This window comes from Antrostomus carolinensis, unplaced genomic scaffold, assembly GCF_000700745.2.
Source record: "Antrostomus carolinensis isolate BGI_N321 unplaced genomic scaffold, ASM70074v2 scaffold8214, whole genome shotgun sequence".
NCBI classification, from domain to species: Eukaryota; Metazoa; Chordata; class Aves; order Caprimulgiformes; family Caprimulgidae; genus Antrostomus; species Antrostomus carolinensis.
Window position 1 is genome coordinate 1 of NW_010312752.1, and position 51,928 is coordinate 51,928.

Genomic DNA, 51,928 nt, shown 5'->3' on the forward strand with positions numbered 1-51,928 from the left:
TAATAATGCGGTGGGAAGGCGTGGGACGCTGCCGCAGTGGTGTTGCCGGGACAACACTTGGGAAGTAGAATCCCCTCAGGTTTCCCTCAGCCCGCGGGGCAGCCGCCGCCTCCCGCCCCCCGAGCAGCGGCCTGACGGGGCCGGTTCGGTGCTGCGCTCCCGCAGCGGGGTCAGGGGAGCTGTTGGGAGGCAGGTTCAGAGCACGGGGAAGCAGCTCGTTTGTCACAATGACGATGTAGTGCCTGCGGCATCGTGGAGTTCAGCTCAAGCTACAGTCTGTCACCAGCTGTTTAGTCAGTCGTGGACTCAGGGAAAGGCAGGCGGGGGAAAAAATTCCTGATTTAGAGATCATTACCAAAAACATCGGGAGTGTTTCTGAGCACAGAGTTCAGCTGTGTCAGCAGAAGAGTTCTGTGTGTAGTTAATCTGTCCCTGCATGACATAAGATGACTAAATCTTGGCTTTTGCCATAGTTATATCTGTGGGTTTGTGGTTTACAATGCCATGCGAAACAGATTAATTTACTTCCCCAGCAAACAGTTATGGAATAGTGTCTAGTGTAGACTAAGACTAAATTTCTGGAGGTTAAACAGTAGTAATGTTGTACTTCTCTGAGGGAGAAAAAAAAATCACTCAGAGAACTCTGGACAAGAGGAATTTGTGGCCTAATTTAGGAAAATAATTGTGTCCAGAAACTTTGCTTGGAAAAAGACAGCGCTGGCTATGGGAGAAGCTGGCAAGTGTGTGGCAAGGCTGAGTGCACTGCTGCAAGTGCTGCTTAGATCTATACTTGATAACGATGCAGATCTGTGTTTCTAAAATTGTGAATGGGAGATTTTGGTTTGGAAAGTGCTATGTGTTTTGTTGTAAGTCATGTTAAAGGCAACTTTTAATTTTTTCCCTAGATATGGGCTCATTATGCCAAAAAAATTGCCACAGAAGAATCTTGCCTCGAAGAAACTCTCAGTGTTTGCAGATGACTCTGATGAAGAGGTCAGTTCACCAGTTTTTTTCTGAAACTTGCTCTGTATTCTGCAAATCATTTATTTACAACCCTTAATGCCCACATCAGCTTATGACAGTGTCACCAAGATATGTGTCATCATTTGCATTTGGGTGTGAAATATGATCTGTGTTTTCTTTAGTGCAAGTTACATGGAAGTGATTAATTGACTGTTAATTACTTTCTGTCAGCTCTTCCAAAAGTTCATGTGGCAACCTGTTTGCGAGAGTTCACAGTATCTGGGTTGTAAAGAAACTTGTTTGCTCTCCCTGGTAAATATGTCTGCAAACAGAAAGACAGGAGTAATCAACAGCTGTTTCTCAGATACTAACTTTAAAGTGTAGTTGTTAAGTTGTTAAGTATTTATCCTGTAACTTATTCCACCCAAATTTGATATAACTGATTTATGATGGTTGCACTCACTGTAAACAAAAATGAAGCTGGACAACCCAAATGTTCTGAAGGGGAAAAAAAAAAGAAAAGAAAAGAAAAAAAAAAAAGGCAAGTAATGAGAATTACTTGTAGTTCTGGAAGTACTCACAATACTTGTAATGCTAGATTGAACAATACACACCTTTTCTGTGATCAGAGTTTAGTGATACTCTGTGATGTATGACTGTACTGCATGATGTTGATAGTAGTCTTTTCTATAGTCTCCTTTAATTTTTATTTCTTTTAAATTCTGCCTTCAAATACTTTCTGTCTCCCTGCCCCAGCAGAGGGGGCTGTACACTCTAGAAATTACACTTCTGGATGTCCTGCTGTGAGTATGGCCATGGGGCATCCAAGAACTGGCAGGTATATAGGCTGGTTTGGTTACTTTACAGAAACCCAACTTCTAAACCAGATTTTTTGAAGGAATTATAACAAGTAGCTTCATAGTTTACAGGTAAAGAATAGAAACACAGAATTGTGGAGATGAGCTCTGGGTATGGATGAAGCCTTCTGGACATAATGTTACAATTTACTGAGTTTTATCAATCTAGAATTACTTATGATAATTTAATCATAATGTCATTATGTGCATGTTGAACTTTTGTCCACAAAACCCAGAAAATAACCTTTACATATACTTATAGTCTAGAATTTTAACATTTAAGAAGTTGAATTTAAATACAGAACCTGTGTTACAAAAATGTTCTCACTGCTCTAGAGCTTCACTCGATGCTCTTTTCTTTTGCATGCTTGAAAAAAATGTTAATAAAGCATCAAATAATCTTTGTGAGCCTTTGACTCATGTTATAAAAACTTTTTTTTTAATGTTTTTTGAATGAACTGGCAGTTGTAATTTTTCTGTCATAGAAAGCCTGAACCCAGCATTCCTAGTCTCTTGTGTTTGTGCCTGGTTCCATTACAGAATCCAGAATGGTGCTGTTGGGGCTGTCTGAGCTCCCTTCATACAGAACACGAAAGGGCTGAGGGCCTTCCTAGTAACATCCCCTCAGTCCTGAACATGAAACTGTCTCAGTGCAGCTCATAGGACGTACAAGAAACAAAGAGGACAGGAATGTATCTTAAATCCCATCTCTTTCCTCACTTAGTTGCTGTCCTCAGCGCTGTCAGGAGGTGTGTCCCTCCACCTGAGCTCATAGCTGGCACCATGTCTCTAAAGAGAGGGTTTCCTTTAAATACAGCTAACAGAGCTGACAGTGGATCCGCTGTCCTCAGTGGCAGGAGCATTTTCCCTATCTGTTTGGGATTTAGTGTCTTTCTCTGCGTTAAGGGGCTGACCTGACATTTTCCAGATCCCAAGATTGAGCTTGAAATAATCTATTGTCATTAACATTACACAGCAGGGGCTGGGAACCTTCCTGAGTATGGGGCTATCTTGTGTTTTTTAACTTCTCCATTTTCTCTCAATATCTAAACATTAAAGCAAAATAATGCTAATAACAATGCTAATAACAATGCTAATAATAATAATAATAATAATAATAATAATAATAATAATAATGTATGATGCTGTCTGCTGACTTTTAGCTTAACAGATCAAGTATCCTCCCTTTTAGAAAGGCTGACAGATTCACTACTAGAGTCTGTTATAAAGACTCTTAAAAGTTGTCATGCTCATCAGTATGGTACATACCCAGCAAAAAGTAATAATCTCATAACTGCCTTTATCAAAGAAGATCATTTTCTAAAAAAGCAAAATTACTTTATTAGTTCAATAATAATTTCAGAGGTTTTCAAGATAAGGAGCAGCATTTGGGAGGGGTTTCATTTCCTGTCTGCTACCTTATCAGTCAGAACTACATCTCAAATGTCTGGAGATTGTGTATTTTTAACTGAACTCTAATAAAGTTTGTGCTGGGAAATCTGCACACCTGACTTGGTCTGTGATTATATATTAGATACTGAACTTTTGCTCCTTTTTTTTAAGTGTTACTATGCATATTTCATTAAGATTTTGCCTGTACCCTTGCTGAAGGAATTTGAAAGGTTTTTTTGCTGTGGCTTAGTTTGTTAGTGGGTGTTAGTTGCTGGTGAAGATGGTCTTTGAGTTATTTCATAAGAAACAGGACATCCGGGATGGAAATTTTCTTGAAATACAGTGTTGACTGGGAAAAAGTGAACAAGGCAATTCCAGTTACTTCTAGCCAATATAGTTCTGAATTACTTGCCTTTGCAACAAGGAGTCATTGCTGTGTTTAAAAACTGTGGGGAAGGTTGTTACCCCTAGGAAAGCCTGTTGTAGAGAGTAGATGTTACAGCAACAAACTATGATATGTTAGAAATAAGTTTCCATTCCTCCTGCTTGTTATTTGTGATATATCCATTTTCTCAAAAAATACTATTCCCTAATTCATGCATTGCATTTTCAGAGGTTACTCGTCAGTATTCCCAGTGCACTGTTCCATGTTCAATTTCATCTTTGGAATTTAGTTGAAAATATTTCTGTGGTACAGCAGATAAAACTTCTGTTTCTTGATTGTATCAGAAAGGAATTGCATCTTAGAAAAGATATTACTGAGGAGAAGGAAGTGGAGAGGAATAACTTGAGAGGATGTATGTAAAATCAAGAGTGATTCAAAGAAAGTAAAGTGATTTTTGCCATTTCTCATCATATGAGTGGTAGGGTATGTTACAGAATTACCAAGTAACTGGTTTAATCTGACAAAAGGAAGTTGGGTTTTTTTCTCCACACGGTCTATAATCAAGTTGTGAAGCTCATTGCCACAGGATATTGTGGCATGGCCAAAAATATAAATGGATTCAGAAATGATTAGTCAAATTAAGGGATGTCTCTTGGTGTCAAACAATGGTCCAGGTGCATCCTCCAGTTCAGGAAGTCCCTGAACTGGTTTCTGGAAGCTGGGAGGGAATGCCAAGGAAAGCTAATTCTGCACGACTTGTTTTTCATGTTTTTTCTTTTAATCTCCTGCTGGTAGCCATGGCTTGTGTAATGTGTGAATTGAGATGACTTTATTGCCTGACTTGATTTGTTTTTTCCCCATGAAGGCTTGAGTCTGGTGCATTTAGTGATCATCCATGTGCAGGCTGTAGTTGGATAATAGAGGTTGCTGTGAGGGCAAGCCCCAAGTTTGAACTTCTATGTACATATATGAGAGTGGAAATAGCTCATTTTAAGATGTTTTGATACCAAATTGTCATGAATCTAAGGATTTCACAGTCCGAGATTTCTTATCTGATGTGGGAAGAATGAAGTGCTCTGAGCAGAGTCACATCTCAGCCCTTCACAGACATGGACATGAAAGTTGTCCAAGGAAGTTGTGGCTGCTCCTCCCTGGAAGTGTTCAAGGCCAGGCTGGATGAGGCTTTGAGCAACCTGGTCTAGTGGAAGGTGTCCCTGCTGATGGCAGGGGGGTTGGAACTGGATGATCTTTAAGGTCCCTTCCAATTCTAACCATTCTATGATTCTATGACAAAGGGCCACAGAGTTGGGGCAAGATCCATAGAGACACATGCAGGTGTCTGCACTGGAGTTCCCTCAGCTCCCTGTACAGTCAGTGGAGATGCGGGTGCTTCTGGGGCACAACTAAGCTCATTCTAAAGTAGACACCTAAAATCAGTGAGATGAAGTTTTCTCTGGAAGTGTCAATTTCTCCATCTTTAACAATGAAGTGCTCTTGGACTGACAAGCTCATTTGAAATACAAGCTTTGCATTTTGGGAACTGTCTGACTATATGTCCTTCTTTCACTTGCTGATCACATAGAGCTCCAAGTTATCCTGCTGTTGCTGTTTGACCAGATACTTTTCTGCATGTCCAGTTAAAACTAGGTGGTTGTAGTGAGAGATTAAACTCAAACTAGATATAATCTGCCTGACGTCACTGAAACATTTCATTTCCCTTTAAAATGTATTTCACTTTAAACAAAAGTAATTTATTTTACATGTCTACTGCAAAGCAACATGTAGAGAATTCAAAAGGGCAATGTTGAAGTGCAAAGCCCCACCATGGGTCTTTCATAACAGGTTGTATTAGAGCAGAAGCAGCTTTTGGTTTGAGAAAAGGGATGGAGAGGTGTCTTACGTTATCTGTCAGTAAGGACCACGCCTGGGGTTTTGGTAGCAACTGCAATTTCCTTCTAGAAAATATTAAACTGTAAGCTTTGTGCTTCAGAAGAATAGCTTGAGTGCAGGGAAAGGAGAAAGTGTGAGACAGATTGCTGAGTTTATAGGGCCTTTAATAAATGGGCAGTTGATAAGTAAAAACAATACAAAAGGACGGGAGGTTCTCATCTATCAGAGCTCACAGCACAACAGGAAATTGTCAACCATAAACCATTAGGGAAGGTGTTTGTTTCTGTAAACTTACTGCTGCTCTAGACAAATAAACAGCAGGTGGTGTCTTTACAATTATATGTACAATAACAGGGACTAGGTATTACTTTTGTGTTTATGTAATCTTTGTACATCAACACTTTTATTTCATGTGGACAGACAAGGGAAACATTCTAAGCAGCATTTCAAATATTTTGATGGACTAAAGCTGCTTCTGTAAATACAACTGGAGAATCTATTTTGTCTTTTACTGAGCCCTTGCTTTCTGGCATAATGCAGGGGAGATTCCTTACTGTTCAGGTGCCTTTCTGTAAAACCAATGTCAGAGTGTCTGATAAAGGAATCCTTCATTGATGACCCTTAATATGTCAAGCAGAGGATCATCTTCCTCAAGAACCAGAAAGAAGTCTAGGTCTAATGAAATAGTGTTCTTAAACTCATCACCTTTTTAATAAAAAATGCATATTTATGTATGTTGAGGTACTGCAATACTTTGCTCATGGAAGAGGCTGATTCTTTGTATGCTTGTGAATGAATTTGTAGCTTGCTTACATAAAAATATTATTGAATTGAGAGACTGACTTATATAATGGGACTATTATATAGTTTGTTAGAATGGTAGAAAAACTATATTTGCTGTGTCAATGTAATTAATTTTATTTCTGCAATGCTTCCTTCCTGTAGCCATCTGTTGGTGAAAGTCTTCAGAAAGAGGCATTGAAAAAACAAGCAATGAAACAGGTAAGGTGCAGTGGGAGCTCTTAATTCCCATGAGAAATTAGGAGATTACTGCATCCATTCTCTTTTATTAGATAATCACTGAAACATAATTGTGCAACTTCAGAGCTAGAGTCACCCTTTAAAAAAATTCCATGTAATTTTATAATTTTGTGTATTGCTCTTTGCAGCACAAGATCTTTAAAACTTGACTAGACATTCTCAGAGCCTTTCCTCTAGCAAAGACCTTGTTTCACTTTTCTGGGCAAGATTGTTCTTTTTGAAATTCTTCTGGCTATGATCAGAGTAGCTGAAAAACTGCCCAATGAAAGCTTTGTGAGTGAGGTTTAACACAGAGCTGGTCATAATTTAAAACACAATAAACTTCCTGATTGCTCAGTGCAAGCACTTAAATACACAAGATATTGAGGTTTGTTTTGTGACACTGAAGGTTGATGTTTTTAGAATTTCTCGGTTTGTTTCATTTGTAGAATGTAATGTTACAAAGTATTGGGTTTTTAAGTATATACTGACAGAGAGCCTTTTACTGTTACTGAGGAGTAAGTTGCACAGAGGAAACATCATTTCTACATTTAAAAAAGTTCCAGAGCAATAGAAGACATAGCTAGAAGAAAAAGATAGTTGTGCATCACACATTTAACACATTGCTGGCTTTTGATGGAGGTGATGTGTGCTTGAGAGAAACTTGTGTGGTTGCCACTCAGCATTCCTCTCCTGTTGTCAGGAGATCTGATCTAAGGGCCCCTTCGTAGTTGGCTTTTTTTCTGAGAGGGCTTTTAAAAACGGAGCAATTTCACAGTTCTTACTTCCAACTTGACTGTGCAAACAGAAGATAGAACTGTGAAATATGGAATCATATCCTGAATTACACTGGTACTATTTGGACCTTTAGGGAAGGGGGATAAACTATAGATGAAAACAGATAGTAAAATTTATTGAAATGTTTACTGTTTGTTACATTATTTGACAGAACAGTTGGCTCATTAAGAAGTTTCCAGTATTGTTTTAACTTTTGTGCTTTGCTGCCTTTATTTCCTGTAACTGCAATTACTGGTCATGATTTGGTTGTTCATCTTCTCAATCCTGGTAAACAGTTGAAGAACTTTGTAGATCAGACTGTTTTAAATTTACACTCAATGTTCCAATGGATAGTTTTTATACTATAGATCTGTTTAAATTACAATATAGGAATAAAATGTTTGAAAATAGTAAAAAATTTCATGCTTCATATTTTGGTATCTTCTCTTTTTTCTTTTTAGACTAAATTGGAGATTCAGAAGGCTTTGGAAGAAGATGCTACAGTGTATGAATATGACAGTATTTATGATGAAATGCAGGAGAAGAAGAAAGAAAGTAATGCCAGAGTGTTATCTGGAAACGATGACAAAAAGGTCGATACCTGAAAATGTATGCTGTCTGTCTTATCTCTGTGTGCTCCGAATAACCCTGGTTCCTTAATGTTCAAGCTTTGTCAGATGCGTTTTCTCTTGGGGCATACAAGTATTGCACTCAAATTCTGTTACATAAAGTAGTAATTTGCAAGAATTTTGGCAAAACTGTTAGTTCAGAGTCGTGATCTAGTGGAATTCTGGAGGGCAGCAGGCTACAAGTTTCCCACCCAGTTTATGATATACATATAGCATTTCTCTCTGAGTTTCTGAAGAGAATGTTACAGTGGGTAATAGGATTAGAGGCAGGGGGCCCTGCAGCACTTCTACTTCTGATAATAAAGACTCTTTGCTTATTAAGCCAACAAACATAAATCCTCCTTCCTCAGTCAGTAGCGTGCTTCCTGGAGGACTGTCAGAAGACCAAAGTAATCCACTTTCCTTGGTGAAATGGGAGCTGGTTTCCACAGCCCAATGCCTTGTTTCAAAGCATTGGTCAATTATCCTGACAAGTGAGATTTTCATTGTTACCTACTCTGTTTCATTTGAAAGCTCTTGTTGGGTTATGTGGGTGTAAAGGAAACTTCCTGTTCCTTTACAGCAATAGAAAGGCAAGACTAGTACAAGTCAGAAGATGGGTGAGAAATCAAAAACCATTTGAGCAAAAATAATCCTAGTCAAAGATGGGCTGAATGTTTTGATTGAACACAGCAACCTCTTTTGTTATTGGGAAGCATGCCATGTTAGTGATCCAAATGGAAATGATGGTTTATTTCTGATGGCTGTCAAACAGTGTGAGAATATGTTAGACTAGCTTCTGTCAATTTTCTTCCATTGCAAACTTTCTTCAACATCTCCAGCAATCCCAATTTGTGTTTTCTCAGCCACCTTTGTTACCTCTCAGCATTATACCTTTTTTTTCTCTCCTATTTTAGCCCAGATACATCCACAATATCCTCAAAGCAGCTGAGATTAGAAAGAAAGAGCAAGACAAAAGAATGGAAAGAAAAATTCAGAAAGAGCGTGAAATGGAAGGAGGAGAGTTTGCTCACAAAGAGGCTTTTGTGACTTCAGCCTACAAGAAGAAGCTGGAAGAGAGGGCTGAGGAGGAGGAAAGAGAAAGAAGAGAGGCAGCTATCGAGGGTGAGATTCACACTGAAATAATTCCCCCTAAGAAGTATGGCCTTGTATATGATTTCAGCATTGTCATCTGGTCTCTCTGTGAGGCTTCAGATAAGTAAAATCAAAAAGGACCAGACAGCAGCTACTGAATCAGATCCCACTTTTCTGTTATTTTCCTTTATACATGTTACAAAAGAAACAGAGGAAGCTCCTCTGTTTGTGTGTCAGTACTATTTGGGTTGCTACTTTTGATTTTTGAGGAAAGGTCAGTTGTTGAAGGAAGGCTGGTAAGCCTGGGTACAGTGATGCTTACACTCCTGATTTCAGACATTCTGTACAGTGTCCCAGGAATAGGTGTGAAGAATAGGATATAGGATCATAAGATAAATCCTATTGGAGTGGACTTCTGCAAGTCGTCTGTTCCAGCCTTTTGCTCAGAGCATGGTCTGCTGTGAGGCCAAATCAGGTTGTTCTGAGCTTTTTTCACTCTGGGCTTGAGAACCTCCAGAATGGAGATAGCAGTCTTGGTGGTGTCTACCAATTGTGAGTTGTGTCTGATGAGTATTTGTGGCACAGTAAATCCAACCTTCCTTTCTTCCTCTTAGCATACCTGGATGTGACCAAACAGAGGGATCTCAGTGGATTTTACAGACATCTTTTAAACCAGAGGGTAGGGGAAGAAGAGATGCCGAAATGCAGCTTCCGTGAAGCCAGGTAGGATGGGATTCCAGAAGGCTTTCACATGTAAACCAGCTTCTGGCTGTTTGTGATTCCAGACTCACTGGAACACTGTAAGAATTAGACAGAAAGTAGTAAAACACTGGTGGGATAAGCTGACTGCTTTCTACAGCTGATTAACTCAATTATTTGGAAAATGTCTAATGATCATTAGTGGTATCAGAGAGACTATCAGAGAGAAACAAGCGGGAGAGGCATGCTGTTTAAAAAGTATCAAGAGGGCAGTCATACTTGTAGTACTGCTTGGTGTTATTCTAACCTGTGTTTACTTTGGTTTACATAATATTTGGCAATATGCATTTAGTTACATACTTTGGATCACAAGGGAGACAAAAGGTAAAATAGTGAGCACAGAGGTAAGTCATAGGAGATGATGTTGTGATACCAATTCCTTGAAAAGAATGTGGGTCTCTAACTTATTTAAAAATAAATTAATTTAGTGTTGATACTGTGGTAAAAGGAAATTAATAAAATAGAAAGGAAATCCAATGTGAATATTTAAAAATCTTAATATATGCACATTCAAAGCAAAGTAATGAGATGAGGCTGAATTATTTATGTAGTTGAGATGGTGAAATTCTGCCCTGTGGATAAATATGGTGAAGGGGTTATGCTTCTTATATGCAACAACTGATCATTTGAAACAATTAATTCAGGTTAAACCTCACTTGAGATAGGCCCTAAACCCGAATGTCAGTAGTTAAATGCTTGGCATCACAAAGAAATTGCATTATTTAGAAAGTAAATTCTTAGCTTAAATGAAGAATGTGATCACAGTGAAGTTACTCAGCTATCTGAAATAAGGGAATTCTTGATTATGTCTTTAGTATAAGGATATGCCACCTTATTGGAAATAAATAGAGAAAAGTAGTGTAAAAGAAATAGGAGGTAAGAAAAGCAGAACAGCTCCCTGAATTTAAGCAGAGAATGGAAAATTCGAGGACACAGTTTTGTCATTTGAGACTTAATTTATCAGTATACTGATATGTTTGGAAAAACATCCTGTGTCAGGCTTTCACCAGTGTGAAATACCTCCTTGGTTTCAGTGGTACACAAAGATTGCTACTGAGGTGGTTAAATGAATTTTGCATTTTATGGTTTCTTCTTTTCATTGATGAAATCTAAGTTACTTGCATCTGTATCTTTATATAAACAGCAGCAGTCGTTGTCAGCCCACTTGGTTGTCCGTTTGCTTTAGTAGTTCTTTCAGATCATCTTCAGGAAGATGTAGTTCTGTACTGTGTATAGATCATTTGAAATGATGGGGTTTTAATCTTGCAAATTAAGGAAATATTCCTTTTGTGATTTGTGTGTAAAATTAATTCGAGGAAAGCTTTCAAATAAGCTCAGGTGTATATTTTAATTTTATTCTTATTATGGTGGTACAATAGGATACAGAGAGAAAAAGGCTTAATTTTTAGATCTCAGAATTTGCATCACTTGCCTCTAAAGGGATCCACTTTGGACTTGTCATTTTAATTAATTGGATTACCAAATAAATTATCAAACTTTACAGCGTAGTTTTCAGTCGTCGTTTGTAGACTAACCGTGCTTTCAAGCACACATCAACCATTCAACCTGACTAGGTGGTGTGCTGATTCATCCCAATTTACCACAGACTGTCACGGTAGTTGTATGATTAAAAAGAAGAGACACGTGGTTTGTGTGAATAAACGTGTGCTTCGTTATCAGTCAGAAAAGAACGATGAAGCAAAACCTTTCTGTCTCCTGCCCAGATTGGTCCTCCATGGGTTGGCTTTTTTTATGAGCTGTTTAAAGATACTACTTTCTATCTAGTCACAAGAGTGAGATCTTCACAAATACTGGATTAAAAAAACCTGCTACTGCTACTAATGGAAGCTATGTTCTTACCTCTGTCATCAAAACAGACAGCCTGCTGCTTCTCTGCACTATTATTTGATGTGAAAAGAGGAATAAACACATAGGGAAAAAAAGCTTATACAAGAGTACAAATCCATGTCTTTTTCCTTAGGTGGAGGCTACAGGTACTTAACCACAGTCATTCTTTTAGATAAGTTCATCAGCTCGTGTGCACCAATGAACCAGATACAGATACTTAATAGAAATCCTTTGCACTGGATTCCTGGAACCTGAGGCACAGATAGAGATGTTCTTCCTTAGACTTGTCAGCACCATCTTTTGCTTAAGACCTGACCAGAAGTCAGTTTGTAGAAAAGTCTGAGATTGCAGGCTGTGTAATGTTGTTTTTTCTTTTTTAACATAAAAAATGTAGGATAAAGGAAGAAAAATCTGACAGTTGTGATGAATCCAACCAAAGGAACACATGCTCATATGAAAGGCAAAGACTGAAGCCCTCTGCTAAGAAAGAGGATAATCCAGATGCTGATAGTGACTTGGGAACTGATAGTAGTGATGATGATAAGAGACACAAAAATAGTAAAGTAAATTTGAAAAATAAGAAAAAGAGAGAGAGCTCTGTGAGCAGTGAAGAGGAGGCTAAACATCACAAGAGCCAGAGGCATTCCAGGTCACCAAGCTCATCCAGTGTGGAGGAAGAGCTGCGCACAAAAGCCCCAACAAATCATCTTACAAAGAAGGGAGAGAGCAGATCAAGCAGAAGGGGAAATGATGAACAATACAGGGAAAAAGATTATGAGAGAAGTAGGACCCACGAAAAGGATCACCAAAGGGAAAAGGAAGAGCGACATAGATATGGGGATCATACTAATAAAGATAATTACAGAAGGAGGGAAGAGCAAGATGATAAACAAAGGGGGAAGGAAAGAAAAGAGAGGGAAGGACGTGGCAGAGAGTGGAGGAAGGCAAAGGAGAGAGAAGAGAAGGGCTCAGAAAAGGAACGAGAGAAAGAAAGAATAAGAAATGGTAAAGATAGATACAGTGACAGAGAGAAGGAGAGCGGAGAGAAATACAGAGAAAAGGACGATCGTGGGAAAGAGAGGAGAGAGAAATATGGTAGTGATGAAAAGAAATACAGAGAAGGGAGGGAAAGTAGTCCTATGTATTTAGAAAAAGATGGGGAGGCTGATCTGGGAAAAGAGAGAGAGGTGGATGAGAAGAGAAAATCCAGCTCTAGAATTTTGTCTGAGCAGAAACGTAAAGCTGGAGAAGAAGGGGAGAAAGAGGAGAAAGAAGCAACATCTAAAGCATCTGAGAGCATGAGTAAATTTGCCAAACGGAGCAATGAAGAGACAGTCATGTCGGCACGGGACCGCTATTTGGCAAGGCAGATGGCACGTGTCGGTACTAAATCTTACATTGAGAAGGAAGAAGATTAACGTGGCTGTGGTGGACAGAACCACTTCCTCTGTCAACTAAGAGGAAAAGCCACTGCTGCATGGACTCTTGTACAGAAGTAAAAGTGTATCCTAGCTATTTATTCCTGGCTTCCATTTAAGACATTGTGTGTGCCGTAGTAGCAGAACAACTTTCTAAATTCATTGATGGATCACTTGATACACACCCTTAGTCTGTTTATACAGTTGAAATATTAAATTTGGCTGATTGTCCACCCTGGCTTCAGTACCCTGTCCTGGGTATTTGAAGATTCTGGGGTAGACCTAGGAGTGTTAAACAACATAAGGTGAGAATACTTCCCCCTGGCAGCCCCTACTCCTTTCACAGCTGAAACAGTGAGCTCTGCCAAAACAAAGGTGTTCTCAGCCCTTAGCAGGAGTCATTGTTGCCCAGCGATGCTTTAAAAATGAGAAACAGATCTGTAAAAATGGGGAAAACAAGAAAAAGCCTGAATAATAATCTAGGAGATCTCTGTATGAAGTATGGCATTTTGTAAGATAAATGCATATTGACATATGACTTTTTTATTTATGTGTGGGCTTTGGTTTTGGGGACCTGATGTACAGAAACACTTCAAATAAAGTGTAAGATACATACTGGGTCTAATGTGTGTGTCTTTTTTAATCCTTGTGTTATTTTACTGCATCTTTTTTGTGTGAAATAAGGTATGTGAGTCTTTTTTCATGTATTACAGTGATATCTGCTTGTTCTACTGGAAGTGATATTTTAGATTTGTCAGTCTGTCTGTTCAAAGGTTCATAATCAATAATAAAATTCTCTCCAAACTATAACTTGGTAAGTAGGAAATCTGACAGTGGTTATAGGTTTTAAAATACACTTTCACCACTTTTCACAGTGGTTTTCACTCTGTTTTGTAGTAAATTTATCACTTTTATTCTTTGGCAAGGTGAGCTAATATAAAAATATACTTTGAGATTTGTGTTTCTCTAATGTTTTGTTCAGCAGACTTGGTAATGAGACAAAATGTGAGTAAAATTAAATGCCAGTTTCCAAAGACTTGAAATGCAGTGAGTTTCATATGTAAGCTAATCGAGTAGCCAGGCACTTACTCCCAGTGTGGATTGGTTTGTTTTACTGTTCTGTCTAAACAAATGTAACATGCATTGGTTCTTCTGTTGGAATAGAATGAAAGAGTATTTAGCAGTGGGCCAAGGTTCAAGCACTAAAGGAAATCCTCTGCTTTTTGTCAGAGGCCTTGTTGGTGTAGTAAACTGGACTAGCTATTCTGGTTTTTCTTGGAACTGATTTTATCTTTGTTCTTCCCATGAGAGAGGCACAAGAGACGTCTACAGATGGATTATGAATATTAAATTTATTACAATAACAGTTTACAGTACAAGGCACATACTGATGACTTACAATCAGCTTGCAACACTTGTAACTAAACAGCTGCATAAATTAATACAGGTGCATCATGTACAAGTTGGAGGGAATACTTAGTTCTGTACAGCTAAAACTCCAGCTTAATTCTCTTTGCTTAAAAGGCAAACATTGGTCCCGATTTACCAGTTTCATAAATTCCTTTTCACTGTTCAGAACAGAGTAGGATATACTTGTGTGACAGAGAAATGGAAGGTGAGCTGAAGAGAAAGAATTTATTTGTTTGCCTCAAAACACTTTTAATTGCAGTGCAGCCCATTTGGTATTAATGTGACTAGTTTTTGTATAAAACCAGTGTTTAATGTATGGCTGCTTGTTGAGCTATCTGATAAATACTGGTTACTCTAAATGTTTTCAGGTGGATATGTAAAAGGGAGAAAAAAGAAACAATGATAAAAATAAATGAATCAAGTTCTCAATATTTCAACCACTCAGCTAAATAGAGGTACTAAAAAATGAAGTTATCGTAAGAAGGTTTAGAAAACTTCAATCTAGCATACCATATAACAACAACAAAAAAAAAAGGAACTAAACTGCCTTGCAAGTTCAGCTTTCAGCTTTATAGATGAACACATGGATGTATTTTATCTTTGAATTATTCAGGAAAAGAAAAGCCTTTTTAATCCACTTCTAAAGGACTTCCTTGCCCCCTGTTCCCATAAAGACCTGACTGGATTATCCTGGTGAAAAGAGAGCAAAGATCTAACATCACAATCTTCTGGACTGCCTATTTCTAAAAATATTTTCCCTGTGACTTCACATGTCAACATTGCTTTTTATATCTTCAAATAATTTTAAAGACTTCTCTCAGTATGTCTGTACTTGGAGTTCATTATTCTAATTTTTCAACTGAGAAATTGAAGTTGAGAGACCTTGCTGTATTTTATACTGTTGCAGGGCTCTTGGAGCTTCTTGGCTGACTTGTGATCCACTAGAAAATAGTGGTGTTTCTTGGGAAGTTGCTCAGTATTCTGTGCTACAGCCACCCAGAGACAATGTCTGTTGTATATTAGTGTCTTAAAAAATACAAATTAAAGGTGCATCTTTTTGCCATTTCAAATGTTGTTATAAAAGAAGAACAGCAGTAGTGTTGCACACTGAATAGCAGTGATTTCTGCAGTTATTACTCTGCACATTATTCCATTAGAAATAATGTTCCCAGTTTGTTTGTCTGCGAGGGTTGAAACTGTGGCTTCGATACAGATAATGCTCATAATTAACTGAACCATTTCTGTCCTCACCTTCATCCTTCCTAATAAAAGGTAGCAGAATGTCTGTTTAAGAGGCTTTCTGATAGTAAAAGAATTCCCAAACTGTTGCTCTTTTCCTTGCAGTGAAGCCAGTTTTGGAAGTAGTTTTCAAATATACTTGAGGGCTGAGCTACAAAACTATTACTTATAAGTAACTGTCCAGTAAGACACATTTATTATGTTTTTCTAGTGGCAACGAAATAACATATTCCCTTTTTAAAAATAGTTCAGGAATCTTTCTGTTTGTAGTTCTGAAAGAACAGTCTGTGTCCCTTTAAGTCATTTCCTTATTGGAACTTGGGCTTGAGACCTAAAGTTAAGCATAAGAGGCCTCACTCCTAGAGGTGTCTGCACACCTGAGGAGAACCACCTCAGTGTTTCAAAAACACATCGCCACTGCTTTCCTCTAATATGGTAACTTCTTTGTACTGATGTAAACTCTTCAATCAGGTCCTTAATGCCTGCTGCCATGAATGCATATAGAACCTTGTTACTTCTAGCAGTATGTTACCTAAGGAGACCACGAGATACAAAAGAGACGTTTATCCTCTATTTTCTTTTACTTCTGTTACAATCTGTGTGATAGAGTAAAAATGCAAGATAAGATTTTATGTAAGTGATGACTACTTAAGTCTATCTAAACTTCCATGGAACTGCAGCAAAACTGTTGTCCTCCAACTGACTTGGAAATTACAGTCAAAGCAGAGCAGCAGATCTTTAAGATTCCACTTTTTGGCATTGGAACTCAAAAAAATTCATTGTTGGTCAGTAGTTTCTTTGGGTGTTAGGTCTGTCAGGAGAATGATTTTGTGACTGTCTAGCTTAGTTTTGAAAACAGTGCAGAAATGCTAGCAAATTAGGTACTTGGCAAGTAACCCATGATGAGTTTTTATAGCTTGGTTGGGTCTAAAGGAGAATGAAGCCTACAACATTACCAAAAAAATGCTTTTGTAGTATTTATTATGCAAGAAACAATTAATAGAAACTGTTACCATCTACCAAATGCAGGAAACGCTACCAAAGGTGTGTGCTGATGTATGCAGAGCTGCGTATAGTGCTGCTCAGGATTGTTTCCTCTTCCTCTGTCTACTCCACTACAAACAGAGGGATTGAAGAATTCACTTTTTTTTTTTTTCCTAGTTTATAAAACCCTGTATTACTTGAGTAACTTATGGCTATCAGAAATATTTTTGTACTTTTCAATGTAGTTGAAGCAATTAGAACCTTAGAAGCAGAATATGACATTGCCCAGTACGAACGATCACAGCGAGGAAGATACAGGAGTACTGCCACAGACTGGGGGTGCTGCACCGGATCCCACCCGCCGATACTCGTCCTATGGTGGCTTATGCAATCGGCCCCAGAGCCCACACATGGAGTAGTGGTGTTTTCATGCACACAGACATCCTGGTGTTTCCAGAATGAATTAGTTCTCAGTCAGTTCAGCCTGGTTAGAAGTGCACAGTAGATTTCATTGAATTGCTTGGATTAATGTGCTGGAGGCATCATGTTTCCAAATGCCCGCTGTCAGTGACGCAAACTCCTCAGAAAACGCCTCCATTTGTTGTCTCAGCTGGAAATTTAATTCTTTGGTGGGGGGTAGAGTTTGGTGAAAGTTACATTTTGTGCTCCCCTTCTCTCCCCCCAGAAGACAGGTTTGCTTATACTGCGTTCATGCGGATGTCTCCAAAAGGAATTTCTGTAGCTGTTTCTGGAGTAATGCTTTTCAGAATACGCTATTGGAAAGAAATCAGTATTAGAAATGGATTCATTTTAGAGAGAATATATAACATAACAGCCATTTGGAAAGAGATTTACAATAAAAATACGACTCTGGTTTGAGTTACGCCTCTTGAACCACCCAAGGATGTTTCAGGCTTCTGTTATCTCAGCACTATGAAGACGAGGTGCTACAGAAGTGCACAGTGTTATTTTTTTAATTGTTTGTGAAATATAATTTGAATCAGAGTTTTACAGATGTCGTATTTATACTTTAGGACTTTACAGCTTACTTGGATACCCAGAGCCAACTAAACATATTCTTTCTTAACTGATATTTACATGAACTTTCAAGAAATTCCAGAAATGTCATCACAGGCTGCCACAGATTTATGGCAGAGAAACCTTATTAAGTGTGGGAGAGAAAAAGAAACCTGTTCTTACAGATACATACCCAAGGGAACCAATCTTTCACTGCCTCATTCACAAGATACTGTGTCTTGTGTGATTTCTAGGAAAAGCCTCCAGTTCACTAGAGCTTAAAAAAACCACTTGATTTAATATTTTATCTGAATATGTCATATAAAATGTGATTTGAGAATCACTCAGAATGGGCAGAAGACAGTTATCTCTCAGCTGGCTAGGAACAGAACAGCACTGAGCCTCAAATCCCAGGGCATTAGAGATCCTACAATAATCTCCAGGTAATATTTATAGGAATCATCTCCTTCCCAACAGTCAAATAGAAGCATCAGAGCGTTGTGGATACCTCCTTAAGTGTTCCTGGAGTGATGATCAACCGATAAATCATGTAGATTGGAATACAGATGATAGAAGAGGTTCCTATGCAATAACCCACTACTGTGGTCCAGTAGGGATAACTATAATCAAAAAGCCGGAGCTCAGGAGGGTTGGACAGAAAGCTGCAAGTGACAAACTGAAAAAGGAAAGGGAAGTATGAATACACGTGTTTTGATGGGATGCACTTTAGGGAACTCTGTGTCCCAGCATAGCATTGAACTTAAAAAAAAGAAGCAGGACTCAAGAAGGATTAAACATGTCGACACTGAAGAAATCACACTAAGTGACAGTAGTATGGATTTAAAACAAGCAAACAAACAAAAACCCCAACCATTTTTGGATATCCAGCCTTTCCTTCAGAAAATTTAAAGAAGCTCAGGTGCTTTAGGGTATAGCCCAACCAGTAACTGGAAGGACTAGGTAAAAATTCTCATTATAATTGCTTATTCCATAACTACACTTGGTGGTGTTTACTGCCTAAGAAGCATGAGAGAGAATTCAAGACCATGCTTCTATATTTCAAGGAAACAGAGATGTTAGATGGACAAAATCAGATTGATTGGTAGCAATGTACAGGATTTCATCCAGTTACCCTTGTATTGAGCCCTATAACTTGATTCCAGCTAAGGCATCCCTTCCAGAAAGGCATCGTCTTAATTTTAAGCCACCAGAAGTGGGGAGTGCACAGTTTCCCTTAGCTACCTGTCCCGTATTTAATCATGATCAGTGTCAATTCTGCTTTGTCTGAATTTAACTGGCAGCCTCTGTGGTGCTGGTTTATGCTGTTCTTTATTGGGTTTTAGACCCTTTTAGTATTCTTTCAAGTACTGTTAAAGTACTTGCCTGCAGTAATAACATCAGCTTTTGGCTTTTTCTGTGGTAAACTATACAGATTCTATTTTTTTTTCACTGTTACTTATTTTCTACACAGTTTATCTTTTATGTGATCTTTTTCCATAGCATTTTTGTTCTTCAGTAGCTTTTACAAATGGTAATACTAGGTTGGATGTAGTATTCTGACATCAGCTCGATTAATGCTGTTAGATTATTTTCCTGTGCATATCCTGCATAACTGAAAAATCTATTGTGAAACAACAAATAGTTTTAATTGAGTACTACAGGAATAATATTTGTGACTGTCCTTGGAAGGATCTCGGACTCCATTTTTTCAAGAGTATCATCAGAAGATCAGGATTACCAGCAAAATTTCCATACAGAAATAAAATACTACCTTCTGGGCTTTCCTTAGTTTAGTTTAGTTTCCACAGAGAATACAAATAGCTCTGCCTAGTAACCACATCACCAGAGCTGTATTCTGCTGTTTATTTTACTGTTTTAGGATCACAGGGAGAACAGTCATATAAGAATCATTTGTGGTGTCACACTTACTTATAGCTTTTTTTTTTCCCCTTTATTGGAGTAATAAAATGAAAATCTGTTACTTGTGCATTGATCATTACAAGTGTTTCAGATTCACTCTGTAGGTCTTAAATCTACATTCTGTGCTTCATAAGCTTCATCTTGACCTGCTCTACTAAGCCTGGTAACAATAAAAGATAGTGTGAACTAATTTTGGATCCCCAGGAAATGAACACTTTATGTTAAAGTGTTATTAATAATACTGCCAAGTCAAACATTGGGACAGTATATACAGTTCTGAATTATAGATTTATAAAGGTTGCAATTAACTGCTGTAAATTTTAAGTGGACTATTCTGAAGTTGTCAGTCAGCAGTTGCTGTGACAGTGCATTTACTTATCCTGGTTTTCTCCCCAAGACAGTATGTTTCATCACCATCTCTTATTGCTTCATTATTCTGAGGTAAATACAAAGCAACGAAGCAAAGTAACAAGGGGGAAGGAAAGGAGTTATTCAGAACCCAGTCATCTTTATCTAGCTCATCTCCAGAAATCCTTAAAATAGCGATTTGGTAACAAGACCTTGCAGCATTGTATTGAATTTTTCACTAACTGAATCTTTTTGCTTTAACAAGAATTGTTACTAAAGAACATCACAAGAAAATTCTGTAATTAAGCTTTTAGAAGTCTTAAGTAGCTGCATTGTTCAATGGTAATTTTCTTGTGCTGGAAAGAAAAATTTATAAAGAAAACTCACCAGAAGGAAGATGGGACTAATTGCTGCCCAGCAAATTCGCCAGTACCAGCCTGGGGTGAAGCCTAGCATTTCTTTCACATCATTGCAAAACTGGGTGATACCTGTGGAGACAAGTGGGAGGAGAGTGGTGACAGCAGATACAAGTTTTTTGTAAGTAGATGCACAGAATTTTATGTGCACAGCAAATAAATTCAGAATCCATCATGAAAGACTTGTTCCTATAACTCTTGATTAGGTTAAATCCTTAATTATTCTGAATTATAGCTCTTGTTACTTTTAGATGCAACTGTACTTCTGTTAGAGAACAATAATTCTCATAGATTTGGTAATCAGTGGGTCTGTAAAAGGTTTGGTAAACTTTTTTTCCGGAGACATCATGAATCTTGTCCACAGAAACAAGAGGAACTGCTACGCCGCAGAAGCTGAGGAGTTTGGGTTAGTGTTGTTTGTCAACCCGGCAGTAAACGTACCATAGAACCAGGCCACAGCAACTGCTTCCAGGAACACGACTGTTAGGACAGCTGGACCTGTGGCATATTCTTCAAACAGCTTTACCACATATGCGCCTCCCTAGAAAGGAGATCACATTATCAGTGAACCAAAGATCCAGTGACGGACATCCTGTAATACTGATTGTTACTGCCTTCATCTGGACCAGAGCATTCACAGATGGGTGATTCAGTCAGGTCTGTCGCTTGGTGGCTGTTCCTGCCAGGGAAACCCTCGAGCGTGCTGAGATCTGCTCTCTGGTGCCATGCAGAAAAACCAGAACTGAATCTGTTGGCAGTTCTAGCTGGATTTTAATGTACAAATGAGATTTGGTCAGTGTTGATGGGATGGCTTTTTGCATGCCTTCTGTGATGGCATCTTTTTTCTCCAACTTGAGTCATAGTTACAGAACAGGAAATAAATATGGTGTTACTTTGCTTTCTTTCCATTTGGGATCAAGAATCATGGAGGAGGAGGGGAACTACATCCCGTCTCAGAAGGGAACTACATCTCCTTTTACAGCAAATGCTTTAAATGAGAAGGAAGTTGCACATAAATGAGCAAATAGAGTGAAACATGACAGAAAAGCCAAGTATTTTTTCCTTTTCCCTTATGATCATTACACTCATTATTCAAAGTATTGCTTGTTGTGGAAATGAAATCCCACAAGCCCCACAGGGACTATTTGGTGTGACTGATCATGATTTCTGGCCTGATTTGATGAGGAAGATCCAAGAAATTCATTGCTAGAAATTCTTGGAGAACATTCAATTACAGCATTTTCTAGCAGAAAATGATCATTCTTTTTTAAATTCCAAATACATTTCAAACATTGTGAAAATTAAAATAACAATTCCTATCATTTTTAAATGTGGAGCTTTTGAGAACAAGAAGTAAACCACATAGAAATTGTGGAAAGTAGCCTGCTTACTGATTCAGCAGTTGGAGCAGTGGCTGTGTCATTTATTGTGTGTAGCACATTAGAGTTCTGCAGAGTTGCTATAGGATCATTTTGCAACACATTTCCTAGTGAGAGATACTGTTCATCTTCATTCCAAATATAGATTTATAATGCATAAAGAAAACAGGGTGGAGATTTAATCTGATTTCTCAAAACTCTCTTCAAAAAATACTACCCTCTCCAACGTGTCACGTGTGGGAAACTGCCAGTAAAGAAAGCTGAGGAATGGGTAAAATACTTACGAATGTCAGGGTTGCTAATGACCCCAAAAAGCAAACGATGGTCAGACCAAGGACGAACAGTTCCCTGCGTTTGCTCCAGACATGTGGGTATTCATCCAGTACTCCAGTGATCACTCCCTCTAGTCCTGCAAACTGAAAAGCATGGGAAAAATCACTGGAAAATCAAGGGCAGTTTTACCTGCTTTGAAGTATGTTTCAGTGCTTAAAGGAGCTTTAAAGCATCAAAACACTAGTGCTTTATTCTGCCTGTAGAGTTTGTGTGTCTGTTGTTTAGACAGTCTTTCTTCAGAACTTTTAAACTTTTTAAGGTGGGGATTGTGTTCACTCATCTGTAGGAAGCTCCCATCATGCAGAGGAAGTCCTACATTGCAGGGAACAGGAAGCCAGTAAGTGGTTGGTGTCTCAGTAGGACCAGGATTGTGAAATCAGCTGAGTTTAGCCTTCCTGAAAGAAGCTGACTCTCAATCTGTGAAAACAGGCTCACATGGCGAGTTTTTAAAACATCTCCTTCTGCAGTACTATTGAGAAGACCACCTCCAGTTCCCACCCTTTAAATCCAATTAGTGTAAAATAATTCCAGAATGTAATAATTGCTTACAAGTACAAGAGAGGAGGAGCCTGGAAGGCTGCATTCAACCAGGTGTTTATGAATCAAGTGGTTGTGTTTCCAGGTCTGTTACTAATTGCCTAACACTAACAAATCATTTAATTTTATTTAGACCTATTTAGGTCAAAATTGGAGTAACAGTTGCTGTCTTACAGAAGACACATGGAGATGCCAATCCTGTTTTAAACCCTTTAGTGATGGTGCAGTATTTGTAATTCTGTGTCCTCTGGTGTTTGCAGGTGTAAGGCTGTACACCAAATATCTGAGAGGTCCCTTGTCTCACATACTGTCTACTCACCGTGCTGTCTAATCCCAGCGTGAGTAACATCAGGAAAAAGATGATGGCAAAGAAAGTGGAAGCAGGCATGTTTGCAATAGCCTCAGCATATGTGATGAAGAGAAGGCTGGGTCCTGGTGTTAGAATGGAGAATTAGGGATAATCGTTAGCGAGGAGGACAGGCTGTTTCACTGTACAGTGTTTTCCAGGGGAAATCTTCTCCTCCCAGGCTATTTTGTAGTGTGCAGTTACCACCACATCTGTGAAACTGCATGCAATATGACTTCTATATGCTGTCTTTATGGAATAATAGCTGTATCATATATTTATAACACTACCCTTATCATAAATTAAGGCAATATCCTGAATTATCTACTAAACATTTTGCATCATTTGGGCTGTTCTTGATCTGGAAGATAATATACAAACATATTCTATTATAGAAGCAGTTTGAGAGGTGTGTACAAAAAGTTAGCCTACCGGTGTCTTTGGCAACCTCTGATACATCTTCATTCCTCATCTCAGCCATGTACCCCAGCACGGTGAAAATGACAAATCCAGACACAAAACTAGTGACACAGTTGACGGTACTGGTAACCAGAGCATCTCTGCAACAGAAGACCTAACTCATATCAGGGAATCGGCATCTGCTAGAAGGGATAGTTTACTACCAGGTGGAGTAAGTTACTGATATGGATAGACTCTTAAAAAACTAGGGGAATACAGTGAAAAGAACAAGCAGACAATTTTAAGAAAAAAAAAAAACAACCCCAAACCAAAACACCATTACTTTTTCTTCTTCAAACAGATGCAGTAACATTCTGATGCTGCATTGAATGCTGGATGTATCCTGGTGTTTTTAAAAAATAGGAATTACTGTAGGAATATTAAAGAATTGAGAATTTTATTTTACACATTAAAAATACGTATTTGTTTAAGATAACAAGGAAACAACTGTAAATTGCCTTTCAGCTCAAATAATTTCCTAACTTACTGCTGAGATTAAGTAATTATAATGTGATTGTCAGGGGTTTAGTCCATTTTGTTGTGGCAGGTTTCTACATCATAGACTCCTTGCTGTAATTGGTAGAGATTATCTCGTTTTAGGGTAGGCACAAGAGAGAAGAAATGTTTTAAATTGCAGGTTTTTTCAATAGGGACTTTTGTTCTGTTACCCTTCTGTCTGATTTATATGTACACAGGTCTGACAATTCAGTTCCTTTCACTAGCACTGGTTTTTGTTTTGTTTTTTTTAATACCCATAGTTACTTTTTAAAACTCAGTTTTACATATAGGGTAAGGTAGAACTCACTGGTAGCAGTTGTTATGGAATTTGTTGTAGCTGGCATAAGCCAATAGGACCCCAAAACCTGGACCAAGGGAGAAAAAAATCTGAGCTGCTGCATCCACCCAGACCTGAAAAATATTGAAGATCAAGAAAAAAATTACATGAAACAGATCGAATGAGTTTGGCATATTCAGAATATCACATAGCCCTACAAAACCATGATTCACCAGTCTACCTATATTCTAGTCCTGGTCTAACAAACATTTTGTTAAGAGAGCATGTTGAAATATTAATATTTACTGTAGATCTGTGAGAGTTGTAAATATCCACTGTAATTTTAGTGCCTGTTCTGTGCTTATTGTATCTCTTTACTCTGTTGTAAGTACTCGCTGGCATTGTCACTTCTGACAGCACCTTAGATTGATTCACAGTGATTTGCCTGCAGTTTAACTTTTGTTCTGCATAGAGAGTGTTCTGTCCATGATTTTGCAGTGGGCTTGGCCCATCTTCCTGCAAACTGTGCACTGTGGAATAATCCTGTGTTTGGCTGTGTGTCTTCCAGGCTAAGTAGTAGGTGATTGCTGCTCAGGTTTTTCCTAGACTTAATGGAAATACATGACAGCATGGATGCAGTTCTAGTCCTTAGGACTCAATTCAGCTTTGTTGTAGCCATGACAGATGCAAGTGTGATGATCTTCTTATGAAAAGCCTGTTGTACTTGAAAAGTGGCCACAGCCTTAATGAGTAGTGTTCTCGAAGTACAATATCAGTTCTCTTTCTGAAGGTGAAAGTCCTCATTCATTTATCCTCTTTTGATTGAAACATGGAGTTCATTACAACTCATTTCTAATATTCTCTTCCATCGTGTGAGGCCATCCTGTATCATCCCCAGACAGAGCTCTGTCATCATCCAGCACACAGATTGCAATCTGCTGTCCTCACTTCAGATACATCCAATACAATATCAATGCCCTTTATTGCTTTTTCAGAAGATGTGGTCCCTTATTGGAGATGCTGCTTTATCAGAGACTGGTGTCTTTTCATTTCCTCTTAATTCAAAACTCTCCATATCAGCTGGGCAGCAGCAGACTTGCAAACAGTAGAATTTTTAATCTTTGTATGTGTAGTATTTATTGCTTCGGGTTTTTTCCATCATCCTCCTCACTAGACACTTTCATAGGCAGTAGAGTAAGCGCAGCCTTGAGCCTGATGGACTGCTGTCACCCACAGAGTTCAAAGCTGAATCAGATACAGGAATGCTTGGGGTTTGTTGGTTAGCTCAGTCTTGTCCTCATTCTTCCTTTCTTTTCAAATCTTGGTGGTATATGCAGACCTAGTGGATTTATTCCTTCTCCACATGCACTTCATGCCTTACTGAGTCACGTTTTAGTTGGTGGCTACAGAGATTCTCCTCGGGTTTCTCTGCCAGAGCTTGTCACAGGATGGAGATCTGAAGTTTCAGCTCTAATAACCTGCACTATTTAAATATGGGCAACTGTGGGCACTGTTGGGTTGTGGAAAAGCCTGGCCAAGTGTGTAGTGATCCCCTCACAGCCAAACAACTGCAGCTAAGCCAGTCATTAGGGCTTAGTTATTTTAGTTTGCTCAGTGTGACTGTCCTAGGGAAGGGATTTTGTTGCAGTCTAGCAACAATCATAGCTTCTCACTCACTGTCAGGCTGTTCGCTGTTTTCCTGGCAAAAAATTGTTTGATCACTTATTCTCTTTCTAATCATATCACTGATTCTGTTCAACCACTGTACAGGAAACCCACTATTAGTTCAAGATAAATTAATGATGGACTTTAAACTTTAGAAAAATCTTTATACTTATGGAAAGAATAGCACAATTGTTTAGACAAGAGCATGAAGTCAAGCTTTTAAGTCCATGCTAAGACATCTGTTTAATCATGCTCTATGCTGAAAATAGGCATTGAAGTATATACATGCCAATAGCAAATTTCTGCCCTTTCATAATGTTTTTTACCTCAGTGGCCAGGAGTTTCTGCCATTCAGGTTTCAGGTAGTAGAGGACACCTCTCCAGGCACCAGGCAAAGTTGCACCTCTCACTAGCAGGATAAAAAGGATGATGTAAGGGAATGTGGCAGTCACCCACACCACCTGTGAGGGAAAACAAGAGCATTTACCATAGGTAGAAAGTTAACAGGTGATAATGAGTTAAACGAATGAGAACTCTTAACATACATAACATCTTCATGTGAACTTCTCAGAAGGTCTGTAAAGAGGCAGTTTGCACACATATACCCACGCTTCCTCTTGGCAGGGTTGTTCTTGTCCAGAGAGCACTGCCATAACTTACTGTTGTTATATATTACTTGGATAACAGCAGCAGTCACTCTGCAGTAAGTGCTTCCCAAATACTTGAGCCTATAATCCCTGTCATGAAGACAGTCTGAGATAATTCTCTGCCAAGTTAATTGGCTCTTTCAGAACTGCTGCTGGACTATACTGCACCACGTTGATTTGTCTTGCTTTTGCACTCACCTTGCCAGATGTTTTGACCCCTTTCCAGATGCTGAAGTATACAATGGTGAAGATTAACAATAAACAGAGGGTCAGTTGCCAGCTAATGCCCCCGAGGTCATCCAGCCCATTGGCCTTGTGCACCTGTAGAACTTGGCGGCTGAAAGAGGAAAGAAAAACAAAGTATAGATTTATTTTTTTAATAAGTACTTATGTTAATTATGCTTTGAACAGTCCCATACCGTGGTCTGAGCACTACAAGTACTCCTGAGTCTTTGATAAGTAGCCTTCAGAGGTTTTTTGTTTTGTTTTGTTGTTTTTAATTAAAAGCTTGATATTAATGGTATACCAGTGATGATAAATTATAAGTGATGACAGCTTGACAGTGGTTGGGAACCTCTGATCTAAAGTCTAGAGTACCCTCCCATACACCCTAAGCTCACATACACCTACAAGTATTTAGTTATTTGAATAGTTCAGATAAGGGTGCCATTAATAAACAGCCCTGCTCCCCCTCCAAAGAAAAGCTTGCTACATGTTCCACCACTCTCTCTAATATTACTGTCCTCACTTACATGCACTTACGTATAAAATTCTTCTGCAGGAGAGATGGAATGCAGGGACCAGCTGACATTGTCCTTGCTGAAGTAGTTAGTGCAGTTGCCTGTGTTCCAAGCATTTGTGCAGCTAGTCCATGGCAGCTCCGCCGTGAAGGAGGAGACGAGGTAGTAAAAGGCCCAAGCCATAATGGTGTTGTAGTAGGAGGCTACGTAAAGATCTATTATACAGATGGCAAAGCCAATTCCTAGTAAGGCAGGAAATAATTACATGAAGTGAGTATAAGTTTTAGGCCAAGGAAAAAAAAAAAAAAAAAAGGAAGGAATTAGTTATCACATCAATGACAATTAGTAAGTGCCTAAGGAAGCTCTGCAGGAGGCACGTACACACTCTGAAGTGTTTACAAGACTGGAATTTCTTGTGGCTTTGGAAACACTCAGGCTCCAATTCCAAAAAAGCATCCTTTATGCTTATATAGTTTTTTTTTTTTTCATCTGTTCCTAAATTCCTAGAATTTAGAAATAGGCATCTTGCACTCTCAGTAAATAAAAAAGTCCAGACCAGAGCTGTAACACTGGGAGCAGGAGTAAATGAGCATATAGAACATGTCCTTTTACTCTAGAAGATTCTGAGGAGGAGCAGGATAGCAATTGACAGACCAGGATGAAGATGGGGAATTATTTCTTTGGAATAGAAACAGTAGCTCTTTATTCTTTCCTGGTTTTAATTTTGCCTTGATTCAGTAATGTTGCAGTTACTTTATTAACTACATTTTTTGTTTATTATTTTATATTTTCAGGCTTGGATCAGAGAAAGTGGACTGGCCTCTAGGTAATCAATTTGAGAGTTGTACGTCATACGTGTATATGAGAGCACACACACATCTGCAGGTGTACATAAAGTTTTATGAAAGCTTTCTTTGTAAAGCCAAAATCTTGTGAAGAACAAGCCTTACTTTGTTCTGTGAGATTGTAATTTTTTTTTTTTTCAGAAATTTCACCTTTATAGGAAAATCTTCCAGTTATTCAGAAAGTTCCTAACAATTTTCTATTTCCTTTCTTTACCTTTGAATATAGGGCATATTTTTCTCCAAATTGAAATACACCCATTCCTGTGGTACTGTCCTAGTGCTAGTTCCATATAGAAGAGAGGAATCCCTCCAAAGATGGCCATAATTGTGTAAGGAATGAGGAACGCCCCTGCAAGAAAGAAAGCAGATGATTGTAACTCTTCATAGGACTTTTCCAACAGTACTGGCACTCCATAAATAGCAGTTCCTTTTATCCCACAGGGAAAAGGCAAATCCCCTCCCTAGCCAGTGTGCCACACTGAAATACCATGGGATTGCTCATAAGGATAACTACCCAGTGGGAATAAGAAGTAACACTCTGGCCAAACTTCTCACATTTCTCTAACAAGTCTACATAGGATTCACCAAGACTCTACTGGCTCCAATGGATACAGTTGTGAGATGGGCTAGAGAGAAAATAATTAATTTATTCAATAAAATGCCTTTGTTACATCAGGAAGACAAAAGTCCTTTCCAAGATCAGCTTGATCAGATTTATATTTTGGCTGAAATGCCAGTGAGTCTAAGACCTGTCATTCCTCGTGAGTGCTTTGACATGTTGTTTTATCTGATTTTAAATACTCCTTGGGACAGGTATTGAGTCTCTTCTCTTGGAAGGTGCTTCTGCCCCTAACTGGCTCTCAGCTTCTAGTTGCACTGATTTTTTAGATGTCGCTAAATAGTCTAGTTATCCTATCCCAGTATTTAGGTTTTCCTTTCTGCTTGAAAAGTAATTTCCCCTTAGTTATTTGTTATATATGGTATTAAAATAAGCTACTCAACTCATCCATTTATAAGCAAGGAAGTTCAGCATTAAGGAACAGCATAGAGGACTAGCCACTGACCTCCTCCATTTTGATAGCATATATAAGGAAACCTCCACACGTTTCCCAGGTCCACTGCATATCCAATGACAGACAGTAGAAAGTCAATTTTTTTACTCCAGGTCTCTCTGTCTTCCAGCTCCATCAGCTGCTGCTGACCTTCTGCTCCACAGGTGGTAGAAGTGGTGGTCGTAGTGGTGGTTGTGGCTGCTGGGGCAGTGCACTGGGCATCTTCCACCTCTCCCATTCCATTGCAGGGAACAGAGCTCTGAACCCCTGAATAACCATTTGAGATCTGAGCTGCCTCCCCTTTATCTCCCTGGCTGGGATGGACTTTATTGCCATCTTCCACCAGCCGTAGGGCAGATTTAGGGTTCCTGACCAGACGTCCATTCTCTTTACAATCTTCTCCTTCATTACAGTCTGACACATTTTTCTTGGAAGTTAGCGGCTCAGTCTCATTGCTTGTTGCCTTTTTTTCCATTTTTTAATGATATTTGTTCTGATCACTTGCAGATGGACAGTGGCACAGGGTCTCCTTGTGGCTTGTCTTCCCACACTTTTATTCCCAGCACTTTTAGAATTCCTCTTCTGTATTTAAATCCATCACATTGAAGGTGCAAACACCATCTAAGAAATGAAAAATAGTTAAAAATCCATTACAGGGCTTACTGATGCTGGTAACTTTCAAGTTACAACTGACAGATTCTGTGATTAAAATATTTTTGGAAGTAATTAACCATCACAGTAATTAGTGTGGATCATTTAGCACATAATCCATTTAGGATTTTCTACAGAGAAAGGAAGGAATCATCCTCTTCTACAGCAGAAGTCAGTGTACCTGGCTTATAACCTCTCAGGCAGATGAGCTGGACTTTGTGCATTGTTGGACAACTCAGGCAGTCACAGTCCTGCTGTCTTCTGGTACCACGTTCTCCCTCTGAATGCTGGTTTCACACCCAGGGAGGCTGTAGGACTCCCAGTTTGCACAAGTGAGGGCAGAGTTTAGTGTGGCTTGTATTTTCATTTTCATAAGTTCATCCTATGACTTCTACTGGCAATTTCTAGATTCATCCAGTATGAAGGGAAAAGAATTCATTAAATATGAGATACCAGTGGATATACAAAGTACATTTCATGACCACCTTTCTTCAGAAATCCCACAGTGTCTACTATGTTTAGCAGCAGACCTAGAAGGCTTAAATAAAAGTTTAGAAAAGTATTTAAATCTCAGTGGTTTTGCATCATCTATCTTTTGAGGCTCAGTCAACACTAATAACCAGGAAAATAAAGAGAAATAAAGGCATCTTTCTTCTGTTTGGATTTGCTAACACTGTGGTTCCAGCCCTGGGAAGGGTAGTGGGCACTACTGCACTACTGTCCACTGCCAGCAAAAAAACAGGCACTGGGAGAATTCCTGGCTTTACCTGCCCTCTTCCATATGTGCTAAAAGCATGATCCAGGGGAAATAAACCACCCCTAACTTAAAAAAACAACCAACAAAAAAACCCCCAGTATAAAACAATTCACTTTCCCTTCAGAACAAAGAAATTGTCATTCAGTGGGTGATGTTTTGCTTTCTGCTCATTTGTTCAGGTAATGTACGTGCAGCTGCCTTTACTCAACCAGATCTCGAAATAGGAGCTGATCTTCTAGGCTGTAAATTCCCAGGGATAGCAACCTTGCTTTTTAGCTAGCAAAGTGTTACGCAATCTACTCGATGCCACCACAGATTAAATTATTATAATTTCATCTATTTTTTCTTTTTCAAAGCATTTTACTGTAGTAAATATCATTATTACATCCTAGCAGAAGAATAAGTATTATTTCACTTTTAACTGTTGCAAAAACTGAAGCAGAGAGGGGACTTTATTTACTTATGGGTAGATTTGCCCAGAGCTATTAAAACTCAAGTTTTTCCCAGCTTTCACCCTTCTGCAAAGACTGTTAAACCTCTTCCCAAACATTTATCAGTGCAAGCAGAAGGAGAAGGAAGGTTAGCGAGCTGCAGAGCAAAGAGGAGGATGTTCTTGAGATAAAGGTCTCTTGAAGGTGGTATTTATAACTTTCAGAAATCCCTAGTTCCTCAGGCTTACATTCTGTCTTTACCCAGATAGCGTTATTTCATCATAGAGCAACCAGTGCATCATTAATGCTGAATTCTTACAAGAACAGGACTTTGCTACCATTAGTTAATCATCCACAAAAACCAAAACATCTTCAGAGTTTCAGAGAAAAGTACTAGAGCAAAGAACAGGAGTTTCTATTTTACCTGCAAGACTATAAAATCCAAGTGTCTTTGGAGTCCTGAAACCTTCCAAATGTCCCAAAAGAGCTTGTGGAGATGAAAACAATCCCAGCACCACTGGTGGCAACATAAAAATCCTGGGAAAGGCCACAGCCAATCCTTTCCTTGTATAGAGCATGTTAAATGTAAGGTAGGAATATGGAAAAGTAACCTGAGCCCTTCTGGACTTTACACCTCTTACTCATAAATGGGAAAGCAGTAAAGGATGTTGATTTAGCTGCATTATCTCATGAAACTGAGTTTTCCATACCTGAGACTTAAACTCGTACTGTATTTGTAACACTTTATTTCTGCACATAGGTACTTCTTGGCTCTTTCTTTGCTGAGGAGGGGTAGTCAAATGTATTGTTGCTTCACTGGATCTGCAATAATCAAAATAGCTGTTTTATCCAGTTCTAAGCTCCTTCTGGTCTTCAGCAGACCACAGGAAAGAAAAATCACATTATTTGAAATATTTTTGTAGAACTTTCAGTAGTTTGAGCCTCAAATATGGAAAATGATGTGTGAACTTTCAGGGGCTTCAGCTGGAATTTGAACTATTTCTTTCTGAAAAAGAATTACAGTTCGTCAGCTACCCTGGGAAATCTCTGGAGTGACGGACTCTACAGCTGTGCTGGCGTGTTCACAGTGGTATAGTTGGCACATGAAACAAGAACAGTTACAGAATCAAAGATTTCATTATGCTGTAAAAAAACTGTGGCAGAATGTACTTTTCCTCCCCCTCTTGTTACAATTCAAGGAAAAAAAAAAATATCTGAAGGAATTGTAACCGCTACACACACTGTAAAGAGCTGCAGAACTAGAGCACTTGGGGTTGAGAAGCATGCTAGGACCACTGGAAGATATCCAGGGGAAAATGATGCTAATAGTGAAAGATTTTGCCCACGTCAGCCTCCACTTCATCTCTCTGTGCACTGATCTCTCAGTACTTCCAGGTGCTAGAATGACAATAGTGAATGATATAAGAAATGGCAGTTTATTAGGTTGCTCTTACATAATGTACACGTTGGCTTCTTATCACCAATGTAATTAGCTACAGAAGAAAAAAAAAAAAGAAAGAAAGAAAGATAGCTGTGGCTTCATTTTGTTTTGATCTGTGTTTTGTAGACGTGACTTTGCTCCTTTGAGAGGCCCTGAGCGTCTGCGCCTTTTCTCTCTCCGGTAGCTCTGACCAGAGATTATTCTAAAGGGCAGTTTTCAGTGTTGCCCAGGAGCACGTGAAAGGTGCCACGCTGCCAGCCCAGTAGATTGTGCTCCTACTTATGCAAAGAGGGACTAAAGAGGAGTGACCCTCAGCGCTGCTCCGGAGAAGCACCCTGTAACAACCAGCGTGTCCTCCACAACTATTCCCTGCTTTGCTTGTTTGTTGAAAACACCAGGATGGATAATTGAAGACATGTGTTTCTACGAGCTTGGCTGGAGCCACCAACGCAGTTCACATAAGCCAAATATTAATTAAATTATAATTTTTGGTTACTCCCACACACAGCTCAACTTGAACCACCGCTGTAGATGTAAAAGTCCTGTATGTCCCTTGTTGCACAAAGCCAACTCCTTTGCCTCTATCAAAGCAATCCTCGAGGAGAATCCCTGTCCTGGGGTCTGGTTCCTTCCTGTGCAGGGAGCTGCACTGCTGATGTATCATTGCCTTGTTTATTCCTTGAGGCATGCAGTGACCTCTCGTGGCACTGTGGGAATCCCTTTCCTTTAATGCTCTGCCAGGTAGTAAAACAAATCTTTCCAGCACTTGAAAACAAAATTATTTTATTGTTCTTTCTGTTTTTTTTAAAGGAGAAAATTTGTCTTTTAATGTGTCTAGAGGATTGAAACAATTAGGTTGAGGTACAGCAAATACCAGATGCTTCAAGGGAGGAAAATCAATTCCTCAAGTCACCTGGGGAATATTTTATTTGAGATGGGGCAACACTGACTCCCTGAATTCCTCAGCACAAAACTTGTTCAGCCTCACCGTGCATGAGCACAAAAGTCATTACTCATCTCCAAATGATTAAATACATTTTAACTCACACAGCTGCAGAATTTGTATCCTAGTACCTAGAAGATTATTAGCTTGTTTCCATTAGGCAGGCTGATAGCGAGTGCAACAGATTGTGTTTCAGATTTCAAAATTAATTGATATTAATAAATACATAGTAAGAAGGTACAGAGTCCTGGCTTTGGTGGGGCTGCTGGTAACCACAGAATCAGACGTATTAGGTGCAAAGCAGATAGAAGCTGATATTAGACCATCCCTCAACAACTGAAAATTGATTTCTTCAGGATTTTTTTTAAACTATGCTTCTCTAGTCTAGTTTAAGAGAATCAAAACTGACTTTTGATAAAAAGTGATCAAAACCCACTGAAATGGATGAGTCCAGTGAATTACTTCCATACATAGCAGGTGTGATCCCAGTGCCAGTGATTTTAAATGGAACTGCATTGGGTACTTCTGTGCATCACTGTAATATGTGAGTATTTTATAAGAAACTTGCAGTATGCAGAATGACAAAATGGACCTTGTATATGAATATTTGCAGTTCTCCAAGGGCTTGCTCACATTCTTACTAAAACAGAGTAGAACTGTACTCAACGAGTAGTCCCAGTGAGACAATGGCCCTTCTGGGAGAATAAAAGGCTACTTACCCAAGTAAGAATGGCATAAGTAGGGAGCTCTCTCCAGTTAACTCATGTATTCCCAGATAAGACTAAATAGAGGTACAATGGGAAAATAGTGCTTCTGAAAACAACAATATTGGGGGAATATAAATCTGTACTGTGAGTTTTGTGTCATAATCTTGTCCATGTTTCAGTCTGGAATTCAAAAGTCAGTAGGGAAGAGAGATTTTTACCTTTAAAAATGTGTTGAGAAAACAGACATTATTATTGTAGTGGGAATGCTGCCAAATTGATGACAGTCATTTAAGAAATGGGGTGGGGAGAATATGCCTTTCATGGCTCGAGAGTGTCTATATGTAGTGCAAGGAAACAGATAAGCTTAGAGGGAAGGATATTCCTTTAGTATTCTTCCTCAAATTATTTATATAATCTTGAAGGAAGAGTCATAACACAGCAAATATCACCAAATAAATAGAGCACTGTTCCTTAACGTGACACAGTGTTTCACCTACAAGAACTGTTTGCTGACTCAAGTCAAAGACTGGCTGCACATATGTGCCAGTATGCATATACTTATGTTTGTAACGTTTTTAACGCAAAGAAAGTAAAGAAACAGTCCCTCTTGTTTCCAGATGCTGTTTCTTTGAAGGAGACTTGTTAATGGCTATCTCCAAAATAAAACACCCCTTTATTGAGGCTCCAAGTTCTACTTAAGTTTTTTATGAAACACTTATCCCATAGACAGGCTTCATTATCTTGTAGAAGTTCTATAAGATACAGATTGCCAGATCAATGAGCTGTAAGTATACAGTTTGGGAAAAGAGTTAAAATATTATCATCAAAAGGATGCCAGGATATAGAGTGAACTTTTTTTTAGGCTCTTAATACTGTTCCTAATGAAAACTCAGCGGTTTACATTTCCATAGAGGAAAGCAGGAAAGAGCTTAAATACACTGCATATTTCCATGTATGGAAATAATTTAGGGGTTTTATTAAATTCTAGTTTTGGGACAGTTTTTCTTAATTTCTATAACCATTTGAAATTCATCACACCCTGTCCAATTAGAAAATAGACCCACAACAGTCATTTGCTATATTCCAAGTTTACAAAGTACTCTCCAAGAAAATTATGGTAAATTCACTCATCAAAAGCACCAGAAGATGAAGCCTAAGTGTATGACACCTTCCCTGGTAAAATGCCTGACAGCTAACAACCCACATTAAAAAAATTCCACAACATTTCCAAGAATCCAGACCCATTAAATGCACAATCCTTTCCTCCCCTTTCTTAACACATCAAAACATGTTTTCCATGACTGTTTATATATTTATTTGCATTGCATTCCTCACTTAAACTTCCATATTACTTAGCAAACTAACCCAACGAGCCAGTTGGTTTCAGCAGAAAACATGATTGACTATAAATATATATATAACATACTCTTCAGTTTTATTACTTAAAATAAATCTGTCCCATTGAGTTAGATAATTTACTGTGCTGGAACAGTTTACCTTTTAAAATATAACTTAATATGATTAATAAATCTTACTTTACCCCTTTAAAATAAATAACAGTTTGCATTGATTTTTTTTTTCCTTCCGATTCTGCTCCTTTGCTTTATTTTTCCTTACAGTTTAATGCTTTTTTGTAAATTTTAAATAAACTTTATGTTCGTAATGCAGTTATGTGGACTGCCAAAACTCTAATTTCAGATTGTCATAACTTGTTCTGCTACAGGCATTTAACTCCCAGCATTCATAATCGCTGGACAAGTGCCTGAACAAGACAGAGGAGAGCGTGCAACATCAGAAAAGCAAGAAAAAGCATTAAAAGTTTGAAAAATCAAAGCAAACTTTTACCAAAAATCAATGTATTTTTTCTCCCCAAAGCTTTGTTAGATATACATTTTCCCAGTGTTTTAGAAATTACTCTAAGACCTTAAAAGTTGATTTAAAAATAAACAAAATATAATATATATATTTTAGACTTGTTATTAGCATTTCAGATTTTATAACCTAAGTTGAAAGAGGTAATGAGGAGTGAAAATGAACTGCCAGTACCTGCTTGCTTCACAAGGTAGGCTCTGAAGACAGCTGTCTAAGAGTCTAAATTTAATGAAGTGCTTTAGATAGCAAATGTGTTAAGAACAAAATTGTAAAGTACCTGTCGTTCGGATGGGTTTGAAGCGCTTTCCTTGGAGTGATCCAAGCTGGAGTAACCTTCACCCACATTTACTTCAGTGTCTCGGGAACTCAGCCTGTGGGCAACTCAGCATCTTGGTGAGGTTTTTGTACACCAATCCCCCTCACATGGTCTGATTTCCAGATAATCTGCTGCCAAAGAGCTCTTTAAGAATTTTTGCGTCACTTTAGTCAAATAAACTTTATGTTTCACCAGGGCTGCAGCTCAGTTTTCCTCCTAGAGGTGGGTGGCTACATTTGTCTGTTCTGATCAGTTCAAAAGAGCAGGATCCAATGAAGGCAGAGTGAGAAGGAGGGAAGCTTTTCTGGTAAGGGACAGTTTTGCTGGCTGTTCTTACAGCTATAAATAACAGGATGAGGATGATGATGGAGACAACAAACGGGACGGAAGTTTTGAAGGAGTCAGTAAATTACAAGTTTGCAGGTGGGTCTGTAGATGACAGAAAGATAGGAAGGACTGGGAGATTATCACAATAAAAAGGCTCAGAAAAAATAATTTCCATTGCTGAACAAAACATTATTACATTATTTTAATAAAGAAATAAGATTTAGTTTTGTTTTAAAGCATTAAGCACAAATTTTTTAAAAAGCATTTTGCTGCTTCAGTAAGCTCAACAAGTCATTTCCTTTCTTCCTATTACTGCTCAAAATATCTCACTCAACCTCTGACACGTGCTTTTATCTCCAGCTTCTTTCACCCAGGATTTCTTCATTCCTAGACTTTACAATTTGTTTATAAAAAGTCATCAATCACAGGTCAATGAAATAATGCCATAGTTTAGGTGGCGGATTTGAAAATTTTAAAAAAGTGGAAAACCATAATGGGAACACATAAGAATAGCTAATTGTTAGAGCAACTGCAGTTTTGCTGTAAGCAGTTGCCAGTTTTTAGAGACTTGTTCCAAACAACTGAAAACAAACTCTGAAAACTGAAAAGCAGAGGGATATAATTAGCACTTTCCTTCTTCTGGTCCCTTAATGACAGCAGCAGTCAGTGAGCAGCGTGTCATTTGCACCATCTCAAGGATAGCTCAGGTATTGCAACTGCAAAGATTAAGAAGACTTGTATTAAAATAACTTTTGCTTTCCTATTAATTCCTGTGGGCAGTATATTAAAAATGTTTTGTCAAATTAAGTTTGTTGCCTTCAGTTGTATTAGAGATTTATTGTTCTTTCAGTGAAAATAGCAATATCTAACTTGGCTTCTCTCTGCTGTGCTGAATTCCCCTCCTGTGCTCTTCTTTCCAAAATAAACAGTTTTGGTTGTGTTAATCTCTGCTTAGCTGCAGACAGGAAAAAACCCACAAGTCAGTGTCCTTCCATATTATAATTATTCACAGCCTTCCCCCTGTTTTGTCCTATTCTGAAGGCTTTGCAAGGACAGATGCATTCATGCCTCACTCACTAAACCTTTACGAAGGTCAAAGTACAATGTTTTCATGTGTCAGTGTCCCTCTGAGGATCAGACCCCCCGCTTTGGATAGCGGGGAGGTGGGAGGACAGATGGTACCAGGAATTTGTGCCTTCCCTTCCATCCAGATTTCCAGTTTACCACTGCTGGGAGACAGGAATGGCTTTTCCAAACTCACTTTTTCTACTCTCTTACATGAAGTAAATTATCTCTGCTTTCTGCTCTTTACATAATTACATGGGTTTTTTAAAGTTTAGAGGCATCATGACCTTCGTCTGAGGTTTTACTCCATCTTAGTCTCTGCTTAGAGCAGGTTCTTTTAACAAGTTCTGAAACACTATTGCAGACCATCCATCTTGGTCAACACTTGCAGTTAAATTGCTTTCATCTGCTCACATCAGTGGCACCCAGCATCAGTATTTAATTATTTTTGTAGGGCATACAAAGTTGTAATGTGAAAAACACATATTAGGAACTACCTTTCATGATTTATCTGGGCCTTTTTGTTCAGTTGATTTTTTTTTCCCCTCCATTAATGTGTTCCACAGCAGCATGGGTTGGGTTTGTTTGGTTTGGTTTTTTTTTTTAATTCCTTGCCAAAGTTTGGGGCATAATATAAATAACAGACTTCAGATTTCAGGCAGACCCCTCAACTTTGACACTTATTTAGCCCATATGTGAAAAACTTCTATATTCTGTACAGACTCAGTTCCAGAATTTCATGAAATCTTCTGTGCATTGGTGGGCAAAATCCTAATGATTTAGGGAAAGTAGGAAAAAAAACAAGAGAAAGAAAATGGAATTTACACAAGAAGTAACTTCAAATGCTTCCACAGTTCTCCACAGATAAAGCAGCTGTAGATGCCAGTTACCAATGCCAGCACAAGAATGGGAAGCATCAATCAAATTACCTAGTAACAGTAGTACCAGCTGTACTAAGAGATTAATAATAATTCTGCAAGCATGTTTCTGAGTCACTGCAAATAAGAGGATAGGAGCAATCTTCCAAATAACACAAACCAAACAAATCCTAAAATACTTATTTGTTCCCATCTTTTGCTTAGGAATCAGACTGCATTTAGAAGCTATTAAGATTGGCTTTGGGATAAAAGAAATTCTGATTATCCTTCCCTGCTATTTTCTAAACTGACTGTGCTGGGATACACATCTGGGAGTTAGATAGGGTTTGGAGAGGTTTTGCTATTTATTTCCACTACAACTGTTCTGAGAGCATTTGGGTGGAGAAATCTGATTCTGAAAGCCTACAACCTGCCACTACACATCATCTCTCCTCCTGCCTCTTCCTTTTCCTAGTTAGCAGTAGTTACTGTTTTCTGACTTTTGATTGAATCGGAGATAGTTGACTTTTACAATACTATCTGTCAATATTTTCCACCTGTCAGAGGAGCTGTCTTGGAATTATCAGAAGAAAACTACATGGTTTTGTTGGCAAACTGGAAAATCTGTTAGTGGACTGGTTCCTTAACAATCCAGAAGGCTTTGTAAGGATTTGCAAAGGATAGAAACTGAAAAAGAAACAGCACTGAAACACAGAAGGGATTCATTTTGTTTATTCTAACCTAGGCATCTTTTTATCAGTTGGATGTTAATTTTGTAATCTGGGTTTACAGTTCCTAAGGCATAGAGCTTTCTTTGCTGAGAGACTAAACCTGTAGCAAGCTAGGCTCATTCCCACCTTATTTCCGTTCCATCAGTTGGGAAGTTTAAATTTTTATTCTCTCTGAACCATTTCCTGCAAACTGACAGGAGTTAAGTCTATTCCTCATTTACATGCTCCCATACTGCCCTGCCAGAGGTGCTGGGCTCAATCTGCTAATCCAGCTTGTCATCTCCATTCTGTACTCTAACTGCCATCCACCTGAGAAGAGACTCAGGTTCTTCTGGATCCAGCCATGCCTCACACTACACGGGACACCAAGAACTTCCTCATCCTCTGAACAGAGCATATGGCCTCTCCATCATCTGCTCAACTGTCTCAATTCTTAATCCCCCAGCTGAGGGCTGCTGATCACATCAGGGATTTTTCCTTTAGGACAAAGGGGCAGAGTGATCCAGTAAACATCAACAGGATCTGTAATGGGAAATCATTTTACACATACTGATTTTATTAACATTTCAAACTACTTTTTAAAAACAATCCCACTTGCCTGTAAGATACGATGGTCTGTTTATGCATAACAAATACAGCGACTTACCCACAGTGCACAGCTATTGATTCTTACCAAAGGCACAGCACTGCTTTTCATGGGCTGTTAGCACACAGGCAGCAAAACAGAATATCCTACTTAAATCTGTGCCAATCTCAAATCAGAGAGTGTCATTAGCATGAACCTCAGAACTGTTCATTCAACTGCCCCTAGTTCTCCAAGTAGAAGAAATATAGCTCTTGCTTTGGCATATGTATTTCCCCTCCTCTTCCCCATTCCATCTTACAAAGAACTTTTAAAATTGCTGGGCATAAACACAAAACTGTTTCTGCCAGATTTGCTCCATTTCCTATAACGTGTTTTAACCATGCGGATTTTCTGTGCTTGTTTGAAGGAAAGGAAAAAAAAAAAACATACTATTGTATAAGCTGTACAGGGAAATATCTGGGCAAGAGCTGCAGAGATAAGCACATGCTGGACAATACTTTTAAAAACTCAAATTAGCAAAAACTGGCTTGGACACCATTTTTAATTTATCAAACTCAGTCCTCATACATGCTGCCATGGGCAACAAAAATGTTAGTTAAACTCCAGAGAAAAGTTAACTCTCTTTGGCTGCTATCCTCCTCTAGTAGAGAGCATAAAGGAAGAAGAATTGGTGTAATGTCATAAGCAGAAACATTTTAAAAGACTGAAATACTGACCTTTTAGAAGAAAAAAAAAAAGCCCCCAAAACAACACATGCATTAGTCATAATCAAAATATTGTGCATAATACAGCTTCCCAAGAGATTTGGCTTTGTTTCAGAGCCACCAGGGTTCAGCATCAAGTACAAGACTGTTTACTTGCCTTGATGCAAGTAACACAGCATGAGGTAGAGACTGTGCATCACAGACCCATAAAGCCAAAAGGGACCTCAAAAGATCATCTGGTCCATCCCTTTGCAAAAAGAAAAAAAAAGTAAAAAGATCAACTGTAATGCCACATCTGACATCCTCATCTGTAACCTGTTCTTAAAGATCTCTAACAGATCTCTCACACATCCTCAGGCAACCTATTCCAGTCCTTCACTATTTTTATCACCAGAAAGCTTTTCCTGATTGCACTAAATCTTGCTGTAGTTGAAGCCTGTGAATTTTTAGCAACTGATGATGAACAAGGGAAACAAAATTCCCTCCTTTAAAGTATCCCTTTATGAATTAAAAGAATATGTTTTTCTCTTTTCTCTAAGCACCATGGTTCTTTCAGCCTTTTACTAGTCACAGTTTCAAGTCCTCTGATCATTCCTGATATATTCCCATTCAGTCTTATACTTGTTTGTAGGTCACTAATATCTTTCCATTTAATTAGTTCCATGAGGCTCATTTAAAAAAATAAAACAGAGCTGTACCAGTCACTTTAGAAAGTGTTTATTCAAAAGCTTCATAGCACCATCTTGTTTTTTAAAACACCCAAATAAAATGCAGCAATTAAAACATTGTTTTTTTCTGTTGAGCATGACACTAACTCCACCTGTGAACATAGTTATGTTTGTTCTTGCTAATATAACTGAAAAATAGCGCTCCTGTGTACACAGACATAGCACTGGGCCTTGATATGGGTCATCCAGTCTTAGCACATTAATGGAAGAATAAAACCAAGTGAAACTGGAAACCTAAAGGAAACAGTTCCCTCTCCCCAGTTCTGCTGGAAGAGAAAATTTTCTAAAGGTAATTTTTAGCAGTTTCAATTCTTAAGTACCCTCCAAAACTTCAGCAAAACTAAAAATGTAAATATATAAAATATTTGGGGCATTCTTTTATGGTACAATTCAGACAATGTATCTTATTTTTTCTAACAATCACCTAGGGGTTAATTCTAAAGAAAGGCCTTTTATGGCCATCTTTTATAGGGAAAACACTGGTTACAATAATTCTACTGAGTTACTATGCTGATTTTGATTAAAAATTTAAGGTAAAATCAAACTGCCATTGACAACACATATAACACGTTTTCATTAGGAATTTTTCCCTTTTTAGTTTTGCGGAGTAGCCTGAGAGCTTTATTCAGCCAAGTCAGTAAAGCGCTATTTCCCAAAGACCCTTAACTTTCATTTCAAGAGTATGGACCATGCTGAGAGTGCTCGGTCACATTATCATTTGGCTATGGCTTCCAACCACTGGAATTCTCTATTGCATCTACTTCTGGTGGACCATTAAGAGGCAAGTATTCCATAGTTCACTTGGCTAAAGCCCCCATAGGGTCCCAAGCTGGCAGAACAATTGGTTCCTGCTGCATCACTGCCAAGATGTCTTCTGGTACATGCTTCTTATCCACCACAACTTCGTACACGTACTCAGAAAACCAGTCATCAGTCATGATCAGGTAACCTGGAGATGAAAACAATTCATTACAACAGAGAACCATTACCAGTACAGTGAAACAGTCACATATACAAGTTGCACCTATGAATGGTGCATTACAAACAGGACCTAGTCATATTTCATATCTCTCAAGACACAGGAAAAAAAATCACAAAAAAATGAACATATAGGGTAACTGGATGTACTTCATGTGCACTGAAAGACCAAGCAAGAAGCCTGCTAGGAAAACAAGACCCAGAATATTCATCATGTATGCTTCCTCAGTTAAAACAGGCAGTGAGAATACTCCAGTGAATTGCAACTAAAAAAAATAAATTAAGGTAGAATGTAAAATTATCTGAGTCTCTGGCATGACAAGTGCTCAGGATTTTGTTAAGAAAAGGGAAATTTTCCAGGTGAATATCCAAACCACCTTTGGCTTCAGGAAACACTTTGCTGTTTTAGTTCTTGCAGTAAGAGGATGCCATCTGTTTTCCTCAGAGCCATCTAAATCACACTTTGGCTGAACTAAATTTTAATTTTCTCCCTCAATATAATTCTTACTGATAATTTCAGTGAACAACCTTTGAACTGGAGCAGGAGGGTAGTCACATTTAGAGTATCATGGTTTTAGCAGAAAGCTACCACTGGAAACAAACTGTTCAAGGTGAACTGAAAATAAGAGTGGCTGGGAGAAAGCAAGCATTTAGAAGACAGATGAGAAGGCTTTATGTAATAAAGTTCCTCATGTCCTTATACAGTATCATCACACAATCAAATGAAACAAGAAAATGTCCAAAGAATATGGACAATAAATGCATCTATCTACACCATCTTGTTTCTAAAGCAAGAGATCAGATAATTCCCATAAATTAAAAACCCTATCAATTGTAATCCGAGCTAGAAGCCATTTTAGAAGCACTGCCAAAGGGAGCTGCCTTGATTATTCTCTCTTCAGGATATGAGTTCTTGGGACACACAAAAACCTCTCACTCCCAAGAGCCAATAAGTAATTGCACCCTGAGAGGATAATGAACTCTGCTTCTGACATCCTGTATCTCAAAGGCTTGACAGCGCTGATTAGGATCACAGTGCCTGAACAAGGAGGACGCGTCAGGCAGAACTTCAGAACATGCAAATAAGGAAGGCTGCTCTCTGAGAAGGCCTGTGCCCAGTGTCACAATGAAAGCCATTATCAATTTCTTCATTAAAAGGTGACACATACTTTATATGCAGCAATACATACACCTAAGAGCTTGCCTAAGGCAACCCTGAGCTCTGCATCCCATCCAGGTAACAGGCAGAAGCAAAAAAGAAACAGAAAAGTTTATTGCATTTCTGGGCAGTGTAGACAATGGAGTTTTACCTCAGGCAATTAATCTATTGCTTCTACTCAAACCATTTCTAAGGCCAGAATACAGAAAAGAACTTGGAACATTATCATCTTGTTGGAACAGAACACAGCACCTGACTACAAAAGTGTCCTCCTCTGTGTAGGAGGCTGGTCCACATTTCTCTGACTTACCCAAGGGAAAATCTGAACATGCAGTATTTTAAAACAGACAAGCTGCTGGCCAGGGAGAGGTCAGGCAAGGACAAATGGACTGCAAGTTATTGCAGAACCTAGGATATGGGCACCTGAAAATAAAACCCTTGCAAAGTTCCCAAAGGACCCAGTACCAACCACCTTGTGCTTGTGCTCTAACTCCTCCACAGGAAGAACAAATTAACTCAGCCTTTCTGTCGCAGTGTACTTACAGGATGAGATATATATATTGACATATATATATACACACATATATGAATACAGACACTAAATGTCTACACTTAAATACTTAAAATGCCTTAATGCAGAAAAGTTTGTATGCACCAACCAGTACAAGAGATTAAAAAAGTCAAAAGGCTGCTGACTTCTTGCTGGAGATGTATCACAAGAAAGTTCTTTTCATGCCAAAACAAACAGATTGACTCCTATCAAATGGATCTGATAATGATTTAGTGTTCCCCTCTTGCTTGCTTTAAAAAAAAAAAAGATATCAGATGGGATAAGCTGGGTTCAAAGTTAGGTAATAATGTACTGTCTCCAGAACAAAAGAGTAAGCAGAATAATTAAACGTGCCTGTATGGCTGACAAAGTGCCAGTAAAACACAGAAAGGAAATATTTGACTGGGAAGTGACTTTTTTACCTCAAAAAACAAGCAATGTTTGTTAGCAGCTGTATTCATTCCTTGAGGAAAAACAGACAGGATTCCAAGAAACACTTTTACAACAGATATGAATGTGATTACTAAATATTTAGGAGAGGCAATGCTGGGCTGTTCCCAGGGCTTCCCTTTCTCCAGGAATAGTGCTACCACAAGAACTCAGTTCTGCCTACTCTGCAGAGTGTGAGTGTGTAACTTCATCCCATGATACCCAAACCAGGAGTCCCAGTCTTTCCAGTCCTGCACCATGCCAGTCTGAGGAAACAGGTGTTGTCTGGTCCCTTAGACTGTACTTGGGGAAAAGCAAGAGGGACCCCATGAGATAACACTTCCATTTCCTATCAACAATAAGTAATTTGTTTGTTTTTTAATGACTCCAAGTCTAGTCTCTGGTGTTTTGTTGCAGGCTGTACCCTTTATCATCCTGTCCAAGACATAATGGGAGCTGGGGCTTACTTGTATCCCCCACACCCAACTGGGCCTCAACTGGGATGTGCCAAGTTTAACATCATTCTTGGCTGCCTCTTTACTGATGTGGATTCTGGTTCTCTGCACTGGACTTATCCAAACACAACTTCTCAGTTCCTTAACAAGGCAGATAGATTAAAAGTCACTGCCAGACAGATTCAATGGCATAATAAGAGAGCCAGGACAGATTACAAACCCTCCTACACCAGCTGGTACTGGACAGTGAAGAGAAGGAAGCCATGTCAAGTTACCTCTTCTAATGTTTGAGAACAAGTTCTGAAGGATATAACAATTGCCTTTAGCTCAAGAGTGGGTTGTTTGGTCATGCCTAAGAAAATAATTCCGGAAGGGATTCACATCCCTGAAAAAAAAGTAGTCTGAAATAGAGTCAAGCTTCCTAGTTCTGATGGGTTTTCTGTCAAGGCACTTTTCCAGGCAACTCCCTAACAAAAACAAAATACAGTCAGCAAGCAAGACTTTCCAGAGACTGTGGTCTCTACCGGTAGAAGACAGATAAATGAGAGTGACTCACCCAGAAAAGTTCACATAGATAGCATGCACACAAGGTATGGGCAGGGTTTATTCAAGTCACTCTGTGGTCCTAGTGCATTTCAAAGAACAAGTAGCTCCTTTTAAATGGCTCTAGAAGAGCTCAGTCTTGAAAACTGAACCAATATTTGGAAAGAGATAACGTCTAAGGAGGGTAAACTGTTACTGCAAACCAAGTGGCAAGTTAAGCTTACAAAGCTGGCAAACAAGTTCAGAGTAATACTCAAAGACTAAGATAACTAGGTTAACTAGTGTTTTTTCTAACTTAAAGCTTGAGGCACTACACTTTTAATTCCTAGTTGCTGTAGTTCTTATTTTTTTCATTTTGAACTACATGCTTGAAATGAAGAAAGCCAAAAATGCATGGGGCTCTCCACATACATCAATCACCACCTCCACAGCTCCATCAGCACTCACCAAGGCTCCAGCCCAGTAACACTAGCACAGACCTGCCACTGTTCAGTCATAGCTCCACAGGTACAACTTCTACTAGCAGTGTCAGGCTTGGGAGTAAGAGCCAATATCCTGAATTTCAGCCCAGTCTTTCTCCAGTTCTAATAAAGAACAACTCTGAACCTTGGCCAAGGAGCAGATATGACTAGCACAATCAAAGCTGCTGACAGACACCTATTAACTTCAGAATGTTTGGAGTACTAACGAAAGTCCACGCTGAGCGGTTGTAAAGCGAGCTGAGTAAGGCACTTCCTTCCTGGAAGTGTTCCTGTAACACCAGTAGCATCTAACATCACACACCAAGTATCTGGAGTGTCTCAAAACAAAGCGTTCTGACAATAAAAGCACAACTAACCAGCCATTTTTATATTTTATATTCTCTATTACAAAGGTGCTTAACAGAATAGTTACTAGTTTGTATTTGGAGGCAAAAAAGTTTTGATGTTACTTCTCTTTAGTATTGATTTGGCTTCTTTACTTCATCTGACATTCCAAAGTACATTTTACTGCTGTCCCACTGATAAGCCTTGAAGGCTGAACATCAACAGTTTCATTGTTTTGTCAAGACTGAAGATTTTTATTGGAATACTTTGCCATGAATATATACAGCTAACTCAGAACAGACACTAGTGCAAGACCAAGGGGCCAGAATACAAATTAAGATGCCATTCTAAGAATATTCCATGTTTTAGTTAGCTGTTTGTGTAAGATATCAAAAGCTCATGAATAAGACCACATCCTAAACCAGAGCTTTTCAGAAATAATCTATTCCCAGAAGAAACCCCAAACATCCTGGGAAATTTCAGCCACACCAAATGTTGTGAGCACAACATTTGGGATTAATGTGCAACAGAAAAATGTGGTCAGCAGTGACTACTGTGTGATGGCCTGGCTTGGCATGCTCATCAGTGAGCTTGTCATGCCATGGCTGAGTCCACATCCAGCCTGTCTCAGATAGGACATGACAAAAATCATGGAGATCTCGCTCCACTCCAGTCATTTAGCAAATGCTGCCTGAGTGCAGGCCTTGGCAAAGCAAAAGAGAAGTGGTCTCACAGCATCAGCCCCACTCACCCAGAGCAAGGGGAGGCCAGAGCTGGGCCCCCAGACCAGCAGAGAAGCACCCTCCAGTCACTCCCAGGCTGAGCAGGGAAACCAGAAGCAGTTTCCTAAACCACTGACTCATCACTGTGTCCACAGCACCTGCCCATGTGCCACACCAGCCTGGCTCATCCACCCCACTACAGCCCTACAGCACTGACAAACCCCTTTTAAAGGAACAACAGCACAGGCTGAGACAGACATCAACAGCAAAGCAAGTTAATGCAGAAAACCCAGCATGGGCAGAACCACACCTTAACTGGGGATTTGGTTGCTGTGAGTGCTTGTCATACCAGAGAGGAACACTGAGGATGCTGCAGGTCATGTTTTCAGCGTGGCTTCAGAAAGGCAACCAGAATTATGACTTTTTTTTTTAAACAGAGGTTTTGGAGCTAGAATATTTTACATTGCAGCTGTTCACAGCACAAGCTGGAACCAGCCATGCTCTCATTTCCTCATTTACAAAGTCAGTAAGTAAAAGCTTGCAGTGATTGATAAATAGTGCTTTAAAAGAAAATATAAACTACTTGAGGTTCACACATAACTCAGGAAGATTATTTAAGTAGTATCAGTCACAGCCAGCATGAGGTTCCAAAGAGGAGACAGCTGTAGTGTACAGATTTAAGCTTACTTCTGTTACCAAAAACTTTAGTACACTTAAAAGTATTGTAGTGAAGTCTTTATTTCTGCTTTCACACCAGAAGGAAAAAGCATTTGGATACTGTGCACTTCTTGGAAGTGATCCTATCTTATTTGATACTGCAAAGCACTTCCCATCTATTGTGCCTTTATTAAGAGATCGGTTTACACGCCCACTGGAATTATTGGTATTTCAGAAGAGAAGTACTACCAAATTTCCAGACTAATATTACCAGATTTTTTCAGACTTTTGTTCTGCAAAGGGTTATAAGCAACTAAATAGCAGTTTCTGCTCACTCCCTACCATGTTTGTCAAATTCCCACAGCTGCTGGGTTTTGTTTTTTGACAAGGACAATAGCTTGCAATTTACTTGTGATCAACAGCAAACTGGTGTGCAATGCTTAGGAAAATAAGCAGCTTTACAGCAATAAACTCAACCTTAAAAAAGTTATTTTGCCAAAGTTTATTACTTTAAATACTTCATTATATAGACTGCAGATAAATTTTCTAGACCTCCTTTGATAAACCCTACCATTCCCAGCAGGCCCTGTACTCTTCATGGTACAAAATACTAATACTAATGTAACCTGACAGCATGTCACCTCTTGCAGAGGAGGAAAGAAGGTAATCATCATTAACCAGATTAAAGTTAGACAGTCTGAATCCATTTCACCTGGTGACAGGATCCTACCAGTTATCTTCCCATTGCCTTCCATAGACTAAACAAGCAGTGTGGTTACTCAGTTGTGAAAAGCTGTAGTGTAAAGACAATAAATGCCCCATATCATTAAGCTATATTAAAAGTTCCAGCTTCCATAGGGTCGCATCAACTCTGTCCTCCTGCCCTTGGGACCAAGATGCCCTGCCTGTCAAGAAGCATCAGCATCACTCACTTATGGCCATCTTCTGAAAAATGCAGGTGCCTCTATAGTTGAACTTGCAACCAGAGTGTCAAGTTTATCCTGTGACATTTCCTACTTCTCCATTCAATGTTTACTTTCAATTTACTTAAATGCAAATCACATTTAAGTGAAGAACATTTGTCTTCCAGGAACACAGTGCCTTAACTCAGTGATCCATGTGCTGTTTGCAGGCTTGTTTCATGCATGTCTTTAAGAACAGAGAGCACATCCCCTTTTCCCCTCATTTCCAAACACTAAGTTCAGCTTTCTGTTCCCGTGACTATAAATTACCTTTATTACCACGGTCTTCACCCCAGGAGTTTTCCACTCTCCATTTTTCAAATGCACCTTCTTGCCCATCCTGTAACCAAAGAAGTTAATGGCTATTTAGTAGTGAAGGACCATGTAATTTTATAGCAGTCAACCCTTCCAAGTCTAAATCCAGCACCAAACCAGAGTTCCACTTGGAAAGTCTACAGGCATTGGCAAGTTTCAGACAATGGTTTCTTGCTAATGGTTGGAGAAATATAACTTTCCAAAACACTTTGTCTACCCACTTACACAAAATATGAAGAAATGTGGTTAAGAAGAGAGCCTGCAATAAATACTTATTTTAACCAGAAAAATTTAAATAAATTCCAGTTTGGACTTACTGAAACAATTTAAGCAGCCTTCCCTATCACCTGTCAGAGCATGAAATGCAGAATACACAACTTGCTTCAACTAGGAATCAGAGGAAAGGAACAAGGACAATGAAGCAACTGTAATAATTGAGAACAGTATTAGTAAGGGCAAGTGCAAACACTTGAATCTAGCTGAAGGATCCAGCTCCAAGTTTGGTGCTTTAAAAGGCTTCTAATGAGCATGAAGTACATTTGAGTTCATGTTCAGAAGCATGTGCAGTATTCAAGCCTACACTGAAGTCTGGTTCAAATCTACTAAGGACATAAAAACACTGAAAACAGCCTCATAGGCTTGTGTGTCACAAAGTGAACTGCTGCTTCCTCCAAACAGCCTGGTCCCCTGAGGAACCAAAGAATAGTTATTCTTTCACTACTTTTTTTTTTTAATTAAAAAAACTAACCTGCAAAACATCCCATAAATCCTTTTTTAATTTCAATGTAATATTGTTGTATTGCTTCTATTCTCACTTAAAAAAAATACAGGACGGTCCTTAAAATGAGACACGAGAGCTACCTGACTAAGGATAATCAAATCTTGATGCTACCAGACAAACTGGGATAAACACGTTTATGTACATTAAGTTTTTAAGCAAAAGGTGCATTTAATCCAAATCAATTTTTATGTTGTAAAATTGTAAAAGGATTTTTTAAATCTTCAAAGCCTTTTTATAAATGGGTAAATCCAAAGTATTAAATTTTACAACTCGGTTTATCAAAGCTCCTTTAGATTAATTTAAGGTTTAATATAAGACAACATGTTCAAACAAAAAGTAGAAACAACTTAGTCTATTTTGAATGTGGAAAAGCCTCTAAATGCTGAACTTGTTCTAGGATAATTTATTTTAAATTCTACATAAATTCTTATGACTTGGCAGTCCCATCTCAAGTCCTCATACTCCAGAGCTCAAGGAAACTTTTTCAGTTATTTCTCAAGCCAAGGCCATGCTGGACAGGAAGAGATCACTTCAAAGAAAATTTAATTGTGACAACTTCTGGAAATAAATGGAAAACATCAACATTGCAGATAACCTTGAGTTGTAAATTTTCACAGAGTTCTTTTTACTTTGTATGTGCTTTGTTATACTGCCAGGAGCAGATTTAGTTGTGGATTCATCTCAGCCTACTGTCTGCCACAGAGCTATTTTAGACACCATTTTCCTTTCCTAATTACGAGTAGGTCAGAGAGGTCACATGCCACTGAGTTGCAGGAAGTTAAGACTGTTGCAAAGTGCCTCCTACTGGCATTTTAACAGAAGGAGCTTCATGCTGTAAAATGTAGATGGGACTAACCTATGCAGTGGCACATGGTAGGAAATACTTGCTGTCATACTTCATTTCTTGCTTATCAAGATACATCAGAATCTATATTTAAAAATCAGTTAAGATAGGTTTTCCAGGATCTTAAAAATAGAAGCCGACTTTCTTTTCTCTTTCTCCAATAAAGGTTTGTGGGCAGAAGGAAAGAAGCCCTTGACTTGTCTAAAATTCTTTCCCCCTTATTAAATATTTATACTTCTGAACAGTGAGACACAAACAACACAGGGAGAATAGACAACCTAGGCCTTGTGCACCAGGGTGTTGTGGCACAAATGCTGAACTCCAGCAGAAGAGCTTCCACACTCTGAATGAGCCCAGAACCCAAACAAGCTGCCAAAATATTCAAATGCATTCATGCAAACATCAGAAGTTCTGGAGGAACACTTTACCTTCTCAGTGACAGCTGTCAGGACCATGGCATGGGTCATCATTGATTCTCCAAAGATTAATCGTTCTGCTTTGTTCATGTTCTTGACAGAGACGCCGAACACCAGCTCATGATTATATCTATTAGAAATCCACAGGAGCAATATCAGAAGGACACAGGGACAATTCTAACTAGTAAACCAGGCAATCAGTAGACTGCACTATCCTAGGAGCCAGTGCACAGGTGGACAAGTTCAACTATTTTTAGTGTCAGAATAAATGCAAAAACTGATTCCTTTAAGAGTTTGTCTCTACCAGATACTAGACAATTCAAATGAGTAAGAATATTTAACAATTGCTTGTAGTGCATCTTTAAAGAATTACAATTTTAGCTAACAAGTGAAAAAACTGTTGCTACTGAATTATTTAAAAATACTCTTTTGGAGTATATAATCCAAAGTATGTACAAATCAGTTTCTTAAGCAGCTAAAGGACTGTTTGTGTCCTTGCCAAGTATCCCAAATGGTATTCTGGTTTGCTTTTCTACTTACATATTCATGTCATTGATTCCCAGCTTGCTATAGAAGTGCTTTGCGACATCACAGCCAAACCACACAGCCTACAAATAGAAGGAAGAGTTGTCTAGGCCATTCCCAGCGAGTTTTACATGACAAGAGTAGCACCGTGTCATCCACAAAGAGAAACCAAACCAACCTCGCCATCCTTAATAGACGCTGCAGCTAATTTTTTCAGGACATCAATAGGCTGGTTGTTATAGAGCGTTTTTTTCCCTCCTGCCATGTTGCCCAGGTACTCCACTGTATACAGCCTGTTGTACGGGTTCTGAGGTCGAGGGTCATTGACTAGACAAATCTGCCAAAAAGCAAGAAGTCATAAATTAAGGTGCAACTTCACTGAAATATTTGAGAAGTGAATCTAGATGAATTTCAGAGAATTGTTTTTGTCCCAGCTAGCTGTCTGTCCCATCAGCAAACAAGCCACTCTGCTGAAATACCAGGTTTTTTGGTTTTTGTTTTAAGCTCATCTCATAACTGAGGCATAGCAGCTTTGTGTGTCATTCC

At 38.8% G+C, this 51,928-nt stretch overlaps 3 protein-coding genes across 3 annotated transcripts in view; 1 reads left to right on the plus strand and 2 right to left on the minus strand.

The window, feature by feature from the left end:
• The first annotated feature begins 909 nt into the window (after window positions 1-909).
• NSRP1 (nuclear speckle splicing regulatory protein 1) lies at window positions 910-13,012 on the plus strand. Its single transcript, XM_029084769.1, has 6 exons — window positions 910-993; window positions 6,433-6,489; window positions 7,746-7,877; window positions 8,810-9,017; window positions 9,602-9,710; window positions 11,989-13,012. The coding sequence occupies exons 1-6, from the start codon at window positions 919-921 to the stop codon at window positions 13,010-13,012; spliced, it is 1,605 nt and encodes a 534-aa protein (XP_028940602.1). The 5' UTR covers window positions 910-918.
• A 4,183-nt stretch (window positions 13,013-17,195) lies between these two features.
• Window positions 17,196-29,603, minus strand: SLC6A4 (solute carrier family 6 member 4). Its single transcript, XM_010167092.1, has 13 exons — window positions 29,137-29,603; window positions 28,287-28,421; window positions 27,250-27,469; window positions 26,686-26,824; window positions 26,167-26,301; window positions 24,206-24,309; window positions 23,374-23,501; window positions 22,915-23,027; window positions 22,010-22,141; window positions 20,788-20,887; window positions 20,318-20,418; window positions 18,171-18,338; window positions 17,196-17,418 (listed from the first exon to the last, which is right to left on the minus strand). Exons 1-13 carry the CDS (start codon window positions 29,597-29,599, stop codon window positions 17,344-17,346), a joined length of 2,013 nt encoding a protein of 670 aa, XP_010165394.1. The 5' UTR covers window positions 29,600-29,603; the 3' UTR covers window positions 17,196-17,343.
• Window positions 29,604-41,826: 12,223 nt separating this feature from the next.
• The window catches only part of BLMH (bleomycin hydrolase), a 15,858-nt gene continuing 5,756 nt past the window's right edge, over window positions 41,827-51,928 (minus strand). Inside the window, exons 4-8 of the mRNA XM_010167093.2 lie at window positions 51,561-51,719; window positions 51,398-51,465; window positions 50,870-50,987; window positions 48,772-48,841; window positions 41,827-42,189 (exon numbers count right to left, since the gene is read on the minus strand). Of these exons, the coding sequence (XP_010165395.2) occupies window positions 42,038-42,189; window positions 48,772-48,841; window positions 50,870-50,987; window positions 51,398-51,465; window positions 51,561-51,719 (567 nt within the window). The 3' untranslated portion in view covers window positions 41,827-42,037. The remainder of the gene's footprint in view (window positions 42,190-48,771; window positions 48,842-50,869; window positions 50,988-51,397; window positions 51,466-51,560; window positions 51,720-51,928) is intronic.

Bases quoted from the DNA above. Each gene is read 5' to 3' on its own strand.
- SLC6A4 (XM_010167092.1), bottom strand. From the start codon at position 29,599: ATGGAAAAAAAGGCAACAAGCAATGAGACTGAGCCGCTAACTTCCAAG. The intron at 20,888-22,009 runs GTAAGTATTTTA...TCTCCTTTCTAG, and splicing joins CATTAGCAACCCTGACATTC to GGAGGCGCATATGTGGTAAA. The intron at 18,339-20,317 runs GTGAGTTTTCTT...TTCCTTTTTCAG, and splicing joins TTAGTCCCATCTTCCTTCTG to TTTGTCACTTGCAGCTTTCT.
- NSRP1 (XM_029084769.1), top strand. From the start codon at position 919: ATGCCAAAAAAATTGCCACAGAAGAATCTTGCCTCGAAGAAACTCTCA. The intron at 7,878-8,809 runs GTCGATACCTGA...CTCCTATTTTAG, and splicing joins CTGGAAACGATGACAAAAAG to CCCAGATACATCCACAATAT. The intron at 9,711-11,988 runs GTAGGATGGGAT...TAAAAAATGTAG, and splicing joins TGCAGCTTCCGTGAAGCCAG to GATAAAGGAAGAAAAATCTG.